At 34.7% G+C, this 69,378-nt stretch overlaps 2 protein-coding genes across 6 annotated transcripts; one reads left to right on the forward strand and one right to left on the reverse strand.

Annotated features, from left to right (window-relative positions):
• Positions 1 to 29,262: 29,262 nt before the first annotated feature.
• Positions 29,263 to 40,090, forward strand: LOC131075443 (uncharacterized). 4 transcript variants are annotated; one of them, XM_058012288.2, is made up of 7 exons: positions 29,263 to 29,453; positions 29,680 to 29,762; positions 30,904 to 31,047; positions 37,792 to 38,733; positions 38,983 to 39,183; positions 39,274 to 39,469; positions 39,554 to 40,090. In XM_058012288.2, exons 3-7 carry the CDS (start codon positions 30,919 to 30,921, stop codon positions 39,739 to 39,741), a joined length of 1,656 nt encoding a protein of 551 aa, XP_057868271.1. In that variant the 5' UTR covers positions 29,263 to 29,453; positions 29,680 to 29,762; positions 30,904 to 30,918; the 3' UTR covers positions 39,742 to 40,090. The 4 variants fall into 4 exon arrangements, with proteins under 4 accessions (XP_057868271.1, XP_057868270.1, XP_057868273.1 ...); XM_058012287.2 differs by having other exon boundaries at positions 30,912 to 31,047; XM_058012290.2 differs by lacking the exon at positions 30,904 to 31,047.
• A 21,533-nt stretch (positions 40,091 to 61,623) lies between these two features.
• Positions 61,624 to 64,669, reverse strand: LOC131075444 (uncharacterized). 2 transcript variants are annotated; one of them, XM_058012292.2, is made up of 3 exons: positions 64,444 to 64,669; positions 64,085 to 64,286; positions 61,624 to 62,887 (listed from the first exon to the last, which is right to left on the reverse strand). In XM_058012292.2, the coding sequence occupies exons 2-3, from the start codon at positions 64,266 to 64,268 to the stop codon at positions 62,097 to 62,099; spliced, it is 975 nt and encodes a 324-aa protein (XP_057868275.2). In that variant the 5' UTR covers positions 64,269 to 64,286; positions 64,444 to 64,669; the 3' UTR covers positions 61,624 to 62,096. The 2 variants fall into 2 exon arrangements, with proteins under 2 accessions (XP_057868275.2, XP_057868274.2); XM_058012291.2 differs by having other exon boundaries at positions 64,085 to 64,323.
• Positions 64,670 to 69,378: the final 4,709 nt, after the last annotated feature.

The following is a 69,378-nucleotide window of genomic DNA, read 5'->3' on the forward strand; positions in this document are numbered from 1 at the left end:
GACTTTCACCACGTCAAGGAGGCAAGACACACCAAGCCCCCAGTGGACTAAGGATCTTACGACTTCGATTGACAAAGTAAAAGGGAAGATCACGAGGGAGAACCATGACTGTCAATAGTAAGGTTCCCTCACTATGAGTCATGCAAGAAAAATACCAAAAATTTTCAAGGCAAAGCTAAGTTCGCCAAGAAATTTTCAAGTATCTTGAAGGGATAGACAAGGTGTATGCCCCCCTACGTTAAAGCGATCGCACACGCCTCAACGGCGGTGATTGTTTTAACGTAGTGATACACATAAGAAATGAGAAAGGAAAGGAGCACGTTATCGCAAGGATTTAGCCCCCAAGTGTGAGATAAACCCAAGGATAATAGACACAAAACACAAAGCACAAGGTAACTTCGCTTTCCTCGGGGTCAGTATGCTATATGATAATTCATGTATATATATCATATGTATGTATGCATAATTGTTCTTCATTCCCCAATCAAGGAAGGTCACCTAGAAGAAGGGAACACATGTGTCTTCTGAGTCAACATGAGAGAGACCAAGAGAGATCTCAATGCTTTGCATCGTCCTCAAGTAGACAACACTAAGGACAACAAATAGAAGAATGAGAATAACGTATAGAAGAAGTAACACAAGAGAGGAGGAGAGAGTCTGCTATGCTAATGAACTAGTCTAGCACGTCATCTACCCCCCGATCTTGCTGATCAATGTTTCGGGAAGGCAGGGAACACGCTAGAGGAGGAACATTCAACACAGCAGATGGAGCTATCACAAGATCCAAACAAGGGCTATGTTCATGTTCCAAGCCATGCTGTTCTTGTCTAGGAGCTAGGATAAGTGCTTTAGAAAATTCATTAGATAAATGGTTATCAATATCAACAAGTTCATATTCACTATCAGAAGCAAGAGGAGTAACATTTTCATCATGAATAACACTTTCATCTATAGAATCATCAAGATTTATAAAAATAGGGTCTTTAATTCGCACAGGATCAAGACCATCATGCATCTTATGTTTAGGAGATTTTGGAGAAAATGGAATAATGCTTGTTGAAGGTGTTTTTGGGGATTGCAAAGTTTGAGAAGCAGTTGCTTGAGCTCTAAGACGACGCTTTCGTCGACGTTCGCGTGCAGAACGATTTCGTCTAGTCTTAGTAGGAAGTGAAGAAGATTGAGGAGGAGGAATGTTCTCATCCTTATCACTTGGGTGTTTAGGTTGTGGTCTCTTAGGCTGGATAATAGGAGAAGAAGAAGGTCTCTTCTCTCTATAAAAAGAAGGAGGAGGAACTGCTCCATACAAAGGAGGAATATTTGGTTTAGGAAGAAGACCAAGTCCATCATGACGAGGAGGTATAGGTCTACTTTTAGGAAGTTTATTAGATATAGGCATAGTCACATCCATAGGGATGGGTTGGGAATCTTCTTGAGGAAAGACATTGGTTTTATCTTTCAAAGGAAGAACTTCCTTCTCAAGAATGATAGGAATATCAAGTTTAGGTGTTCTAGGTTCACTTAAAGATAGGATCATATCTGTTTTCCACTTTTGATAAGATTTGAAAAGATGATCACTTCGCAGAGGAAGAGATTGGAATTGTTTAGGCCAAAGATAATCAATAGGAACGCTAGAAGTTCTTTCAGCTGGTTTAAAGAGACTATGATTGACAGTAACAACTTCACCATTATGGGGAAATTTCAAACACTTGTGAATAGGAGAAGCAATAGCTTTCATGGAAGATAGCCAAGGATAGCCAAGCTTCACACGAAATTGTTCGGAAGATGGAATAATAGCAAAGTCCACATCAAGGGATTTGTTATGAACTTCAATAGGTAATGTAATAGAACCAATTGCAGGAGAAGAAAATGCATCAAATAATTTCACAATCACATCTGTTTTGTCATAAATCACTTGATTCAATTGCAAAGTAAAAAGAAATTCTTCAGTAATAACATTAACCATGCATGAAGGATCAATAAGCACTCCACGGCAAGGTGTATTCTTGACTTTTGCAACTATGTATAAAGGACCATCAGGTGCCCTAATGGTTTCACTGGAATCAAATGTGATGGAAGGTTCTTTAAGGTTTTCTTGCTGCTCTACAAAGTTAATCACATTCGGAGTCATAGACACAAGACCATCAGACGAAAGAGAGGAATCATTAGTCTCAATCGCATTAGAGGTATGAGAAGGTAATGGATCAGTGAAAATCTGAAGATTTTGATTAGGAGGAGCTACAGATGTATTGCCTTTATCATTCACTCCAGAAACAGAAATAGTATTATTATCAATCAAATCTTGAATTTTACCCTTTAAAGAAAAACATTTTTCAGTATCATGCCCAGGCTGATGATGAAATTGACAAAAAGCTTTGTTATCAAAATAAGGTGAAGTAATCTTTGCAGGATCAATTTGCCTTATAGGAGGAAGAGTAAGCACATTTTGTTCCAATAACTTATTCATAATACTATGCAATGATTCATTCAAAGGAGTAAACTTTCTTTCTTTCTTGAAAAACTTAGAAATAGGAGACACACCTGATGCTGCATTCACATTGTTGTTGATGATGTTTTCATTGATTTTAATGGACTCTCTGTTCGGTTTAAACTTCCCAAATGGTTGTTGACTACTATCACCCTTATCACTCGGAGTCATAGGATGTGATTGTTCCATTTGACTCACAGTCAGTTGATAATTGTGAAGAGTTGCACACAACTGTTGGAAAGAAGTAAACTCAGAAAACAGAAGTTTGTCTCGAATATCTTTTTGTAAATTAGAAATAAAGATTCTTTGAATATCATTGTCAGGCACTGGAAAAGAAATTTGAGCATACAAATGCTTATATCTACCAATGAAATCAATCACTTTCTCTTTAACACCTTGTTTACAATGCATTAAATCAATCAAAGTAACTTTAGGACTTATATTGTTTTGAAATTGTTGAATGAAAGCATTTGCAAGTTGTTCGAAAGAAGTAATAGAATAAGAAGGCAACGAGCAATACCATTGTAGGGCTTTGTCTCTTAATGTTCTAGTGAACAGTTTTGCAAGCAACCTTTGGTCATAAGCAAAATCAGTACATATTGTTTGAAAAGTCTTAACATGTGTTAGAGGATCACCTTTACCATTATAAAGCTCCAAATGCGGGATTTCAACATGTTTAGGAGGGATAGCTCGAACAATGTCAAGAGAAAGTGGGCTCGCAACATCAAATGTGGGCACACTAAACTTAGATTGATTCATAGAGGCAATTTGTTGCTGTAAAGAAGAGACAGTTTGTGCAACATTGTTAATGGTCGCTTCAATCAAAGAGTTCATATTAGATGTGTTAGATTGAGATGGAGGTGTTATGTTATTGAAAGAAGGTAAAGAGTAAAGTGGTGGGACTCTATGATAATTAGTCATAGGAGATGATTGGACAGGAGGAACACTACAAGGAGGAATGGAATGATTGAATGAATTGCCCCCTTGCATCATGTTCATTTGTGGAGATATAATAGGGACACTCATTGAAGGAGTGAATGAAGAAATCGGATTGAATGAAGGAAGAGGGTTAATTGAAGAGGAAGGATTGCCCCCATGACTGGTGATCACAGGAGGAATGTCTTGTGTAGAAGTAGCCATTATGTTTGATGTAAAGGTAGGTACGCTAGCAATAGAAGTCATCAAAGGAATAGAATGATTGACTTGAGTAGGAGGTTGTGTATAACCCAAATTTTCAGCACAACTCTTCATAGGCATCACATTCGAATCCACAATGTGTGCAATACCACGCAAAATATCAATTCCATTCTTATCACTTTGAAGCATACGTTTTAGACCCTCAATTAAAGGAAGAGCTTGACTATCAGGGTATTCTTGAGACATCCATTGTCGAAAATCGTCAAATTGGTTATCCAATTTCGAAAGTTGTTCTTCAGAAACCTCATGGAGAGCTTCTTCATCATTAGGAGGATTAGAGGAATTACCCATGTCCTCGTTAAAAAGACCATTCAAATTAGGTTCCATCTCCTCGATAATTAAACCTCGGAAAGACTTAATTCTACGGCTTCGTCTAACGAGAATAGTGTAAGTAGGGCTTATTGTTGTAAAACTCATGCACTAGAGAGGGAGAGAAAATTTTGAATTTAGAGGTAGCAATTTTCAGTAAAATCAGCCAATCTTCTAGATTTAAGCTGTTAAATGCAATCACGACAGTCTCCCGAAATTTCGGAAAAAATGTCCGGGACCGTGGCGCTTCGGAGTGCACACGGTCCTTGCAACTTTTTTTGAAATTTGCAGGGATGAAAGTTATGATGATTTTAGAGCTAATCTGAAAAAATTGAGTGATTTTACGATCTGTAGATAGGCCAAATTAAAGTTGCAATCTCGAAATTGAACCCTACCAAGATTGTCGAAAAATGCAAAATTTGAATTTTGAAAAAGAGAGGGAAACTGAAATTTTGAATTTTATGATTTTAGAGGGAATACCAAAAGCAATGCAAGTTTTGAAATTTAAAAGTTGACTCAATTTCACGCAAAATTCAATTTTGAAAGCGGAAATTAAAGTTGTTGTAATTAAGCACTTAATTTCAAAAGTCACAAATTGCAAGAATTTGAATAAAGCACTGAAATTTTTAATGAATGCAAACACACTTTTCAAATTTAGGACAATAAGAACACAATTTTGACACAAAATTTCAATTTCAATGATTTTTGAATGATTAGAAGCGTTAATCCAAGCAATCCCTAGACCAACTTTGACTATAATATTGAAAGTGTTAGATTTGATAAAATCAGCCAAAATTCTGGATTTTAGCAGGAAAATACAGTAAGATCTAGCTCCCGAAATTTTGGAAAAAATGTCGGGGACGATGGCGCTCAGAGTGCACACGGTCCTCGCAACTTTTTTCCAAATTTTCAGGGATGAAAGATATTGTGATTTTATGGCGGAATCCAAAGTTACAGCTGATTTGGAGATGTTTTGATCAATGAAATTGTCGGACAAAGGTTGAATCAAGAGGGTTTTAAAAATTAGGGTTTTGACACTTAACCACTTAATTTTCAAAATTAAAGCACAAATATGAATTGATAATTTGTAATAGAAGGGTAGATCTGAAACAAGCATTAACATTTAGACATTTCACAAGTTCAATTACTAAAAAGAAAATTTAGGGTTTTTATGCAATTAACCTCTAAAATTTTGCAAAAGATCAAACATGGAAATGTAATCAAGGAATCCAATTTTCAGATCTAACCATGAATAATCAGAAAGGATGTTCACGTCGGGTTCACCAAAATGTAAAGCGGAAAATCGCGATTGAACCCTAGTTGCTCTCCCCTCTTCTAACTCCAAGGAGAGAGAAGGGAGGTTGCTAGGGTTGATGGTTTTCACTTGGGAGACTTTACATTCAAAAGAGGGGTTGAAACCCACAAGATCCAATCCCACGCAATGCAAGATTGGATGCTAAATGAGTTTCAAGGGTTATGACAGCAAGGCTACCCTCTTTTGTAAAGAATGTTGATAGAAGAATTGAGCTAGGAATGCATAGAAAGTGACAAAGATTCGCTTATAAACTGAGTTAGGGATATAGGATGAAGCTGCGGACCTGGAATTAGCAGTAAAATGTCGATACGGCGCTGTCCTGCAAATTTGAGCGAAAGTTGCCTGGACGATGGCGCCCGAGCGCCACGGTCCTCCGAAAAATCCGCGAAACGAAGGGGGATCTGTTCGTCTCTGCACAAGGATTCTAGATCTTCAATTTCAGCCACGTACCTGCAACCTACACACAGAAAAGCGAAGACGATTGGGGGGTTAGGGATTAGGGGTTTGCCTTTAGGTCAAACCCCGGTTTTGGAATTAACCAAGAAATGAGCAATGCTGTAAATGTAAATGTCTGTAATGTAAAACAAGTACTAATACCTTGTTGTAAGGATGTTTGTATCCTTATGTGCGAAGGTATAGATGTTGTATGTTGTATGTTGTAGTAGTATGTTGTAAGTGATCTCCTCTTCAATGGTTGAATCCTTGTCTTGAATGCAACACTAAGCCTTGAATGGAGACTTGAAATGATCAATTGCTTGAAAGAATGTTTGAATGCTTGAATGCTTGAGTATAGTTTCCACGCTTTTTCCATCATGTCGAATGAAAGAGGAAAATGTAGTTTATATACTTGCCAATTAGGGTTAATAGACTGATTTTCCCGACCTTAGGCCGACCAGGAAATATTATTTCCAATTTGCAAACAAAAAGACCCGAAGTCCCATAGGAGACCGGGCCCAAAATAGGGCCAGGGACCAGGGCGCTGGGCGCCATGGTCCTGGGGGACCAGGGCGCTGGGCGCCCTAGTCCTGAAGGACCAGGGCGCTGGGCGCTCTGGTCCCACCTCCCGGGACAGCAGGGTGCAAAGGAGGTTCAGGCCAGGGTGCTTGAAAATGCAGTTTTCAGTGTCATAATCAGGTTTCGGGGTCTCCATTCAGGTTGCGTATTGCGTCGCCATCGTGAAGACCAAAATGCAGTCGAAATTGCAAGTGTTGCAATTTTAGGACGCTACACAAAGTTTTTCCCCGATAGGTCAGTCGATCACTTCTCTTCAGAGAAAAGGGAAGAAGTTTATTTGGTCGGAATAGTGTGAGGAAACTTTTTGTACTATGAAGGAACTCCTTGTTAGTACACCAATTTTGGCATTTCCTGATCCATCTAGAGATTTCAAGGTTTGTACAGATGCCTCTCTAGAAGGCATAGGAGCAGTGCTTATGTAAGATGGTAGTGTGGTAGCCTATGAGTCTCGCAAGCTCAAGGAACATGAGCTGAACTATCTAGTTCATGATTTAGAGTTGGCAATTGTAGTTCATGCTTTAGTTAGGTGGCAAAATTTTATGTTAGGACATCGGTTTGAGTTGCATAGTGATCATCGTAGCTTGCAATACAATTTTACGCAGCCGAACCTGAATACTCAACAACAAAGATGGATGGAATTCCTCTGCGAGTATGATTTTGAGGTTCGATATATTCAGGGAAAAGAGAACGTAGTGGTAGATGCTTTGAGTCGTAGATGGTATGAGGTTGCAGCATTGTCCCTTGGGGTGGATTTGAGAGAGAGAATCCTTGGGATTCTTCCTTAGGACACCTGGTATCAAGAGGTTAGAGCTATGACTGAGACTAGAAGACCATTAGAGGGCAGATATTCTGGATATAACCTTGAGGTAGATGCTCTTCTTCGACATCTTGGGCATATCTATGTACCTCCATTGGATGGACTTCATACTTTCATCATGACTGAGGCCCATTGTGCACCTTACTCGGCACATCCTGGTGTCAAGAAGATGCACGCAGATTTGAGACATATATATCATTGGGCTGGAATGAAATGTGACATTATTGATTTTGTGTCTAAGTGTTTAGAATGTCAGTGGCTGAAGTCAGAGCATCAGCACCCTGCAAGGCTTTTACAACCTAATTTGGTACCGGATTGGAAATGGGACATCATTTCTATGGATTTCATAGTCAGGTTGCCTATTTATTTTTGTCATCATGATGCCATCATGGTCATTATTGATAGATTGACCAAAGTTTCTCATTTTGTTCCTATTCAATATTCTTATACAACAGTAGTGGTGGCACGAGTTTTCATGGAAGATGTGGTGAGGCTTCATGGGATTCCTAGGCAGATCTTTTCAAATAGAGATCTTGTGTTTACTTCAGCATTGTAGACCTCACTTCAACATGCTTTAGGGACCCAATTGAACTTTAGTTTAGCTTATCACCTAGAGACTGATGGGCAGACCGAGCATGTGAATCAGGTTTCAGAGGACATGCTTCGCATGTATGTTATGGACTAGTAGTCATGTTGGAAGGAATATCTTTATCTAGTGGAATTTGCTTATAACAATGGATATCATAGCTCCATAGGTATGTCTCACTTCCATGCATTGTATGGTCATCCTTGTCGTACTCCTTTGAGTTGGGATCGATTAGAGGATAGGGTGGGAATAGGAATGGATATGCTTCAAGAGATGGAGCAGTAGGTTGAGAAGATTTGTGAGAATTTGGTAGTAGCATAGGATAGGCAGAAGAAGTTTGTCGATGCTCACAGAGTGGATTGTCAATTTTCTATTGTTGATCGTGTATTCTTGAGAGTGTGCCAGTGATTCATTATGGAAAGGGTTCTAAGTTGGCGCCTCACTTTGTTGGTCCAATTAAGATCCTTGAGAGGATAGCACATGTTGCCTACCATCTTACCTTGCCACCGAGTCTATCCCACATCCACGATGCTTTTCATGTTTTTGTTCTTAGACCTTATCATCCTAATGTGACCCATGTTCTTGATTGGAACACATTGCAAGTCGAGGATAGGTAGCTTTCCATGGAGCCCGTGCACATTCTGTAGCGTCAGGGTTTGACCCTTAAGGGTCATACCATTGACCAGGTAAGGGTCCTATAGGACCCAAATGATGAGACCTTGACTACATGGGAGGATGCAGCGAAGATGAGAGAGATTTACCCTTATTTGTTTTAGCTTCCAGGAGTAAGCCTAGTTTTGATGGGGAGGATGTAGTACCCCTCCCTCGATTAAAATTTTTAGATACTGATTTTGACTATGGTTGACTTTTTCAGTGGATATTAGTGGATACATTATATGGTGATGTTTTTATTCAGATATTATGCTATATCATTTTATGCTTTGATTTGAGATTCAGTGGATGTTGTTATGTAGTATTTCCTTATTGATGGTTAGATGTTAATTTTATTAGAATATTGACCATGGACAAACACATTTACTTTATGTGTGAGATGTGTTATGTATATGTTATCATGTATGTGTGAAAGTGTATGGGTGCAAGGAGATGATATTCCTTCACTCACTCCGGTGAGACAGGGAACGTCATGATTCTCCTTCACCGGTGTGTCTACCGTGTTTGAATACATACATACATATATATATATATATATATATGCGTGGTTTGGTGATGCAGGAATTGTAGGTACAAGGTACTGACTTCACCTGGTTCCATAGGTCTGAGCATAACTAAATAATCCGATGAAAGTGGAGGAGATAGTCTTAAGACCCTAAGTTTCATCCTTAACCTTTCTCATCACTGAGCGTTGTCAGTCGTCGGTCAACCTTTCTTTTATTGGTATGCGGGTCATGGTTCTGTTTTGCTTTGTTGTTTGCATGTTATGCATCTTTGAATTCAAATTATTCTTGCTTATGATTTTTAATGAGTAATTAATTATTAATACCCTATGGACATTGTACAACCTTAGTTGGCCTAGTGGTGGAGAACTTGTGCTCTTGAAAAAGAGGTCATAAGTTCAAATCCCATAAGGGGGTAGGGTATGTACACATTATCGGCTTCGACCCATTACCAATCAAAAAAAAAATACCCTATGGATATTAATAATTAATAGATAAATATTGTGTTTATTAAATTAATTTAGAAATAAATGAGTAAGTGTATTTTTATGTTTAATAGATTAATCGATTATTTAATTTTATTAGTTAAAAATCGAATTGTTGGTATATTAATGAAATGTTATACTATGTTTTTCCAATTGTTTTTTTAAAAAAAGTTATTTTAACTTTATGTTTATTTCAAGTTAAATTGATTTTCATTTTTGAAAAAGGGATGATTTCTTTTCAATTTGAAAATTTAAATTAAAAAGTCATTGTTTTGGAAAAAGAAATTTAAATTTTTTATTTTTCATTTAAAACATAAATTTGACCTAAAATGGATATTTTGGAAAGAAAATTCAATATAAGGTAAAAAATTCTTTCAAACTATTTCATTCTCCAATTTGGAAAAATATTCTGGAAACCTCTGTGTATGGTTTTGGGTTGGAAATTGTTGGTTGAAGAATTTGTTTGGTGGTTGGAGGCTTGCTCATCTCCAAACTTTGTCTTCCTGGAAAGCTTACTAGGTGGGTGTTTTGATCTCTCATTTTTGCAAAATTTTGGTTTAAAAACAACCCTCTATTAAGTTCATAAGTTGAGTGTGCAAAACAATTTGATTTAGTGTATTTTTAATTTCCTCGTTTGTTTGTTAAATTTAATTTTTTCATTGTTGAAAATGGAGGGTTATGTTGCCAAAATTTTCTATTTTGGGCAAACTTGGGAAAATTGGGTGTGTTGAATTAGCTGGATGTTAGAAAAAAAAGATTTTGGGAGAAAAAAAAATGGCTTACCCTGTTGTGTTTTCAAAACCTTTTTAAAAAAAATGGAATGATGTTGGGTTTTATTTTTCTTTAAATTTGATGTTAAAAATAATTTACTGGGTTTTATTAGTTGCTGGAAGAGAAAAAAAACACAGTGACTGCTTTTGATTTGGGGTTTATTTAAAAAAATAAAATAAAATACCTTTTTGTATTGGAGGTGTCGTAGGCCACGGACCCCATGGCATGGGGAGTTGTGGATTCCCCATAGCCATGGGGGGGCCACGGTGGTTGTGGACCACGTCGTGGTCCACCCATAGCCATAGGTTGTAGGGAGGGCCACGTCGTGGCCCACACAGCCACCACCCCTCCCCTTCCAAAAGGAGGGTTGTGTGGCAGCACGTATGCATTCATTTTTATTTTTATTTTTTTAATATGTTATTTAATATATATATATATATATATGTATGTATTTTTAAATATTGGAAATGAATTTTTGTATGATGGATAATATTTTTTTTTAATGATGAGAACAGGGAAAATTTTAGTGTGAAAAGGAAAAAATATCAGATTTATTATAAATGATTTATTTTTATATTTATATGTATGTATGTATGTATGTATGTATGTATGTATGTATGTATATATGTGTATGTGTATGTGTATGTGTATGTGTATGTGCATGTGTATGTGTATGTGTATGTGTATGTGTATGTGTATGTGTATGTGTATGTGTATGTGTATACATTTATACATATACATATATATATACTTATATATATAGATACACACACACACACACACACACACACACACACACACACACACACACACACACACACACACACATGTTTATGATTCATTGTGATTAAGATGGTTTGTTTAGATTTAAATGGATATGGCAAATTTTGATTTGAATTTTTAACTGATTTAGTGAAATTATTATCAATGAATGGTTGATTTTGAAACTTCAAAATTAGAAAACTTGGTCAAGTGTATATTGAAGAGAAGTTAAATGAATTGTTTATTTTGTTGAGCCTAGGTGTTTTTTTTTATTTCGACTGTCTTCACATGTAATTTTAGTCTTCAAGTCCTTAGTGTTGAATGGAATTAGGCTTTTTCATGTGGTCTTTTACATTGGTCGGTCATGTGAGTTGACTGTGTTTGTCAGTTGATTTAATCTATGTGCAAGGGCTTGTATGACAAAGCATTTCTCAGTGTCTTGAACTCCTTGGTGTGTTTTGGTTTTGGTACTTTGGCTTTGGAGTTCTTTTGGGACATTTTTGTTTAGTGTCATAAGGGAGAGTGGCTTTCGAGTGGAGGTCGCACCTAAAGAGGATAGAAGGATAACCCATCGAAAGTTGGTTAAGCAAGTAATAACCTAATAATATATTAGGGGGTTGGGTAGCTAAAACATTAAGTAAGATAATTGTACCTCGCTCATGGGTGAGTGTTGATACAGACTCAGTATGCAATGAGAAGGCCTGGAATGGCAAACCAACAACCTTGTCCTCACGAAAGGATTGTTTGGGTCCACATGAGACTTGGATGGGGCTAGGGGTACAAGAGAGGTTACCAGGATAACCCAAGATGGGGGTCAGGACCTACAGAGGCCTGTCAGGATAACCATACCAAGCTATGTGATGACACTCTTCCCTTATCGTCACTAGTGTGTACCCTTGCTGGTATCACTTGAGTTTTGTTGTGGTCATGTTCTGCAAGTTTATGCTTTATGTGAGTATTCCAATGTTGTGTTTCGACCATGTGTGTGCATACCTTGTAGGTTGCTAGTGGGTCTTATTTCTATCTCCTAGCTTGGTGGGGTGGTTCTTTTTGAGCCACATGGTCGGGTGGTAGTGCCACTTTCCATCGGATGTGTTTGTTCCTTCTTATGGGAGTTGGCTTCATGTGTGTTCCAGTTGCTCTTGGATTCGAGCGTCTTGTTTATCCAGTTGGATCCTATTTGTCATCTTGTATCATTCTTTGTATATCTTGGACCTTATATGGTCAGTTGTATTATTTGATATGTATGCCTTCATGGAAAGATGCAATTTTAAATGTAAACATTATGCGATCTTATGAGACTTAGTAGATTAGTGCAATGTAATATTATTCCAATCATATGATGGAAAAACAAATGTATTGAAGGAAACTAAATGGTTAAATGTATGTATTTTATTAGTATGGCAGATGTAATGTAATGGAAAGAATCCTCATGAATGGAAATTATATATGTTATGATATCTCATACTATTGAATGGATTAATCATTGTTTAGTGTAATTTATGTCTTTATGATTAAAAAAATTTAATTAGATTAATTAACGATAATCAATGTTTAGTTAAATCATGTAAACCATGTTGGGAAACCCTTTAGGTGTTAAGTTAAGTCTTTCATTGTGTAATTTAAATGTAATGTTAACTTAATGCGTCATTTAACTTATTAAAGTTTTTTTTATTAAATTATTTACACTCTTTTTAAGTGTTTTAATTTAATCCCTTCAGGGTTTCCTAGCGGGGCGTTACAGTCTACATTCCTAATAATGTTCTCCCACCTTTGATCAAAGGCTGCTCTATCCCTAAATTCAAGCAACGACCTCTTGACAATATGACTATCTACATTCTACACCCCTCCTGCCGCAGCGACTACTCCATAATCCTTTGGGAAAGGAATCCTCAAGTTCCCAAGCTTGTTCTAAATTACCCAAGAACTCCTCTCTAAAGATGGTTTTCCTCAATAGGATAACCTCTCTCTTTGCTATTCCTATAGTGAGAAGAATGGTTGGGAATGATGCAGGAATATCACAATTAACTCAATACCTAAACCCATTATTAATGAGCTCTTCACCCATAATTTCTTGAATCGCCTTGCAAGAGAAGTCGTTCAGGTCATTGAGGACTTCACCCCATCTTTCCATTTTAATCTCACCCCTAAATTTCATTAGTCTATTGTCAATTGAAAACACCAATTTTAGATTCGACTCCATTTTCACGCTGCCCCTTGTTCTCACCATTACTAGATTTAAGCTATGAATATCGTTAAATCTAGAAAATTATGCCTAAGAAATCATTAAAAATATTGAATACTATGTTGAGTTGTTTTGCATGGGCGAACACGTGTGAACGTCCATCAAATGTTAATGCAAATATTTAGTAGATATTTCCCTACAAAATTAATAATAACACTTGATCTTTCAATTTTCTATTAGGCTTGCTTCCCATATCTAAAAGCTGATGTGGATGAATATCCTTATGAATTAAACAAGTAAGCTAGATCCACCTTGCTTGAACTTTAAATATCTTTATTTAACTCTTAATCTAGGGTAAGACCTCAAAGGATTAATAAAGACTTACAAAGTTTTTCTAAATTGTTTCCCCTACTTAACCTCGGTGCCCTTGAACTATCCTCCTATCTTCTCAATAAAGGCTCCATCTGCACCCAAATTAGCAAGTTTGTCTACCTCTATATTCCCTTCTTTGTAAATATGATTAATAGCGTTTTCTTCAAAAAAATATAATAATTGTATGGCTCTACCTAATCTGGAATTCAATTTCGAGTTTGGGGTGATTTTAGTCTTAATAGCATTAATGATAATTTGAGAGTCCCCTTGTATGGCCAATTTACTGATTCCCAATATCTTACACAAAAATAATCCTTCTACATGGGCATCCATTTCCACTATATTGTTGGTTACCTTATTAATAGGTTTAGCTAATTTTGTGCATACAGACCCATCCCAATGATGAATGATGCAGCCAATACCTGATATACCTGGGTTTCCTCTTGATACACCATTGAAGTTAATTTTATACCATCCAAATTTTGGTTTTGTCCACTAACATTGATCTCTCAATTGTTTTCTTTCTTTACCTCCTTTCCCAAAATGAGGTGGCATGAATAATCCATACCATGCTTTCCTAATTTGTTATCACATGCTGAAAAGATACAATCTTTTAGATTGTCATTCCTAATTCTATTATTGGAGCTTCTACAATTGTTTCTTCTATCTTATTACAAAGGCGGTTTGTTTCCATTTTCTTGCTTTGGAAAATCATTCTATTCCTTTCTTTCCATACTTCCCAAACCAAAATGGAGGGTGCTATCTTCCAAATGTCCTTATACATGTTATTTTCATACATTATAAGCTAGCTCTTCATGTTGATCATTAGATCATTTGATAGGGTTGTTTTCCAGTGTATTTTTCTACATAACCACTCCCAATATTTTGATGTGTAAGAGCAAATCATTAGAAGATGATTCATTGTTTCTTCATTTGTTTCACAGAGAATGCATTTGGAGGGACCTTCAAAACCAATTTTCTTGAACCAATCTACAATCAAAATTATTTTTGGTAATGTTTCCCACAAAAGAATACCTACTTTAGGTGAACATACTTTATCCCAACATAGATGTACAAGTATATTTGTCTTTCCCACTATTGGGATTTAATCATTTCCTCATATCCTTCTTTAACTTTATAATCACCTGAATTTGACCCAATCCAAACTATTTTATCTTCCCCTGTCTTAATTATAATTTTTCTTTCTGATAATATGTTTCTGAGTTCTCTTCTTAATGCTTCAAAGAGGAGGCATTGATTCAATGCCTTCCATCTCCAGCCAAGTATAGGATCCCCACTAGGGATATCAATATAGTCTCTTAAGTATTCACCCCAAAGATTACTTAACACTTCCTTAATTTGAGGACTAATGGGAATGTTGTCTAATGTTATATAGCCACCCCAAGAATCACTCTAAAATCTCACTCTATTGCCATCTGCAACATCCCAATAAATTTTATCCAAAATTAGTTTCCTACAGTCTAGTATGAAGTTCCATACCCTAGAAGCCTTTGGAGTATTTGGTGTTATGAATATATTGCTTGGATCTGAATCAATCAAATATAAGATTTATATTTTTAAATTTAAGATATTGTAGAAATTATTTATCCACACTATGATTGGTTTAAAAAAACTAGTGTTATAGGAACAAATTTTTAGGAATGGTAGATTTTTTAGTTTTTTTTTTGGATTTCTTTGTATTTTAAAAAAAGAAACATATATTTGTAGCATCATAAAATTGTGACCTTGCAATTTTTGACTTCATTTGGGTCTTCACATTAGTCCCCTCCACTTAAACCCTGCATTGGACTTGTCAATTGTGAAGCAAGAAAAGTTTCCCTATGTCGACCTAAGACAAAAAATTAGTTACAAACCCTAATTGGCAAGTATATAAGACATATTTTCCCCTCCTATTTACATAAGCGAAAGTAAGGTGAACAAGCATTATCGTCGTCAAACATTCAAGCATTCAAACATTCAAGAATCCATTGAGCATCTCAAGTCTCCCTTCCAATGCTAGGTGTTGCATTCAAGTCAAGGATTCAACCATTGAAGAGGAGATCTCTTTCAACATTCAAAGTATTCAATTCCACATATCCTTTCAAACAATTTTTATCTACACTTCAATTGCATCCTCTCTTGAGGTTAATTCTACTTAAACTATTTCCTTTCATTTACTTGCAAGTATTTTTCATCATTTGGTTGATTCCAAAATGGGGTTTGATCCGAAGGCAAACCCCCAATCCCAACAATATTTCCTCTATTTTTTGTGTGTAGGTTGTAGGTGCGCAGTTGTAATTATAGATTTAGACTTCATTTTCAAAGACGGAAAAACCCTTTTCAACGCGTGGATTTTTTGGAGGACCAAGTACACTTTCAACCTGATCCCGACAACTTTCGCTCAAATTTTACAAGGGAGCTTCGTCTCAGCATTTTACTGCTAATTCCAAATGCACAACTTCATCCCGCATTTCTATCTCAAGTTATAATCATTTCTTTGTCATCTTTACACTTAGTCTCAAATTGTTTAATTCAACTTGTCCATTCTAAAAGATGGGTTACTTTACTTTTCAAATTCATTGTCAATTCACTTAGCATTCAATCTCTTTCCACTAAGATTGGATCTAGTGAATTCAACCCTCTTTTAAATGTAATGTGTGTAAGAGGTTGAAGAGAATCCTTTGTGAAACTTTCACTCCTTTCTTGAGGAGGGTAAAGCTTTCCACTTGATCTCCTCATCACCCTTTTTCCACATCACATTTTGTTGAACCCGATGTCTTACATGCTTGACATTTCACATTATTGCATATTTTTTATTTGCAAGTTTAAATTTTCTTGCAATTTACAAAACTTAGTGGTTAATTCCATCAAACCCTAGTTGTTAAAATTGAAATTGAACTTGTGTTTTGCAAAAATTGCTATTTGTTGCTTTAGATCTGAAAATTGCATTGTTTGTCAAATTCAATTTTTTCATTGTCTTTTTCAATTTGCAAATCAAATTTACAAAATTAAGTGGTTAATTGTCAAAACCCTAATTTTCAAAAATCAACTTGAACTTGTGCAAAGATTGGATTCACATTTAATTTTTAGATTTAGGACTATTTTCATATTTGTTTTCTTGCCTAAAATTTAAATTTTCAATTTCCCTCCTTTTTCCAAAATTCAAAATTTAAAAATTCAGTGGTTAGGTACTAAAACCCTAATTTTCAAATTTACTTGGATTTTGTGTAAATTTCAATCAATTTCAACTAATTTCAGTGTTTTGAACATTATTCAACGTGGCCTTATCCATTAGGTTTGACCTTTTTCAAAATTGCAATTCAATTTCTTATCTTTTTCAAAACCCTAATAGGGTCCTATTTTCACATTCAAACCTTAAATTTGCCTATCTAAACTTCGTAAAATCAACCAATTTTGGGGGGTTAGCTCTAAAATCATCGTAACTTTCATCCCTAAAAATTTTCGAAAAAGTTGGGCGAAGCAGGTGCACTTTCAACCTCATCCTTGGTTTTTTCCCGAAATTTCGGGAGACTGTTATGATTGTATTTAATTGCTTAAATCCGGAAAATTGGTTGATTTTTTTGAATTTCGATCCCTCTAAAATAAAAAATACTTCTCAATTTCAACATCACAACTTTCAAGGAAACTTCTAAAATTAAGTGGTTAATTATAATCTGCCCTGATTTTAAAAATCTTAATTTTGTCAATTTTAATTTTAAAAATTAAGTGGTATCCCATTGGCCCTAATTTTAAAATTTCAATTTCTTTTTCTCATAATTTTTCTTGGAAATTGTGTCATCTTTCTTCTTTCCACAAAGTTCAAATTGTATAATCATTATTTCCTTGAATTTTGCAATTTTCAATTTTGCAAACTTTGTTCCCAAAATTTCAAAATTCAAATTCCAAATTTAAAGTTTATCTCTAGCGCATGAGTTTTACCACTATTATTCCTACCTATATTATCCTCGTTAGACGAAGCATTAGAATTAAGGCTTCTCAAGGTTTCATACCCGAGGAGATGGAGCCTAATTTGGGTGACTTCTTCAATGAGGATAATGCCAATTCTTCCCATCCTAATAACATTCCTATCTACCCAATTGATGATTCCAATGAAGAAGAAGAAGCTTTGACTAGAGTTTCCATAGATCAACTTTCAAAATTGGACAATCAATTTGACAACTTTCAACAATGGATGTCCCAAGAATACCCTAATAGTGAAGCTCTTCCATTAATTGAAGGTCTAAAGCACATGATTCAAAGTGATAAGAATGGAATTGATATATTGTGTGGCATTGCCTATATTGTTGATTCTAATGGCATGCCTATAAAAAGTTGTGTTGAGAACTTAGGTTATTCACAACCTTCTACACAAATCAATCATTCTATTCCTTTGACTACTTCAATGACTAGCATTCCTACTTTCACTTCAAACATCGTGGCTACATCAACTCAAAATTTCATACCTACAACCATTAGCCATGGGGGAAATCTCTCTTCGTCAATTAATCCTCCATATGTATCTATGCCTTCAATGAGTATTCCTCTTGTTTCTCAACCAATAAATGTGACACAAGGAGGCAATCCATCCAATCATTCTATCCCTCCTTTTAGTGTCCCATTTCCTACTCAATCATCACCAATGCCTACTTACCATAGTGTTCCTCCACCTTATTCTCAATCAATTCCTTCTTTCAAAAACATCACACCACCTTCTCAATCAAACATGTCTACCATAAATCCCTCAACCAAAGCAACCATTAATAATCTTTCTCAAACTGTGTCATCTTTGCAACAACAAATTGCTTTTATGAGTCAATCCAAGTTTAGTGTGCCCACATTTGATGTTGTGAGCCCACTTTCTCTTGATACTATTAGAGTTGTCCCTCCTAAACATGTTGAAGTCCCTCAATTGGAACTTTATAATGGAAAAGGTGACCCTTTAACACATGCCAAGACATTCCAAACTTTGTGTACTGACTTTGCTTATGATCAAAGATTGCTTGCCAAATTGTTTGCTAGAACATTAAGAGATAAGGCTTTACAATAGTATTTCTCTTTTCCTTCCTATTCTATTACTTGTTTTCAACAATTAGCAAATGCTTTTATTCAACAATTTCAAAATAACATAGGTCCTAAAATCACTTTGATTGATTTAATGCATTGTAAACAAGGTGTTACAGAAAAAGTGACTAATTTCATTGGTAGATATAAGAATTTGTGTTCTCAAATTTCTTTTCCAATGCCTGATAATGATATTCAAAGAATTTTTATTTCTAATTTACAACAAAATATTAGAGATAAACTTCTCCTTTCTGAGTTTACTTCCTTTCAGCAGTTGTGCGCAACACTTCACAATTATCAACTAAATGTAAGTCAACTAGAGCAATCCACTCCTATGGCTTCGAGTGATAAGGGTGACAGTGCTCAACAATCATTTGCGAATTTCAAACCGAGCAAAGAATTCATCAAATTCAATGACACCATCAACAACAACAATGTGAATGTTGCAACAGGTGTGCCTCCTATTTCTAAATTTTTCAAAATAGAAAGACAATTTACTCCTTTGAATGAATCTTTACACAGTATTATGTCTCAATTGTTACAAAGACATATTATCAAACTTCCTCCAATAAAACCAGTTGACCCTTCTAAGGCAGCCTCACCTTATTTTGATAATAATTCTTTTTGACAATTTCATCGTCGACCTGGTCATGATACAGAGAAATGTTTTGCATTAAAAAGTAAGATTCAAGACCTGATTGATAATAATACTCTATCTGTGGTAGGTGTGAATGATAAGGGAAACAAATTAGTGGCTCCTCCTAATCAAAATCTTAATATTTTCACTAATCCTTTGCCTTCTCATACCTCTAACGTGATTGAGACTAAATATAACTCTTTCTCTCCCTCTAATCTTACTACCACGGCTCCAAATTTGGTGAATGTGGTAGAGAAACAAGAAACACCGAAGGATCCATGTATCACATTTGACCCTAGTGAGACCATTAGAGCACCTGATGGCCCCTTATACATAGTTGCAAATATTCAACATAAACCTTGTCGTGGTGTGCTTATTGATCCCTCTTGCATGGTTAATGTTATCACTGAAGAATATCTTTATACTTTACATTTGCATAAACCAATATATGATGACACTAATGTGGTCGTTAAGTTATTTGATGGATTTTATTGTCCTACCAAATTGGTTCTATTACACTTCCCATTGAGATTCACACTAAATCTATGGATGTCAACTTTGTTATCATTCCTTCATCTGAACAATTTCATGTGAAGTTAGGTTATCCTTGGCTATATTCCATGAAGGCTATTGCTTCTCCAATACATAAGTGTTTGAAATTTCCCCACAATGAAGAAATCATAATTGTTAACCATAGCTTATTTTGACCAACCGAAAGAAGCCTAGGTGTTCCTATTGATTACTTTTGGCCTCAACAATTATAATCTCTTCCACTGAGAAGTGATGCTCTCTTTCAATCTTATCAAAGATGGAAGAAAGATATGATCCTATCCTTGAGCCAACCTAGGACTCCAAAACTTGATATTTCTGTCATTCTTGAAGATGAAGTTCTTCCCTTGATGAATAGAACTAATCTTCCTCCTAAGGAAGATTCCCAACCTTTTCCTATGGATGAAACTATGCCTTCTCCTAAGAAGAACAATAATGTTCCTCCTCAGGTTAAACCTGTACCTCCTCCTCATGATGGACCCGGTCTTCTTCCTACACCAAACATTCCTCTTTTATATGGTGCAGTTCCGCCTCCTTGCTCTTATAGAGAGAAGAGACCTGCTTCTCCTCTTGTTCAACCTAAACCTCCAACTACCAAAGATGAGAATATTCCTCCTCCAACAAATATTCCACCTTCAACAAATGTTCCTCCTTCTTCTCAACCTTTCGCTAAGACCCGACAGAATCATTGTGCGAGAGAATGTTGACGAAAGCGTTGTGCTCAAGCTCGTGAAGTTGTTCCTCAAAATATTCAATCTCCTAAAACTCCAATAGTTGACATAATTCTATTTTCTCCTAAGCAAGATGATGAACCTAAATCTCCAAATCATAAGTTGCAAAAAATATGTGATGGTTTTACTTCTATTCATGTTTGAGCTCCTCTTTCTATAAACCTTGATGAAGAAATAGGTGAAAATGTTATTCATGATGGCAATACAACTCTTAATGCTTCTGACAGTGAATATGAATATGTTGATGCTGACAAACATTCATCTACAAAATTTTCAAAAGCCTTAATCCTAGCTCCTAGAGATGAACAAAGTGACTCAGCACATGAGCATAGTCTTTGTTTGGATCTTGTGATAGCTCCATCTGATGTGCTCGATGTCACTCCTCTGGCATGTTTCCCTCCTTCCCAAAATAGTGATCAACAAGATCAGGAGGTGGATGTCGTGCTAGAATAACTACATTAGCACCGTAGATTCTCTACCACACTCTCTTTTCTTGCTCTTTTGTGACCATTCTTCTATGTGTATCCCTGTTCTTCTATGTTCCCCAGTAATGTCTACTTGAGGATGATGCAAAGCATTGATATCTCTTTTGGTCTCTTTCATGTTGACTCAAAAGACACTCGTGTTCCCTTTCTTCCAAGGTAGCTTCCTTTCTTTGGGGAATGACGATCATTCTATGCATATATATACATGATATAAATGAGTTATCATACAACATACTGACCCCGAGGAAAGTGAAACTACCTCGTAATTTGTGTTTTGTGTTCATTATCCTTGGGTTTATTCCTCTATTGGGGGCTAAATCCTTGTGATAACATGCTCCCTCTCTTTTTCTCTTGGGTGTATCCTACCTTAAAGCAATCACTCTCGATAAGGCGTGCACGACCGCTTTAACGTGGGGGTATACACTCCGCTCATATTTTCCTTCTCAATACTCAAAGTTACTTGGTGAACTTGGCTTTGCTTTGTAATTTTTGGTATCCTTTCCTTTTCATGACTCATAGTGAGGGGAACCTTGCTACTTGCAGTCATGGTTCTTCCCTCTTGATCTTCCCTTTTACTTTGTCAATCGAAGTTGTAAGATCCTTAGTCCATTGGGGGCTTCGTGTATCTTGCCTCCTTGACATGGTGAAAGTATTTCAATCGTGTTTCCTTGTACTTTACCAGTAGTATTGGTGTACGCTTATGTTATTTGTTAGGAACCGGTTATTACTAAGAGGGGGAGTGAATCAATAATAACAGTAAACTTTAAAAATTTGACAACCACCAAAAAATTCTTTCAAAACAACTCATAAACAATACCGGTAACAACTGAAATCATATTGTTGATCAGATTTATCAAATTGTTCTTCTAAGTGTTCATCAATATGCATGCAATAGAAAGATATCAACTAAACACATAAGAAATCAATCAACACATGAACACTAGGATTTTCACATGGAAACCCAAATGGGAAAAACCACGGTGGGAATTGGTATCCACAAGATTTATGCACTCTTTCGGAATGCGCCCTGTTAGGAGCCTAGCCTGATTAGGAGCAAACCCTATTAGGAGTCCCCCGGTTAAGGGATTGACCTCATCCCTATTAGGAGCTTTACTCTGTTAGGAGTAATCTTGTAAAAGGATTTAGAACCCAAGCTAATGAGTCACCCGATGAAGGGATTTATACAATCAGGCCTGTCAGGACCTACCCGGTTAAGGGATTTTAAGTTTGCTGCAACTCTTAGGGAACAACAGATGTATGATATGAAAATATAACTCTCTGCTTGCTTGTACAGATCCTTTCTTGCTCCAATTTGTTTCTCTCTTGAAGACACACACACACTAGTTCGACCACACACTCTTCCTTTGATCACCAACACAGTAAATCATCACAAACTTACCCTAAATAGACTTTACAACTTAGTCGGTTGCAAAACCCTAAGATTTACATCATAGATCGTCACATATCTTTACAAGTCATTACTGATCATCATATGGATCATTACAATCAATTACAAATCAATTACAGTCATTGAATGATCATCGCACATCGATCTGATACACTTTCAAACCCTTAGCTCATTCTACTAAGTACTTTGCTCATTCCCAAGAAATTCTCTCTTTGATCGTGCCAAAACATCATTTAAACACTTCACGCGAATTCAGCCATGTCATCACCATATTATAAACATAATGCAATACACCGTCGAACTCAAAATCATTACCGGTTATAAGATTTGAATACAAGTTCTTAAACCCTACTAAAACCCTACTGAAATACATCAGTCATTCACAAACATGACATCCGACAGCCAAAACATGATGTGGTTTCAGTCATAACCTTGTTACAATGTTACCAACTCATATTCCGAACCGCAAAACCAAATTCTTCATCAATCTCAAGATCCATTTACTTAAGCATAACATAATTTAACATTTACTGGTTAAAGTCCTATTTGCCAGTTAACTGTCAAATCCATTCCATAACTTTCTGGTCAATCATAGACAACTTAGATAACATGATGGGAAAATGTAACCATAGTTGCCATCAATGACAACACAAACTGATCATCAAGTCATCAAACAACATCTCAACTATATCATCACCAACAATCCTTATACCGGTTCATCAATATCATCAACAATTATGCCAATATGCCAACAACTTATACTCCCACTAAAGTGGGGGCTAAATGTAGCGTCATAAAATTGTGACCTTGCAATTTTCGATCGCATTTGGGTCTTCGCATTGGCGAACAAATCCCTAAGCCTGACTAGAGACCCAAGACATGCTCATACCGCCTAAAACATGCATTTCCTTGCACCCCGCAGTGCTTGTTCCTACTTTCTATCCTAAATTAGGGTAGGACAAGGGCGTGGTGCCCCTGTCCTTGCCCTATTTTGGGCCCCCTCCACTTAAACCCTGCATTGAAATTGTCAATTGTGAAGCGGGAAAATTTTCCCTATCTCAGCCTAAGATGAAAAATTAGTTACAAACCCTAATTGGCAAGTATATAAGACATATTTTTCCCTCCTATTTGCATAAGAAAAAGTAAGGTGAACAAGCATTATCGTCATCAAACATTCAAGCATCCATTGAGCATCTCAAGTCTCCCTTCCAAGGCTAGGTGTTGCATTCAAGTCAAGGATTCAACCATTGAAGAGGAGATCTCTTTCAACATTTAAAGCATTCAATTCCACATATCCTTTCAAACAATTCTATCTACGCTTCAATTGCATCCTCTCTTGAGGTTAATTCTACTTCAAACATTTCCTTTCATTTACTTGCAAGTATTTTTCATCATTTGGTTAATTCCAAAATGGGGTTTGACCTAAAGGAAAACCCCCAATCCCAACAACATTTCCTCTCTTTTATGTGTGTAATTTGCAGGTGTGCAACTGTAATTGAAGATTTAGACTTCATTTTCAGAGGTGGAAAAACCCTTTTCGACCCGCAGATTTTTTGAAGGAACAAGTACACTTTCAACCCAGTCCTGATAACTTTCGCTCAAATTTACAAGGGAGCTTCGTCTCGGCATTTTACTGCTAATTCCAAGTGCACAGTTTCATCCCGCATTTCTATCTCAATTTATAATCATTTCTTTGTCATCTTTCCACTTAGTCTCAAATTGCTTAATTTAACTTGTCCATTCTGAAAGAGGGGCTACTTTACTTTTCAAATTCATTGTCAATTCACTTAGCATTTAATCTCTTTCCACTGAGATTGGATCTAGTGAATTCAATCCCCTCTTTTAAATGTAATGTGCGTAAGAGGTTGAAGAGAATCCTTTGTGAAACTTTCACTCCTTTCTTGAGGAGGGTAAAGCTTTCCACTTGATCTCCTCATCACCCTTTTTCCACATCACACTATTTTAAATAGGTTTTATTATTTCTTATATTATTTGTAAAATTGTAAATAAAATATTTTTTCTAAATAGATATATAAATTTTAATAATTCTTTTTTATGTCAAAATATAAATAATAAAACCAATTATAGGGATTTGATTCAGTTTAAATTAAATTAAATCAAATGAAAAATTAAATACTAGTATTTTTATTAAAATAAAACTAATTATTATATTTATTCTTTATAATTGTATTTTATATATCTTTTTAAAATCATTCTATTTTTAATACTTTTGTAAAATTATCAATTTTTTAATCATTTTTTTTATGGATAATTATATGTATTTTATTGATATTCAAAACAAAGTACATAAGTTGTAGTATTATGTATTCCACATCACAAAGAAGCATTACCAAAATTTGCTCCAAAACGATATCCATAGTTTGACAAAACATCAACCAAAACCCTAACCCGACCTACCAGTATAATGCCCTATACACCCATTTATACAATTTAGTAGTTTAAAACATATAACAGTTGATCAAGTAACTACATAAACAAGCTTTAAACCAAAACAAGTGTTTTTCTTTTCATTTCTTCCAATTGCTTTCAAAGGCTCATTAACCCACTGGTCTTTTATCTTGAATCTTGCTTTTGGATTCTTCCTTCAACCCCACCTTCCTCTTTCATTTGGCTTGCTCTCATTCCTTCGCTTGCAGGTAACGAATCAACAAATCTCAACCGATGTATGTTTATCCCATGGGTAAAAACACAAAGCTCTGTCACATTTTTATAAAGGAAATGACCAATGTTGATTCAACTTTTTAAATTGAATAAATAGAAAGTGGAATATATGATTTGAATTTTGAAATGATGTAAACTAATAAAATGAATATTTTTTTTTGTGTATTTTATGTTTATAATTTTTTAAATTTTTTTAAAAATTATTTGAATATACCGTCTTATAAAGTAAACACTATAATTTAGTTGATGATAAAATACTGAAATTGAAGCTACATGAGGTGTCACTCTTTATATAGTAAAATTTACCTTTTTCTCTTCAATTTTTTTGTGTATATTGATAACTTGATACTTTAGTGCAAAAATATATTTTTAACTATTTTTTATGTATATATACTTTTCAATAAATTTGAAAAGTTACGTGTACTAAAATATAACTCTTTCCATTTGGTGTTGCCTTTTTTCTTAATTATTTATCCAAATTAGAAAATAATGATATCATCTTGACATAGACTCTTTTCTCTGGTGCATTTTTTTTTTAATTAAATAAATTTTAGTATTTTTCCTTTACAAGATAATCAGCCTTATATTTTAGTGTTGATAACCTATTTTCAATCAAAATAAAATATAGAATATAAAAACTAATTAAAATATTTAAAGATATATATTTTGAAAAATTCACTTATAGATCTATAAAAGCGTATTTTTAAATTTCAAAAAAAAAAAATTATTTATAAGAGTAGGAGTTGTTGAAACATCGATTTTTCAAAACAAAAAAAAACAGTTGGTTTTTAGACCCAAAGTGGTGTAAAATATACATTTAGTAAATAATTTCAATTGGGAAAGTTGTGGTCCATATATAAGATAGCTATAATACATCTCTATAGACCATATGTTTGACTAAAATTAATTTTCAGTTAGAATTACTTAAATTCACTCATGTTGATAAGTTGGTCTGGAACGTGACACATTTTTGTGCTTTTACCCCCTGCGCTCATCCTTGTTTGTCCCCTATGCCTAGTGAATAAAGGAAATCAGTTGTTGAGGAGTGTTCTCATCTGTGCCCTTGGCCACCTTTGGAGGCATAAACCCTGCCCTTGAAATTTTCCCTTTTCAACATCGAATGTAGACCATACAACCAATCATTTTTCACAAAACCCTTCAACACCCTTTGAACATCTTCTTTCCACCCAACCTCCAACCCCCATGCAACCATCATTGACAAAATGTCTATATTTGTCCTGTACCTATGTTTAGTCATTAAATGCTCTTCACCTAGAAGGATTTTCATGATTTGAATGAAAATATCTTCATCAAATCATTTAAATTTAATATTTTTATTTTTTAATTATTTATTAATGTTATTTATTATTAATTTGTTTAATTACTACGTGTGTGTGTGTGAATCCACAAGCCATATTCCCTAGGTTACCATCGACTAGCTAGGAGACCCCTCCTCGGTTATTTGTCTACCTTCAACAGTTGACCCTGCATCCACCTTGCGCTCAACAAAGTCATCAAATTAAATGATAAAATCTCCATAATATGATAGACATTAAGTTAAAATTGCCATTAACATCACATCACTAAGCATCAAGTATCAATTAACATCATTCATCATCAAAATAATATTAACAAGCATAATAATTAATCATCTTATTAGCAAAATGTCATCAAGCATAATAATGTCGCCAAGTGTCACCATATTGTCAAGAAATATCAATCCCTAATTTATCAACTTAAACTAAAAATTATTCATCTAAATCGGGTCATGACACTAAGGAAACTTTTGACAACAGAACAACATCTATCACTTTGTTTTCAATTCTTCTACGCATAGATTGCACCTACTCCAACTCGACTTTAATTCACTTCCCTAAGTCCCTTTGCTCAGTTGTACAAACATTACAAAAATAGCATAAACCCGCATGACCACATTGAAACTCTCATTTCTATCAACATTCAAGCTAATGGACTTCCTCTTGGGAGTACATGTGTCTTTAAAAGGAGTAGCTTCTTGGTCAATCCTGCTAGATGTACCATATCCTCCATAACCACCAAACTTGTCAACTTCAATCCTTGTAGCAAAACTATTAGACCTCCCAAACATACGATGACCCCTCAAACACTCCTCAGCAAAGGATTCTTCTTCCTCATTATTCTTCTCCCACTGTTTGAGGTGCTCTTGGTTCTCCACGAATTCTTCTTCCAATGGTAGGTAATCCAAACCAAAGGTTTCCACTCGACTAGCAATTAACCTAACTTCATCTAATTTCATTTTAACAATCTTTCGACTGAAATCATATAGCGTGGTTCTTCAGTAAAATCCTCTTTAGTTTCTTCTTGATCCAAATTGTGATTGGTGAGCTTGTCTCACTCAATAAAATTGTCTCTTAGAGATTCACTGTATGATAAAATATCAATATCAAACCATTTGCATAAAAACCCACCTCTGTCCTAATGACCATCGATGGACTTCTCGTATGGCCTCCTTGGCACTACGCCCTACACTTGCAAGAAAACCCACAAGCGAAAGCCTTTGTCGCGTGTTACATTTTATGCTTCAAATCTCTTCTCCACCATTGCTCCCATAATTAATATTCATTCCCTTGCTACAAACTGGACACCCACATTCTCCTCGTTATCAATAGGTTCCATTTCCACAACTCCACCATTTTGGGCATCTTTATTCTTAAATAAAATAGTCTCATTCGAAGCCGTACCAAGGCAACATCATCAGACAAGTCATCATAGGGTTTCTTGCCAATACACTCATCAGTGTTTTCACTTTTCAAATCCATCAAATGACAATGCAAATCCTCCATTTCATGTTCCATAAAAAATATTTGCTCCTCCTTTAACTTCACAATTTGGTTCTCCCAGACATCCATCTAGTTCTCAACATCATATGCCTCACTTACATCTTCCTCAAACTCATCTTCACTCGCCTCAGCATCCTCGTGATTACCCTCTAATTCTTCATACTTTTCTTCTTCAGCTAAATCCTCATCTCTTTTCCAGCCATCCCACCAATGTACACGACAAACTGTTTCAACTTCCACTTGCACAACATCACTCTCTATTGAGTCTAATTCATTATTTTTTAAAGAGTTTAGAAAATTTTCAATGACTAAATCAACTTCATCATCTGAAATTATAAATTTAGCTATACCCATTAAAACATGCTTGAAGTATGGAGATGCAAGAAGTGCAAAACTATTATCCATCTCCCAAACTTCACCTTCTTCCATCTCTGCTCAATCTAGCCAAGCTTTGATACCAATTTTAATTTTAAACAAGTAGAGAAAACATATCAATAATACAAAGTAACAGAAAGAAAATAACACAAACACACTACACAACAAATTATGTGGTTCACCATAACTGGCTACATCCATGGGAAAGCGGGAAAAATCTTGTATTATTCAATATCCAATACACCCAATACATGGACTCTACACATCCATTTATACATTCATATACAACTGTGAAATGAAGAGTTGGAGGAGCAGAAAGGTCATGTGATCGTTGGACTTCACATTCCTAACAATATCCTTCTACCTCTCTCTCTATATCACTTCCCATATCTTTATCTTTTTATGTCTCCATCTTCCCCCCTCCCTCTCTCAATATATTTCAAGTTATATTTATTTATTTATCTCTCTCCTTTCTATCCTTATATCTCCCTCTGTTTATCCCTATTTCTCCCTCTCTTGATATCACTCCCTTCTTTTATATCTCTCTACTTCTCTCTCCTCTCTCCTTTCCTCTCCCTCCCATTCTACCTATTTATATGCATATCTATCTCCCTCTCCACCTATAGCAAACATAACATGATCTTGTTGGTAATAGAACCTAGTTATCTTCTTGATTAGTTTTTGTTGTAGTCATGTTTGAAACCATATAACTAGATGCATAGTTGATTTTAAGCCTTCACCTCTTGATTGAGACCTTGCTTACACAAGCATTGTCATTTTTTAAATGTCCTACAAATTGAACTTATGCAATGAACAATTGTTTGCAAAATACACCAAATTTTTCCTAATTGACCTTCCGCACCTATTTGACATACCCATTGGAGAACAAAGTGGGAATGCTAGTTATAATTTATTTTTGAAAAGAAATCAACACAACGAAAAATAAATAAAAAATCGAATGTCTAAACTAGTAACCGTACAAACTAAAAACACCACTCCATTATACTTTTATTCCTTAATTAGGAGTAAAGATCGATAAAAAAAATTGAAGTTCTTTTCGGCTTTGGCATGCCTTTTCAAACCAAACACTCAACCCAAACCGTGCGGGAGGCCTGTCTGAATAGAAAAAAGCAATTATTAGATAACAAAACTATTTCATGGACAGTATCATTTTAGGGCTTCTCAGGCACGAGTTCATCGATTCAGACTGCTTTCCAGCAGGGCGATTTTAAGGTTATTGAATTTCAATTTTTCTTTTCTTTTATTGAATTGGGTATTGCTGGCTTTTTTTGAAATTTAATTATCTTTTAGGAAAGGAAAAATGTTTAGGATGTACTCCTTGGATTCAAGGTTAAAATTATGGAGGACAGCTTTAGCTGCTCATGCTGAATTTTAATACTTACATATGGGTTTTCGTGGCATTTTTTAATTGTGCTTCATTGGTTTTGTTTAAATTTAGGTTTTTAGTGCAGTTTCAGCTGCTTTGCGAGAGCTTCTGAGTTTCGAATCGTCAATTCAGCCTCTTTCTCCATTTGTATTATTGTAAGTATTCTGAGTTTTAGTTTTTCTTTTCTTTTATCAATTGGGTATTGGTTTTTTTTAATAAGCAGTAACGTTTTACGTGGATTCTCATTTTCTTTCTATGCTTTATTTCATGGTGAGGTTGCGCTTATTTATTTTGTTCTGCAGTATGGATCATCATGGGAGTCTTAAATTTCGATTTTTTTTGAAATCTAGGTTTTTCTTGTAGCTTAGATGCTGTGAGCAAAATTTTCGGTTTATATCGAAATTTCAATTTAATTTTATGGTTATATTTGTGATTTTGGGTTTGAGTTAAGATGTTCGTATTAAATTTTAAATTCAGAATTTCGTGGCTAGACTCTTTCTAGCTACTTTTATTAATTTCATTTGCAGTATGGGGTCTGCATGGGAGTTAATGTTGCCCGTAATCTGATTTGTTTTATAAATTTAAAGTTAGGTTTTAATTGCAGCTTAAATGCTCTGATTATTTTCTTAATTTTTTTGGTTTATATGGAGATTGCAGTTTGTTTTTGGTTCTGAGTTTAAGTTCTTTTGGTTTAGGGCTAGGTATCATGGACATTCTTAAGGGCCGTGTTAGAGGTTTTTGTTTGAGGTGATTTTAATTTTTTCAATTTATGGCATGCCAATTTCGAGTTGATTTTCTGAAGTGTGCTGATTATCTTTGTAATATTGGCTTTTATGGTAGTTTTGACTTGCCCTTAATGTTACTTTTAAATCTCCAACAGTTTTAGGGTTTTCAGTTTTTCAGTTTCTTTGATTGTTTTCCTTAGTGTGTGGTTTTCTACCTGGGGTATTGATTTTCTTTTTAAATTATGGCTTGTATTTCAGTTTTGACTTAAGGGATGTAATATTGATTTTAAAAATTTTTCCCTTTTATTTGGTAAATTTAGTTCTTAGTGTTGTTGATGTTTATCATTCGTGTTCTGGATGTTAGGACATTTATTTCCTTGTTGAGTTCCCGCTTTTCCTCATTTAGTTCCGGTTTTTTGTGAGATAATTAGGTGCTATTATTTTTTCTCGTTATTTTTTGTGGGATGTCAATTTAAAGTTATTTTATTTTTTATGGTTTTTTTTTAACTAAGATAATTTGGTATCTACAAATTCATTGTACTGAATTTCTTGTTGTCCTCTAACAATTGAGTTTTGTAGTTTTCTGATGGAGAGAGGTGGACCCTATCCACTTGTTGGGATAGATGTAGATGCTGAATCGGAAGAGAAGTTTTATGATATGGATTCTTCTGTTCATTCATACAGAGAACTGGGAAACTCATTCACTAGCTCTAAGGTTGAATTTTCTTTTACTGATTTTCAATCCCACTAGTTCAATTTGTAGTGTTTTTTTTTTTTTTTTTTTCGCAATTCTTAATATTTCCAACTCTCCATTATTAGTTGTTCTTAATTTTTTTAGAGATTGTAAGATTCATCTACACTGCAGATAGCTCCTAAGGTGTTACCTTCCTAAGAAGGAGATGACACCTACCTGAAAAGGAACCTATCTAAGCAAGGTTACTCAAATGTGCATGATATAAACTGAGGATACTAAGTTAATGCATAAGATAATATGATGCATTAACAGAGATTGATAGGAATATCAATGCTGTTAGCACAAATTTTCAGTAATCCTGGATATGGTACAACTGGGGTAAGACATATTTGAATAGTCAAAATATTACTATAGGGAAACATGAGAACATTGAAAATTCAAAACATAAATTTCTTAGACAAAAATTCAGTGAATGACCATAAACTTATGTTATGTGAGATTTAATTATTGGTATTCGTTATAGTTTGATTTTTTCTTTTCTTTTAAATTTTAGTTGGATACTGATTAGATTTCATATTTGTTGATTCATACTTGTAGCCTCACTTTCCAAATATGGATGCATATCTGAGCTGTCCAGGAGTAGTGCATACATACCTTTACTGAATACAAGGATATATGCTTATCTGGGAAGGGGTAGCTCATATCCAGTAACATGGCCAGCCCTCTAGCTAATGTTTCAAAACATAATGCGTTGATTATATCCAACTTCTCGCATGTTGTATATGTTTGTAGAATACCTTTTAAATTATCGTTGGGTAGTTTTTCAAACTTGGGATTAAAAAATTACATCATTCGATAGCCTTTTTTGATCATTTAAATTTTCACATTAAGAACCTGCTGACAGGTGTTTTTGCACTCTCCAACACATAATAAAATACACGAAGTATTCTATTCTCTCTTGAAAGGAAATCCTATTTGATGATGACTCAAACAGTATCACCCCAAGGTTCTGGTAGTCGGGTCTTTACCGTGCTTCGGATAACTCAGTGAATGTATGTGATTTTGTTGGTATCACAAGGGGCCTTAAACTAACAAGCTGGAGTTCTGTCCCTGCAAGATTTCTTAGCAAATCCTAAAAATCTAAATTCACAATATTATCTGATTTAGCAATAAGAATTGATGCTTTTCAAACTCACTCAAATTCATTCTTAAATAAACTTAAAAAGGTGTAGGGTTTACAGAGCTAAACTAAAATCTAAATCTAAATTAATATTTGTTGACACCAATTGATTAGTTCTAACTTCTACAATAATAAAATTTTGCTTCACCAGATTAAATCACAGCTATGACAAAATTGATAATTTGATTCAATCTTCAATGGAATACTTCAGATTTTCAGATCATAAGAAGCCATTCCTAAACTACTATTAATTTGAACTTTAGGTCATAAAAAGGGTTTAGACTAACCATACACTGAAACTTACAATCAGCAAGCACCAAATGTTATGAACTTGGAACTTCACCACATATTAATCTCAACAAATCTCCATGCTACTGAACTTAAAATAACTTTGAGAAGCAAGAAACCATGCTTACATTCAAAATTAATACAAATCTTCACCAACAACAATGATTTTCTGTATTAATTTTGGCAGCCCTTTGGCAACAATTTCCAATTTGTTGTTTAAAATGAGAGAGGCTAAGGCCTTTATAGACTTCACTTTTTAAATGGAAGGCCCAGATTTAATCAAATCAAGGGTCAAGATTCGCCACAAACCCTAGGACGATTTAGAATATTTAATGCAGTTAGTTACAACAACCGCACCCTTTTTTAAAATATAGTGCACCGCAATAGCCAGAAAAAGACAAATCTGGCGCAGGTCCTAATAAGGAAGACACATAATGCACTTTTGGCACAAATTCCCTTGAGGAAAAAGAAAAATAGAAAAGAGGTGCTGTAATTTTATATTCAAAATTAGCTAAGCACCACATGCCCAACATTCTTCTCCTTGTAGCATATCCTAGGAATCTTGAAATAGTATCTTTGAGATCCTCCTTGGGTGGCATGGGTGTAGCCCTCAATTTGTATTCCATGGACTCCAACTTCGCAGTAGGTTCCTAAAAGTTTTATCCCATTCTAGTTTTATCCAATTTGTATTACATCAAATCATCTTCAAGCACCACATGCCCAACATTCTTCTCCTTGTAGCATATCCTAGGAATCTTGAAATAGTATCTTTGAGATCCTCTTTGGGTGGCATGGGTGTAGCCCTCAATTTGTATTCCATGGACTCCAACTTAGCAGTAGATTCCTAAAAGTTTTATCCCATTCTAGCTTGGATTCATTGAAACTTTGTACTATTATCAGAGATTCTTGAAGTCTTCCATGTCAATACACTCCTGGTTGGTGTCTTCAACCATCATTTAGAGTGATATAATCTTTGTTGAAGGGAGAACTCCCTTAAAATCGAACTTCATCTTTCCAATCCTTAATAAGTTCTTTGTTTTGACAAGCTGCATTTAATCTGACAAAAAAAGATGAATAAATTAATTCCAAAATATTGTAAAAGATTCAAATCCTGCTTTAATGCATGGACACTTGCAAGAACATGACTGAAACTGACATTGCTAAATTTGACTGCATGAAAATGGATTCCATGGTCTTTTTCGGTCTTCATTATCTCACATACTGCTGATGTCGTATGAGAGCAGCACAAATCTAAGGAATGTTGGCATTGGGTTGGCTTACATTCATGATAATCTAGCTTCAGGCTATCTTGTATACTGTAAATGGGCAGAGCCCAGTTTCTTTGTAATAGGTTAGTTTCTATATTACAGGGAGCTACCCCCTCATAGGTGGCACTTACTTATATATATATAAAAGAATTACACTGATTTCATGCCCATATCATGAGCAAAATCATCATTGAATCACATGCTAAAATCTCCATAAAATTGATTAAGTCCAGTCCTTTTAATGCATTTTTCGGAATTTTGACCTCTTCTTGGATTTTCAAAAACTTGACACTCTTTTGAAATTTTGGAAATTTTGATGTCTTCAAGGATTTTTAGGAGATTGGGACCTTCAAGGAGTTTAGGAGATTCGGATCTTCCAAGGAATTTTAGGAGAAATCTGGACCTTCCAAGAAATTTTAGGAGACTTGGACCTTCCAAGGAACCAAGGAGATTTGGACCTTCCAATTATTTTAGGAGATTTGGACATTCCAAGGAATTTTAGGAGATTTGGACCTTTGGCTGGTCAGGAATTTCAGTAGGTCGGGAATTTTATGTAAGCAAGGAATCTTCCTTAATGTTAGTTTTTGTGTCTCAGACCAGCGATCAGACTTTAATTTCAGATTAACATTAAATAAATGATAAGCAAGTAAACTAAAGAGAGAACCAAGTGCACAAGAGACAAACTCAATTACCTTGGGAAAACCTCCAAGGAGGAAAAACCCAGCACTAAAGACCCACAGGTCAGATTATGTATTCAATTCTGAATTGTAACAATACAATACTTAGCTCAAGTCATGTGTCTCAGATCTGGAACCTTCAAACTGTACACTTGAATGATTCAGATCTGCCCTTTTAGCACACCAGGTCTGCACTTCTATATTCACCAAGTCTGCTCTTTAATGCACCTTCTAACAGTAATAAGGAGCACCGAAATTGCTTTGTCTTCCTTGACTAAGTTCGCCCAGTTCACCTCTTATTTTCGCACACCAAGGAGCAGATGGATTTCGCTGATTGCATGAATGAATGGGATGAATTGAACTTGGCAAATGATCTTTATTTATATGTGCATATAACCTTAAGTCGGCCTTAATTAAATATATATGTTTGGCGCCAAATTGGTTTAGTGTGGCGTGTTCATTATAGGGCTGGCCCTGTTTAGGAGCACGCTACCCTCTTTGGCATGTAGGGTCCAGCCCTACACGTTATGGCTTGGTGAAAGGGGGCCCAGCCCTTTAGGGATTCAGATGTTGCCTTAGGCAATCCGAATCCCCTTTTCTGAGCCTAGTTACAAACAATACTTATGAGACTTGATTTCCCAACAATTTTAAAACTTCCACCCAAGAGCATTTTTGCAATGAATTTTTGGAAATTTGGCCCCACTAAGGATTTTTTATTTTAATTTTTAGCTAGAGTTGGGATCATTTCCTTGACAAACCTAATTTCCGACAATTCAATTTTCCTGAAAATGCAAATTTTACCTGAGTCAAGACTTTTTTCCTGACTTACTGCCTTTAGGACCTCTTGACCTGAGCAATGAAAGTCAAAAAAACTCTCATAAAGGACCCCAAGGGGCAGAACTGGGAACAAGAAGCCAAAAGACAAAGAAACACACACCAAGAGCAAAAATGAAAGGAGAAAGGGGGGTCCCTGTTTCAGATGTGGCGTGTGTGCAAGGAACAATAGAACCATTGTTTGTATTCAAATGAGGGCTTATCCTATGTTCAGCTAAGTTGGGGTGTGTTTTTTCTAATTATGATCTGCAACAGGAAATTAAAATGTTTGTAGTTGCACTCAAATAAGGGGAAAACTGTTCAGATAAAATTTTAAACATTTCTTAATTGTTTAATTCAAGTTTTGGGTCATGTTTTAATGTTCAAACTGTGGGCGTTTTCAATATCATGTGTTGGATTTATTTTTTTTGTCTATTTTCTTGGGCAAGTAGATTGGCATTAGCATAAAAATGAGGTTTTCAAGTTCCCCGCAACTTAGCTGTTTTAGCTCTCTCTTCAGATGATGTTGACCTTCAGCTTTTATACAGATTCATTTCTCATTGGGTTATTACTTGACAACAACGGACCAGCCTATCAAGCCCATCGCCCCAAGAGAGCTATTTCAAGAACCCCCCGAATTTAGGACATTCATTAGTAAGCGGTTGGGCCTTCCGCGTAGGATGAGTTCAGGATAAGCCCAGTCAATATAGATTGGTACTGGTTGTGGTGTAAAATCCTCACAATTTGATACCATAGTGGGGTGCATTTATCTTTTAAGGTTTCTGACAAGAATGCTATAATTGCATTTGACAATTGAACAGAAGTTAATGTCTTATGCATTGTATCTCGTTTTTGGTATGTTTCATGTGTTCAATTTTTCATTTTGGTCACCTATAGATATTGATATGGTTTTTCTTGTTTGTATTCTCTCTGAGATCTGTCTCCAAAATGCTTGAAGCAGCAAAACTATGCTATTCTGGCCTTGATGCACACAGGTTTGCTATGTCAATATAAAAAATTGTAGAAATGCCACTTAGAGGAGCAGAAGGAGTGGTGGAAAACATAAGTCATCGTACACTTATGTTTGATCATTTTTGGGTGGCTTGTCATCTTGATAATATTCACCAACAGAAAATTGCAAAGGTGTTCTGTAAACTTAAAACTGGGCATTTATTATTCAGTAAATTGGCTTCACTGCTGTCAATTGAAGGGAATTTTTTTTTGCAATACAACAATCACTAATTGCCTTTGCATGAGACCTGCAAATTTGATCAAAATTATTTTTGCCATTGGTCTGACCTTCAAGAACTCAGCAGAACAGAGGTGACAAGTTGAGATCTAGTTGTGAAGTGCATCATACAAGAGGCCTCACAGGATAGGGAGAATTATTGAGTTGAAACTTTTTGATGTCGAGCTACAGCTCATTTGGACCAGCTAGGACTTGAACCTTGGACCTTCTATTTGCTACTGGAGTGCACTACCAAGTGAGCTAGCAGCCCCTCTTGGCCAGCCCATCATTTGTCTGGGTGTGGCTTATTTCCAACACCTCTGCTTGGAGCTCCTAGCCTGGCTCTAATACCACATATTGAGCTACAGCTCATTTGGATCAGGTAGGACTCGAACCTAGGACCTTCCATGTGCTGCTGGAGTGCTCTACCAACTGAGCTACGGACCATCTTGGCCAGCGCATTGTCAGTCTAGGTGTGGCTTATATCCAACATTTGGAACATGAACCTTCCCATGAGACAAATCTCCAAACACCGTCTGGGAAGTTCTTCAAGTGTCTCCCATGAACATTAATTCATGATCTTTGAAGAAGAAAATCTATTACACTTATCTCCTGAATCTTTGCTTTCTTGAGATTTAATGAATTGCTTACAGATCACGTCAAAGATATTCACTAGCAGGCAACTGGATCATGATCTTAAGGCATATTATTCTTTGATAATTTTATCCCAGTTGCCTCAATTCAAGAAGATTTTGAGGAATAGCAGTTTTAGGTCAATTGAATATTTTCAATTTTAAAATGTTACTTTAATATTTTGAGTACACTTTGTTTCATGTAACCAGATAACTGCTTTCATTTTCATCTTTAATTGTGAATATAATAAGTATTAATTTTGCATGGCATCATTGTAACCTTAAGATCAGGTGACTGCTTTAACTTGCTTTCACTCTCATCTATTATGGTTAACCGAACAATAAATAATCTATAGAGAAGATGGTTTGTACAAGTTTGATTTTAACTGATTATCTGCTGACTCTGGACTTTGCGCAATCACCATAAAACAGTTACTTTATTTTGTAGGGATTGATTAGTATAACAGGTAAGGTACAAGATTGCAATTATGAATGCCCAAAGAATATATTCGGTTTCCCCTGCTGAATACATGGCCTACTGCTTGAAATATATATTGCAGAAAATTAATGTCATTTTCTGTATTTTACCTCTTCAAAATTTTATATACCTGTTGCCATGACTTAATTAATTTATTAAATTGGTTTAATCATATACTGATCACTGCAAATTAAGCTGCAGATGGAGGAGAGTGCAGATGTGGATCCTCTGAATCAAACCCTTAGCGACTCTCATACAGTAAGTCATGCTGACAGAAATTTTGATGCTGAAACATCTTTGGACTCAGAGCTTCCACAGAAACATGACTGTTATATTCAAAATGACGAGCTAGATGAGGCAAAAGAAATTGATGCACATAGAGATGGTAATTTAGGGCGTAGATATTTCTACTATGACTCTCCTCTTTTGGAGGAGACTGGTGCGTGGATACCCGTGTCTGTTCCTCCAATGTCAGAGAGTGACCATGAAGAATGGTACAGAGATCAGGGTGTAAATGGGGGATATCTTCCTGAGGATGATATTGGATGGCAATATGCAAATCAGGAATTGACACTTTGGACTGTTATTAGTGAGATGCTGGCAGTGATGTCTGCAAAGGCTAGTTCTTTTGCAGGAGCAAAATGTCGGTCATCTATATCTCCTTTTGCGAATCATATGCCAAAACGTATCTTAGAGCAGGCTTGGAGAGAGATGGCTCAAACCCTTACAGATACATCTTTTAACAACATAAAGGATATTTTGGAAGCTGAGCCCACAAAATGGTTAGCTGACAGTGCAGCTTCTGCATGTATGCTATGTAATTCACAATTCCATCCAATCATGCGTCCAAGGCACCACTGTAGGTTCTGTGGTCTAATATTTTGTGGTGTTTGTTCTAGAGGAAGAAGTTTGTTGCCTGTGAAATTTCGTACAAATGATCCACAGCGAGTTTGTGATGTATGCTGGGTGAGGTTGGAATCAGCACAAGGTCTACTGGAGAGACAAGTCAGCCATGCAGCACAGGAGGCAATACATGATGTGACTGATTTGAGCACTCTAAGATCTTGGGTAAATATTCCTTGGGGACAATCAATGGAAAATGAAATTTATAAGGCCACTAACACACTCCGTGACTTTGTCAAGGTGACATATTCCTCAATCTTTACCTTAGTTTATATCTGAAACATTTAGTCTCAGTTACTTTCGATCTTGACCAGTGTCAAGGCCATTCTTTTTCTTGTATCTTTTTTAACAAACAGATTTTGTATTATAGCATATAATTGCAATGTATTTCTAGTGACTAGTGTGTTATTTATTTTTGTCCTTTAATGTCTTCAAATGTTTTATTGGCAACAAATCTAGAGAATAGAATCTTACAAATTTAAAATGCAGATAGGTTATATAAGACCTGAAAGATCAATTCCAGACGCTGTACTACGTGGAGCTAAAGGTTTGGCTCTTCTCACTGTTGTAAAAGTGGGCATTATGGTAACCTATAAGGTGGGAACAGGATTAGTTATTGCTCGGAAAGAGGATGGATCTTGGTCTCCACCATCTGCTATCTCTTCTATTGGTGTTGGCTGGGGAGCTCAGGTATATTTTCATTTGGACTAGGCTTTGGTTTTAATTCAAAAATCTCTTTTTCCTTGGTTAAAATTGAATGTTTTCTTGATACATTTTCAGGCTGGGGGAGAAGTGACAGACTTTGTAATTGTCCTCCGAACAGAAGAGGCAGTAAAGACTTTTGGTGGGAATATACATTTCTCTATAGGCGCTGGTCTCAATGCTGCTGCAGGTCCAATTGGAAGAGTGATTGAAGCGGATTTACGTGCTGGAGATGGTGGTTCTGCAGCTTGTTACACTTACAGTTGCAGCAAAGGTAAGGTTTTGCAATTTGTTTATATTGGTATGTTCGAATGAGGATGTTTTCCTTTTGATGACAGTTTTGTTTGTCTCTATTCAGGTGCTTTTGTCGGTTGCTCACTTGAAGGAAATATTGTCAGAACTCGAACCTCAACAAATGTACAATTTTATGGGAACTCATCTATTAAAGCATCTGATATTCTTTTTGGGTCAATTCCAAGGCCAACAGCAGCTGCTCCTTTGTACAATGCTTTGTCAGAATTGTTTAACAAGCTTCAGATCTCATAAGTCATGATGAGAATACAAATTGTGCAGCTTACCTTTGTTCATGATGTATATAATTCATTATTTTTATTTGGCACAGGCTATTTGCTTGATTGGACTTTTATATTGGGAATGTTGTATATAAATGTGTCCATGTATTTATTTATCTCATGCTACTGTTACTTAATGACTACAGTCAATATGTACAAGCTAACAAAGTGTGTTCCCTATTCCACGGCCACAACGTTACAGGGTTCAATTGGATAAATATTTGTAACTTTGCAATTCAATTTCTGGTCTATTGTGTTTTCTTCGATATTCTTTGAAGAAGAAATCAATAATGATAAAAAGTCATGTACTCGCTTGACCTGCATTTGCTGGTATGGACCCGATTAGTGTGTTTGTGCATTGAATATATGCAGTTAAAATGTGTATGTACATGGGATTTATGTAGTTAAAATGCGTAAGATTGTGATGTAACTAAGATGTTATAAACCCAAAGTAGGCACTATTGTGTCACACTATATTCATCGTCTGCTGTTGACTATTGATATTGCATTTAATTTGTTTTTGACTTTATAGGATTCTTTAGGTCTTTATCTGTCATCTGTGGATAAAAATAGAAACAGACTAAATTTTTATTGAAATTTTGTTGTAAGTTGCTTAGAAATCCCGAGTACTTACACTCTACTATGCATTAATATAGAAGCAGTCTCTAAAGATTTTGTGATTCCCTAATTTACCTGGGGACGTGTCCCTGTCAAAAATGGGGTGCTGTACCCAAAAGACCAATTTAATGTGGAAACATCCCAGGATGTTTGAGAATTTACCGGAAATGTCTGGGGATGGCTAGCTGTCCCCTACAGCCCAGCCAAAATGGAAATCCACGAGTAATTAAATAAGTTAATGTGGACCAGACTCCTTCGATGGATTTCAATGCATTTTTTTGTGTATAAAAGTGTCATTAATGCCAATGCAGACTCTTGGTCATTGTCATTGCCACCATCCTCTTCAAATATCTTGCTTCTACTCATCTGTCATGTGGTCAAATCGACTGCCCTTATTCTTAAGCACTATCATATTTATCCAATCAATAAGCTTGGTATTGACACTTACGACTGCCATATACATCTCTGCTTTGGAAGTTATATTTTCAGGTGTGTGTGTCTTCTCGTCACTGTAGGTGCATGCAATAAATCTTTCCGAATGATTGTCCTTGAACTCTATCATGGTCTGCCCTGTGAATAATTGTCTCTAACTCTCGACCATGTTATATTTTAGTACTAGACCAACACATTTCCTTTTTGTCAATAGGATTTAGAGATTCCTCCACCAAATGTTCTACTATGCTACCATACATCATTCCATTGTCCTGCTATGTCCTCGTAAGACTATATCTATTCTAGTTCTTCATAGATTGTCCTTGTCATGACATTCTTGACTGTCACCTTGGTTTGATGGATGTCCTCTTGAACAGTTGTATAAGATGATTATCATTTTCTACGGCATTACCGAGTTTCCAAAAACCCGTGCCTACCTCCTTGCACATCACCATTGATGACTACAGACATTTCTCAGTTATTATATGGTCTACCTTTATTTGACAGGGCTTTGACCTTTGACAAAAGGAAAAGTTTGACAAGTCTAAGTTCTTGACAGCCCTTTTATCATTCAATGACATAGTATACACTGCCCCTCTGTTTGCAGTCTCTGTCATTGTTCATGTCTTATATGAATATGTGAAATTTTCTATATTTCTTTTAAAAAAATTCTAACTTATTAATAGTCATTCGCCTGTCATCCCTCAAAAATGGCTCCTTCGCGTCCCCATTCCCATCCCCAAAATGCGTACCCCCATCTCCTGCCATCCCTGTCCAAAAACTTGGGGCAACATAGATTAATCCAGGGTGTTTATAATGTTTCTTATAACCTGTTACTGTACTTGGTTAAATCGAAAGTTTTCCCGTTACCTCTGTGGAAAGAAGAACGGTGGAAAGAAGTATTAAGTAGAGGGAAGTTCAGAATTTCATTGGATGCAAAATATAAATGCTAGCTAGTAGAGACAAATGGACAGCCTGATTTCAACATGATAACTATACCTACATGATCATTTCACAAGGAACCGAGACGTGGAAATGCAAAGAGAAGATTACTGCGCCTGCAAAAAAATTTGTAATCACGAGTGATGACGAATGGATTATGAGTTAGTTTAGTCAAACGCTATGCCTATAGGTTTATGATATAGGCGGATCTATGATTTAGCACAATAAATTTGTGGCAGGAATTAAGCAAGACACCAACATTAAGCAACACCTTTATATGGCTATGAGCCACCAATAGTAATCAAACACTATCATTCCAATCCATCTTAAAAAAAGGTGTATCTAATGTAAAAATTATAACCTTGTAATTCAAAGAATGTTCAATTGTTTGTGAAGTTGCGTTTACCCAAAAATGACTAATACAAGATGTGTATGATAAGAACGGATAATGAGTTCATCCTAAAAATTATTATATAAAAAAATTCTCTAATGGCCATTATCAAGAAATATTTCATTATAAATTGAGGCAAATAATACAAACAAGCAAATTATCAAGAAGAATTTCAACGAAATTGGAGTTAAGGAATACACAAACAAATACTAGTTTGTCTAATTTGTCTAATTGGACCAAACACTAGTTCGTGTAACTGGACCAAGCCACTCCAAGAATGGTTTATCATATATGTTTTGAGTGAAGGAAACTAGACCAAGCCACTCCAAAATTTGTTTTCCTATAAATAAAATTTAATTTTGAGGCATATATTTAGGTGAGGTATGATGGTGGTTGATGCATTCTGGTGATTTGTTTGTCAATTCGAGTAACAATATTTAATAGAGACCATTCAAATTGTGGATGGAACACATGAAGCATCTTATGTTATCATGGAAAGGTTGATGATTAGGAAAGAGTGTTAAAGTAGAGTGATCCACAATATGGATCATTTAGTCCAATAAATAGTAACAATATTTAATAGAGATCATTCAAATTGTGGTTGGAACAGATGAAACATCTTATGTTATCACGGAAAGGTTGATGATGAGGAAAGAGTGCAACAGTGGAGTTATCCACAAGATGGATCATTTCGTCCAATAAATAATGTTTGTAGTCCTAGAAGCTTGAATATTAGGTTTGAGTTAAAAAAAATTGCCTTTGTTTTGGCTAGCACCAACATATAAACGAAGTGCGAGGTATATCTTGAAGTGTAAATGTGGCCTTTAGTCTCTCCTATGTTGATAGCATACAACATTGCAATGTAACATAGAAATAATATTTGAATGGTGTGCTAAAAAATGATCAGGGTTTAATTACCAAAGAAGAGCTGGTATTAAAATTGTGGTGCTTAAATCCATAATGTGGTCGTTCTCATAAATAATATAAGGTACAAAATGATTAAAAGTGTGAACATCAACATTAATATTTCTAACATTGATAATTCAAATCCTTCATTTTTGGTGAGAAATGTACAAAATTTGTGTTAATAACTACATTTGCATGGTGGATCATACTAAGGGAATGAACAACATGCAACAATGAGGGAGGAAGTGAATGGGAGGGCAAACCATAGCAATAGTTAGTTCTTGTTCACCTTCTTGCATGGGTGATGGGGAAGGGAGGAAGTGAAAGAAAACAATGATGATGCAAACAATTTTCTTTTGCAAAAGAGTGTTCTTTTGTAAGGGGTGGCTAGGGTTATGTCCTTCGTAGCAGATGGTGTTGGTTATGAAGATGTTGCTAACCTTGTTGCTTCTTATGAAGATATTTGGGCATGAGAATGGGCGGAGGATGAAAATTCCTCTCATAGATCACTCGTCTTGGATTATGCAAAGGGTGACAATTTTGCTAGTAGTGATTTCACTAGTGTCTCTAATGAAGAGGATGTTGGCTTTGATTTAATGAGAGATTGGATTGAAGAGGAGCTACTCTTGGACATTTTGTTGGAGGCTTGTTTCAATGCTTAGGAGCCAGATGTTGCAAGGAGAGCCAATACAATTGTTTTTTAGGGTGATGTGGGTTGGAAGTTGAGAAAAGGCTTTCTTCTCTCCCAAAAGATCAATAAGGATTAGTTGGTGCATGTGGCTTCTATTTAGGAAACTTTAGAGGTTAAAAATATTGTGAATGATGTGGATTTAGTTCAATTTAAGTTAGTTCTTGAAGGTTGTGGGGTGTTGGTTGCTTCCCCTCTTGTTGCTATTCTTGTCTCATCCCTTAGGGTTTCAAAGGAACCTATGAGTAGGAGCCTATGGTTGTTTTTTCTTCACCAAACTATGTTGGGATGATTGAGAGTATTGTTTATTCTCCCCCTCTTGTCGTCCTTTCTTCACCACCTAGGGATCCTATAGAGAAATATGAGAAATCTAGTAACAATGATTATACTAAGGTTATGGAGGATAGGCAAGTCTAAATTCATATCCCTAACTCTCTTCTTGTTGATTCATTGGCTTGGCTTAGGAGCTCACTTGTTGGGAAATATTGTGGGAATCATCCCAATATTGATATTGTCCAAAGATGGGTTTTTTGGGTTTGGAAACTTAGAGGCCATATTGAGGTAACTACTATGTTGAGTGTTTTTGTTTGTTTGGAGGATTGCTTTAGGATCCTTCTTGATGGCCCCTAGTTTCTGAACATGAATAGTCTTTGTCTTCAAAACTAGTTTCCTGATTTTAGTCCAATGACAAACATATTCAAGTTTCCTATTTGGGTTTGGTTGCCAAGGCTGCCTTTAGAGTATTGAAATGAAATGGTTTTTATGATTATTGCCAATTATTTTAGGCAATATTGTGCTACCAATAAGATCACCAAGTTCATGAAGTGTTTTTTATTCACTAGATTTTATATGTTTGTGGAGAAAAACAAGTGCTCCCCACTCTAATTTATTTATCTTCAAAATTTGGAGTCTAGGTGTACCATATTGCATATGAAAACTCTTTGATTATTTTGCATTCTTGTGGTAAACTAGGACATGCCTTTATAGATTTCTTGAATAATAAGAAACACCACTGTTTGGAAGTAAAAGAAAAACATTCCAACTTCTATGGAAGAGTCTATTACCTTCTACTAGGAGGTTCAAAGACAAAATTATAAAAAAAAATCCCCTATAGATATTTCATTGATGGTCACCTCTTTTAAACCAATGAGATTGGAAGAAGGATCTTTCAATTATCTTATTTGTCTCAAGAAAAAAAGATTTTGGTAAAAGGATCCTTGTACTATGTTAGGAATTAACTTTTACTTGGTAAAGGTTATTTCTTTTTACTTAGTTACTTGTAGGAATATTACTAAGGAATCAATACAAGTCTTTTATCTTATTTGAGCATTCTGACACATGCATCAAAATAACTCATTTTTATTATTCCTAGTATGTGGAATATTAGAGCTTAGGTGTAGAGTCCTCCTTATGAGGATATTGACACTTTGCACACACATGGGATGAAGGGTGGCATGCATAGACTTGAGAGATACATTTACAACTCCTCTCTCACCTCTATTTATTTGAGGTGCTTCTCTCATTCTTTATATGAAGCATTTTGTGCTTAAGATATCTTTCTCTCTTTCTCTCATTGTATATTCTTAGGCTTTATGCCATCTTCATAGTATTAGGATTTTCTTCTTTGCTTTTTCCACCTTACAAATTCATGTGTCTTTTCTTTAATATTTGGTGTGCTTGTTCTTGATTCTCTTTTAATAGTAATCTTTCCTTCAAAGAATTGCTAGTGGATTAGCTAGTTCCTTTAATTAATTTATATTTCTTTCATGGTATCATAGCTGGTGTTACTAATCCTCTCTTAAGTTGTCTTATTGAAGATTTACATTTGTAGGAGCACTCACCATTGAAAACTTTTTTTTGAGAGAAGAGAAGAGTTGTTCTATAACATTTTTCTCTTGTGCAAAAATCTAACATTGTTTTCTAATTTTAGATTTGGCTCACTTTATTTAAATCTACATTAGATTCACATGCATTTTATTTTTTATTTTTTTAAAGAAAAAAACTCTTATTTGTTACAATAACATATTTTTCTTAAAATTTTTATACTTAATCTTTGTTATATTTTAACTTGCATTTTAGATTTTTTAATTATGCATATAATTCTTTAAATCATTAATTTCAATATTTTATATCTAATATTGGTTTGTTTTTTATTAAGGAAAAACAAGTTTTTAAGGGACTAGAAACCCTATACAAGACAGGTTTTAGAAGGACCTGCAACCCGAACCGAAAGATAAACTTGAAAGACCACTCAAAGAAATAGAACACAAAAGAGATTTGGCCCAACCAATCAAAAGAAGGGGAACAACATTAACCCCCACCAAAAACCAACAGGCTGCAAAAAACCAGCAGCCCTAACCCAACCAAGAAGGATCAAGAATTTGACCTACCCTTATGGGATCAAAGGGTCATATCAAAAGAGGACTGGGACAATTTAGATTTTTTACTTTTAACAGTAATCCATCCCTCCTCAACCCTAGTAGCAGCCTTTTGCCAAGAGGATGGGTCCAGAATAGAGGACCTCCCATCATCAGGAGGAACAAAGCCAACATCCAGAGAGGCAGAGATAACAGAAGATCCAACAACAATCTGAGATGCGGGAGAGTCGTCCATCGAAGAGGAAGATCCAGCTTTTTTCAAACGATCACTCGAGATGCCACCACATGCATCCACACATTCCTGAGGCAAGGCAACACCAGAAACAAGAGGCGTACCCTCAGTCTGAGGAACCTGTGCCACCACCTAGGAGAAGCTTTTCTTTTTAACAAAATAGTGTTCAGAGGATGCACCTTTCCACCAAGAAGCAGATCTTTTTTTCTTTTTTATCTGTTTCACACCTTGTAGCAACATGTCCAGTCTGGAAGCACTTTCGACATCTAAAGGGGATACCTTCAAAGTCGAGTGGTTGGACCCAAGATCCCAAGGAAGATTCAATCTCTAACTCATCTAGAAGCCCTTTAGAGACATCAATGTTAACCAAAATACGAGCATAAGTAGAATGATAAATTTGGTAAGATTCCTTATCAATCATTAGGAATTCGCCTAAAGCCTCCCCCACTTCCTCTAGTAGAGAGTCTGTCCATAGATGAAGGGGAAGGTTGGGGAGCCTAACCCAAATAGGAATCTCATTAAATGAATCAGTAGATGGATTAAAGCCTAAGAACCAGGGTTTAACCATCAAAACATATTTGTCCTCCCAGCTGAAAGGATTAATCCTTAAGATTTTCGATATGTCCTCTGCATATTCAAATTTAGCAATGAAAAAACCCTTGGCTGAGGGAAAAATGTTAATTGAACCTTTTATGATCGGTTCCCAGCTTTGGGAAATCCAAGTGTGCAGCTGAGGAAGGCTTGGCCAAAAACCCCGAAACCTGCAGATCAAACCATGAGCTTCAAACATAGAGGAAGTGTGGATGATCTCCATATCAGTATCAGTGGACACCTTGAAAATCAGAGGTTTGCAAACAGAAACAACCATAGGCCCCAAGCCACGGATACCCCGATCAACAGCAGAGGGCGCTGGATGCACCGTATCACCATCTAAAACCCCCACAGAGCTCCCATTCACAGCACCAGACAAAGTCTCACCAGCTGCACCAAGGGAAACAGGGGACTGGACGACATCACCAGTCGACCTAAGGGTAGATGGCTTCGCAGCAGCGGACGTCCTTAGGGCAGCGGCGACGATAGCGACAGACGCAGACGGCCTTAGGGTGGCAGACGACATCGCAACAGACATCTAATATTGATTTGTTATATTTCATTTATTTTATATATTGTTCAACATTCAAACTCTATGTTTACAAATTAATGTAAAGTTTCATCTTAATAGTATTCTCTAAGTATTGCTATATATTTAATATTTAATGAATTTTTAAATATGATAAGAAGTTTAAAATTGAAGTATACAAAATTAAAAGAAATTAGAAATTAAAATTAAAAAATTGTCTAGCGAAAAAATAAACAATGTATATACAATGACATTTAAATTTTTTAATGTAGTAAATATAATTTAAAATAAAATAATATCAAGCTAAACAAATTAGCACTAATTAGCATATCACATTTCTTAGATAAATATATTTAAGATATCTATACTAGTTTGATTTCATTCGTAACAAAATCAATATATAAATTTGATCATATTTTTTTTAATTTTGATTTCATTTATAAATTTTAGTTAAGTTAAATGTCTCATTAGAATATTTTATTTTTTTATATAACACGTTTTTTTTTCAATAATTTTTTTATTAAGCGTTTTAAAATAAAAGTTTTTCAATCAAATTGCAAGTTTGTTTTAATATGTTAAAATTTAATATTCAAGTTTGTGTGTTATTTTTTTTATACTAAGTGTAGATGTATAAAAATGACCATATTCCTAAATGAATATATTATGTTCATTTCTCTATTTAATTAAATCCAATTTAATTAAATTACTCGCATTCCTCTATTTAATTAAGTAAATTACTCAATTTATTTAAATTAAATTCACTATACCCATTTAATGAATAAATTATTTTATTCAATTAAATTCCCCCTATCCACTTTTAATTAAATTCAAATTTAATTAAATAGTTATCCTAAAATTGAATAAATCTAATTTATTTAATTTCCCCAAATTACAACCAAATTGAATAAATCATTTAATTCAATTAAATCCTATTATCCCTCCATCCACTTGCAAAATCCTACATCTCCCACTTGCCTTCCTAAAACCCCTATCTAATCCCTTCTAGACTCTTCTAATCGCTTCTAATTAGCCTAACCCATCTTCTAAACTTTGTCACATCCCTAAGCAAGGGGAGGTCACTTCTCAAATCCTCAAAGTCTTTGATAACCATTAAAGGCTTCAAGCCTTCAACCACTTAATTCCTCAAAGTCTTTGATAACCATTAAAGGCTTCAAGCCTTCAACCACTAAATTCCCCAAAGTCTTCATAACCATTAATGGTTAACTCAAACCCTCTTACATGGTTAAAGAATTTCTTTTAACTCAGCCTTCATCCAACCCAAGGGTCTCATCAAGCCTTTAATGCTTTGACCATGATTATCTCTTAATCATTTGCACAAGGGTTTATCCTTGGATTAACTCTTAATCCAATGGGTAATCTTAATTTAGACTTGACCCTTACCTTCTAGATAACCATAAGGTCTTCTCAGGCATTTAATGTCTCCAACCCCTTCTTTCAACCCAACCCTGTGTTGACACTCGTCACCATTTCATTGGTGCAAATTGCAAACATGGATCCCCAACTTTCAAACTCAACCCTTGATCAACTCTTTCAATCCTGACCATCCATTACCCTATTTTTGCTATAAATAGAGCTCTCATTCCTCCATTTTGAATCATCCTCCAAATTTGTAGTATCACACTTATGCTCAAATACATTCAAGCTTTCATTTCATATATGCTCATCATTTTAGCCTCTCTTTTAACTAGGAATTAGTCTAAATATGCATGTTTAGAATACTTTATGTTATCATTAGCTTAAATCATTGAACTAATATAGTATGTTAGGATAGTATTTATACTAACCTTGTCATCTTATAATCTAGTTTATTGCATTTTAAGATCATGCATAGCTTAGGATGCATCTCATACTAAAATCTATCAAAGCATCCCTCGTTCTTGCATTTGCCATCCCTAAACCATTTTGCTCAGTGATCTGAGAGCAAAAACATTAGTTTGAGGGACATTGTAGGATACAGAACCATGGGACCAACCTTGGGAAGATGAGTAATACCTCATTACTCCATAGCTTGCACCAAGAAGTCCTGTGTGTGTGTGTGGATAGGTATTTTGGAACATTTTTCACATATTAAGTTCTATCGACCCGCTTTTCCCACATACACTAAGTTCTAATTTTATTTTATTTTAATATATATCTAGTTTCAAAGAATAGAAATTATTATTAAATCTTTTTTTAATTATTATTAAAACATTTTTTAATTATTATTAAAACTTTTTTGACAACAAAAGGTATATTTTAAATTTTTTAATAAAAAATATTCAATTTTGTTTAAGCAAAGAGGATTTTTTATCGACTAGCTTATATTGTTTAAGTATTTTGCAATTGTGTCTACATTGATTTTAAAAATTAAGTTGAATAGCTCTAATTATCATTTTTGGGAAACACATATCTCGTTTATATTTCGCTATAAACATATTTTGGATGTTGCAACATATTAGACATCAAAATTGCCTTCCATTGCACCTCTTGCTGATATAAAAAAAAGAAAAGGCTCAAAATGAGGGAGCCCTTGGTGTCATTGACATTTCTATGGTTTCCAAACTTTATGTTTTCATTGGAAAATGCACAAAAGCCTATGAAACAAAGGAACTAACTAATCCATGAGCAATCATTTGAAGGAAATATTACCATTCTCTAGGAGATTGTTTTAAATCATAAATAGATTTCTTGAATTTGCAAACAAGGTGGCCATTACCTTAATAAAAATAGGAGGTTGAGACATAAAATTTCTCATGTAAATCACCATTTAAAAAATTACTTTTAACATCCATGTGTTGAATGGGCCAAGCCATATTATAAGCTAAAGCAAGAACTAGTTTAATAGTTGACATTTTAGCCACATTAGCAAAAGTTTCATTATGATCTAGGCCTTCCACTTGGGAGAAGCCCATAACAACTTATCTAACTTTAAACTTGCTAACTTCATTAATTGCATTAAACCTTGTTTTATACAACCATTTATAAGAAACAAGATTCTTACCTTGAGTCTTAGAATAGTAGGTTCGTTAGTGACCTTAGATAGAGTCTTATTCATTGCCTTGAGTTCATATGCCAATTGTGTTGCGATCCATACCTTGGGATGATGATTGATTGACTTGTTCAAAGAAAGAACTCTTATGTTGATCACTTGCAAGATACATTATCAATGATGTAGACAATCTCAAGTGCACAACATGGTAAAAATAAAAATATCATTGGCTATTCTCATATAGTTGCACAATATATGTGTTTACAACACTCTAATTTTAGAAAAGAAATATTTCAAAAAGGAATGAATGTTAAAGACTATTGGTCTAGATATGAGTGGAAACATAGAGGATCAACACATGTGCATGGATTCCTATCGATACATGGAGCATGGACATGGATAACATCGATTGGTTGAACAATGAACAACGAAACAATGCTCAAAGATACTTCAACTTTATTTTTCATGCATGAAATATTATGGAAGATAGACAATCAAATAAATGTACAAGTATGTTTATAACTTTCCAAACAAATTTAAAGAATTACATTCATTTGTAGTATTTTTCAAATATTAAAAATTAAAAATTTATTTTGTGTTAATGGGCCCTTGGTCTATTGGTGAAGTTCAAAGGATCTTAACGAGCACACCAAGGATCAAGTCTTGTTGAGTGCAAGGGTTCAACATGATAAGGGATGAGGTTGGGATCGTGCCCTAGGCAAATTTGGCAAAATGGATACCTCTCAGTCCTTAGCTCTTAGCTAAAGAGGATGAATAATCCTCCATAAAAAAATTATCATATGTCCATAATTTTACTCCACATCCATGTCTTAAAAACACAAGAAAATTTACCAAAATAGATATCGACAAAGACTGTGAGGAGATAGTTAACATAGTAGAAAGGCATACAATCTGTAGACAAGGAACATGTCTACGAAAAGGGAAATGGAAAATAGTTTACAGGTAAGCATTTCAAAAAATAATTATAATGTTAATGAAAATAATAATTTGAAATTATATGTTACTTATACATGACTTATAGGTGCAATGCTCAAGGGCCAATAAATTTAGAATGGTCCAAATTATATGAAGATTTAAAAATAGGTGAAAAAAAATTGCACATACAAGAAATCATGATAGACTTAACACACACAATTAGTACATATTGCAACTTTCTAGAGAAACTATAGATTGACAAACTGTTCTTTCAAAACATTCTATAATTAAGTATATTCCAAAGTATGCAACCAAAACAAAAAGCTCCAAAGCCTATTAACAAAAGTTATTACTACTTGCAAATATTGAAAATCCAAATGATTTAGCTACAAAAGCTTAAGGAATCTCTAAATTGAAACACTAATAGAGGGGAATATTAAAGCACAAGAAACAAGTCACATGCTATTGGAACTACCACTAGTATAAAGTAGCATAAAATTTATTAATCTAAATGTGTCAACTGAATTTTTCGGATGCATAGTACAAAATGTTTTTGATTAGGGGAAAAACAGGTTTTGAAGGGACCCGAAACCCTTTACTAATTGAATATGATAGGATTTGAAATACGCAACCAAAAAGTTATCTGAAAAAAAAGGAGCAGGAAAGCACCAGACAACCATGGGTAAAAAGGACACCCATAACCAAGAAACAACAAAGCTACAAAGAGAACAACCTACAACCAACCAAAACCCCTCCCCAACCCAAGAACCATCAAGATTTATATTTAGAATTGCTCTTATGGGATCAGAGATTCATATCAAAAGAAGGTTTAAAGGACTTAGCTTTTTTTGCCTTTAATAGAAATCCATCCCTCTTCCACTTGCACTGCCTTAACATGCCAATCTAGCGCACCAAAAAATTGAGAGTGAGAATCAACAGTCGTTGTCTCGACCTCACCAGAACCAACAAACATCAAAGGCAAAATCCCAACATCACCAATCCACCTCAACCCGACAGACATAACCTCACTAGAACCAACAGACTGCAAAACCCCAGCATCAACATCACCAGTCCACCTCAACCCGACAGATACAACCTCACCAGAACCAGCAGGCGACAAAACCCCAGCATCAATAGGCAAGTCAACAGACTTGGTAAAAACATGAGTGCTAGCCAAATCATTATCACCAGAAGAATCCTCCCGAGGCTCCTTCACACGGGAAACATCAGGAGACGCATGCACAGTTTTAGCAGCCCCACCAAGAGAGACAACTGGAGGGGATATGTCAAAATCCAATGGATCCAAAGAAGCCACCTCATAAAAACTCCTAGATTGATCTAGAATCTTCGATACCGTATAATGTTGTACCAATGCACCTTTCCACCATGTAGCCTTAGTTGCATTTTTATCAAACCCACAATGCTCAACAACATGCCCAGTTTTAAAATATCTTCTACATCGAAAGGGAATCCCTTCATAGTCCAAAGATTGGACCCAAGAACCCTTTGAAGAATTAAGTAAAATTTTAGCAGGTAGCCCATTTGAGATATCCAAATCAACAAGTATGCGGGCAAATGTCGAGTGGAAGATATCAAAGGATTTCAACATCCGCCATCATAAAGTTACCAAGGGCATCTTCTACTTCCTCTAAAAGAGAATCATTCCATAAATGAAGTGGGAGATTAGGAAGCCGAACCCAAGTTGGAATCTTATTAAACATTTCAGTAGAAGGGTTAAAATCAAAGTGCCAAAATGTTGAGAATAACAATAAAGTACAATTTATTTAATTGATGCATATGTCACTTGTTATGGAAGTACTCTCACTCATTGATGCAACAAAATCATGGATATACAATCCTAAAGGAAAACAAGATAATAAATGGACTCTGAGGAAAAAATCAAGTATTGTAAGAGTGTTTCTAATATTTATATCTATTCCTACATGTGACTTAGATAAATGGATAAACTTTTGTTTCTCAGAAACACTACTTTGTAAACCTTTTCACAACATTCAAAGGAACATTAGTCATAACAATGATCCAATAGTGTCAAATTGAGAAAACTTCAATTATAATCAATGGCATGTGTAATGAAGAATAGATACAAAAGTAGTTGAAAACATCAAAAATTCAAAAAGTGATCTCATACAAGAAGCTACAACAAAAAACAAATGGGAAATTACATGTAGATTTTATCGTGGCCAAATAATGTAGATTTCGAAGATAGAAACATATGGTAGGCAAGAGATATATAGATAAATAGACAAATTGGTCCAATGATTTTGAAGGCGAACAATATAGAAATCAAGCTATCAATTTAATTGTAACCATGAAAAGTAGTGGTTGTCCAATCCATGATGACATACCATAATTTTAAACTATGGAAAGTTCAACAATAAACAAGAGAAAACAATTAATATTATCATTTCACAATACCTCACAAATCAAAATGAATCTCCTTTGTTTATGATAATTCAAGGGGCAATAGAAATAGGAAAATAACAAGTGACAAGTCCTATAAATGAAGCAATTTAGAACATTTTTTGCCAAATTGATCTCCTTTACTTCCACTTGCCTCAACTAAAGTTGCAATCTTTAATATAGGACATCTAATATCATTGAATCTATTAAATATTCCAATAAGAGATTTTAAAGAATTTGATGGAATGAGATTAACAACTTTCCAAGAGGGAATGACACATGTCAAATATATCTTAATTGATGAAATGAGTTTTATTGGTGAAAGGTTAATTGAGAACATAGGTGTTCGACTTTGCCAATCTTTTCTAAATAATACAAATCAAATCGTTACAAGTATGTCTTGAACACAAGTTATAAATCTTAAATTTCTCTAGATTTGAACAAATTTACTTCATAAATAACTCAATTTCATAATTATTATATATACAACTTCACACAATTAATAATTAATACAAATTTTCAAGAATCTCTATGATTTTGGTTGGTGATCTTGGACAATTATTTCTAGACAACGATAGACCACCAAACGAAAGTAGAAGTCGAGAAAAGTTATTGTGGGAATAATTTAGGACTATTATTACTTAAAACCATATGTTTTAGAAATGATGAATATAACAATGACCAACAAAGATTTCATAAAATTTTAACCAACATAAAAGCTGCAAAACCTAAATTAGATGATTGGTTTTGCTAATGATGATGTCCAATATGGTGATTAATGCAAAAAGCAACCAATAATTTGACAATTATGTTGATTTATTTTCAACAAAGGATAATGTTCACAACTACAACAAGGAAAAAATTACACTCCTTGCAAATTACTTTAGACCATATTTGTTGGAAGGATGAACAAAACAATGACCAACAAAGACTTTGTCAAATTTTAACCAACATAAAAGACACAAAACCTACATTAGATGATTGTGTTTTGCTAATGATGAGGTCTAATATGGTGATTAATGCAAAAACCAACCAACAATTTGACAATTTTGTTCATTTATTTTCGACAAATGATAATGTTTACAACTACAACTAGGAAAAAATTAGACTCCTTGCAAATGATAGTTGCACGCAACATCATGAAAAAAATTAGAACTGTTAGTGCCACAAAAGTAGGAATTGATGAGGAACTAGAAGTAGAATTATTATTATGTAAAAAAGTTAGGGTTATATGAATATCTAACCTGTCCAAAGAAGAGGGACTTGTAAATGGAGCTTTTTAAGAAATATTCAAAAAATTGTATATAGACTAAGAAGTGGACCACCTTAACCACTAGCATATGTATTAGTTGAATTCAACAATTACTCAGGAATATCATTCAATGATCGCCATCCATTCATAATTCCAATTACGACAATAGAAAGGGGTGGTTTTGTACAAATACCATTGAGATTTGCTTGGGCATCAAGGTTTGACTCTTGATGAGGTCACTATTGATATAGGAACAATAGATTGAATAGGATTAAGGTTCATAGTGATATGTTGTATAAAATGCTTACAAGGACTAAGGATTATGCCACCATTCACATATGACAGATACGAAAAAATGAAGGGAAAACAAGTTGTAGACAAAAAAAGAGAAGATAGGCTAAAAGAATTGAAAAATAATTAATGTAAAAATTATATTTATCAATTCAATTTATTTTTCGATTTGTTTAAATAGTGCTACACTATTCACATTTTTTGTTGGAATTTCAAAGTCTACATTTTATACTTGTTTTAATGCAAATTATCCTTAATTTCTTTGAGTTCTTAACAAAAGCTTTAATCTTAAGCATTATTGGTTAGTATGTCAATATAAATTAAATTTTATTTTTAAAATAATGATTAAAAATTAAATTTAATAGACAATATAATAATATTTTGAAACAATGAATATAAATTTAATAGTTATACAAAATTGTTATTTAATTTTAATAAACTAGATTTTACATAATCAAATTATATTAGTAAGGGAATGATATTTATCAATGTGTATGTGATGTAATAAATATGAAAAAAAAATGTAAGGGCAATTTTTTATGCATGATACTTTTCATCATATATATTTGTACTAATTATTTTTGTTTTCACCACTCATAAACATATGTAAGACATTTAATCTTTTTCTCTACCTAAATTATGCTATTTATGTACATGTACACATAGACACATAAAAATATCCTTAATTAAATAAATATTTCTATTTATTTGATCGATTCATTAGCCCGTTCCACTATTAATTAAATAAATTATTTAATTTATTTAATTAATTCACTAAGTCTCTTCTTTCTAATTTAAATAATTGTTTATTACTTATATAGATCCCAACTTCTATCTAAATTAAATAAGTACTTTATTTATTTAATTTATCTAGCCCCTTTCTTCTATTAATTAAATAAATACTTTTTATTTATTTAATTCACTTACCTTTTTCGTCTTTAATCCTAGCCCTCCAACTTGTTTACATGGATCATAATCTAAATTCCTAGGCATGTTTAGCCCACCTCTTAATCTCATGCCTCCATTTCAAGTTTAACCTCTTAATCCTATTCACTCTTATCTTCTACCTTTCACCTCTTAATCTCCTCCCTTCATCTTTACCTACTCTCAAATCCTATTGATTCTCTTCTAGCTATGATCCTAGTCATCATTTAACCTCTTAATTTAAACCCTTCATTCTTGGAATGATCTTTATAAAAAAGGTGTCTTCCTCTCATTCGACAATACACAAAGCTTGAGCATAACTATATTTTTCCAAAATCTATTTAGAGCATACATCATCACACCTCTTTCAACCATACATTATCGTGACATCATCACAACCACATCCATCCATCCTTGAGCTCTTATGCAAGTGCAACATGAATTTGAGAGCAATACTAGAAAAATACACTTGATCTTGGAGGATAGGAGAACAATGTAGACAAACCTTTCTTGCATGTGAAGGTATAGCTTTTTTTATTTCATTTTATTTGCATGCATTTATAGTTCTCTATTGATTGCTTGTTGAATGGTTTTGTAAATCTAGGGTTAGTGGTTGGATCATTAGGGTTTACAAATAGGTCACAATTTAGCACACACGTTTTATTGCACCTGATAGGACTTATTTTCCTATTGAATATGTATTTTTGGAAGTTTTTCCATCCCTATATTGATGTTTTTTTTTCAAAAATTATGAGACAAACCTTGTGCAGCTAAGGTTGAGAACCTAAGCCTAGGGTTTGCAAAAATTTGATCATATATCTCAAATGGTTGCAAATTTTTGTACAAAATTTTTACTACATGTTAGGAATGCTATAAGGAGATTTTAGTCCAAAAAATAATTTTTTTGGATCAGTTTTAAGGGAATAATTATTTTGTGAATTTTCATAAAAATTAATTTATGGGTGTAAATCAACAAAAAATTTTAAAACTTTTTACATTTTTTGAAAGGTCTCAGAATTATAGAGGGGGTTTGTTCTTTGTATTTTAAATTTTGATGAAAAATAAGTAGAAAAATATTAGATCTTTAAAAATTAGGTTTTTTCAATAATTCTGCTCTCTAGGGCTAAAATTAAGGAATTTTTCTAGAAATTTTACATTTTAAAAAAAAATTCAGAATTTTAGCAGGGGTATCTTATTTGTATTTTTATTTTTTGAGTAAAAAATAGTGCAAACAAATCAAATCTTGTTGACTAGGTCAAAGGCAAAAAAATGATAAAATTGTAATATTATGATGAGCTTATATTTTATTACATCTTAAGATTACTTTGTTATAGTTGAAATGGTTTTATTATCAATTATAATAACACAGTGAATCAACTCATGCAAAACATTTCTTTGCTTTGGTTTATCATTTTTGACATATTTGCACACATGGATTTGAGGATGATAAGAAGCTAGCTTGGAGCTCATCATTGGATCAAAGAATTTCAACACAAAGGAGAAGCATTAAAATCAAGGTGTACTAGTTCTAAACCTTTCACTTACATTTTAAAAGTGATCGTAGTCTTCTTCATATATCATAAAATTGTTTCTTTCATTAGATCGGCTTGCTTGATGTGTCTTCTACACATGGAAAGTGAAATTATAATCAACATTTCACATTTCGATTTTGACTTAAAATGACCAATTGTCTTTTCATCCCCAAGATCACTTATGTATGATCTTCTCTTCGAACCCAATGGTAACCTTGAATGATTAGAAATAAGTGATCTTAATTTTTTTTTAAGAGGTCTGCCTAGAGAAGTGATCACTCTAGGGGATGACCTCAACTCTCGTGTTCCAATGAAGTATAATTAGAAAGGGTGAACCGAAAGATACGTCTGATGGAAGTGAACTCTTGTCATTTCGAGCTAAACCTCTAAGAACTTTATACCTTAGAGAAGTGAAGGAGGAGAGTGGGTTACACTCCTCCCTGTTGTTTGACATTCTTCTCCTTTCATTTCATGAATTTAGGCCCCATGTACCCTTATGATATATAGAGCCACTATAGAGGATACCCCTAGTTAGACTTGTCAATCTTGTAGTTGAACCTTTTGACAATCATTTCTTATGTATGCAAGGATTGACAATCCCACTTGAGTAGGTTTGTTGGTGTGTCTCATCAGCTTGAATGTTTAGACCACCTTCCCCACTTGAAACCAAAAGGGGACATATCATCCAAATTGAGCCATAGGTTTTTGTCTTTTGTATTTCTTCCTTGTGTGTTTTCATATTTAATCAAAAATAAATAAAAATCATAAAAGTCAAAAAGCCAAAAAAATACAAAAAACTTAAAAACCCAAAATATCAACCTAGCAACACATCAACCGATCTTAGGATTCAACCAAAACCAATTACACATAACAACTTAAAATCCCAAAATATCATGGATTAGCATCACACATTTTGCAAGGAAGACAAAGAGTTTATCCCTCCAATGGAAAAAGCATATAAGACAATACCATCACAACAAACCTATCAACCATATCAATCCAACTTACATGTCCCAAAACTTGCACCAAAAGTATATACCTCAACAACAATCACGACAAAATACCTCCTCCACAAACACATACAACCCAAACCCAAACTTTATGGATTGGTTTGAAAAAATGGTTATGGAAGTTAAAGTATCTAGGCCAAACCCCCAAGTCACACATCAAAACTACATCCCCCAAAACAACATTCTACCCAACCAACAATCCACATGCACACCTAGCACTTCAAACAACCAAGTCAATAGCTAAAGGACAATTTCAAAACCAACTATATTCAGCCACGTAAAAAAGTTACACATTTGGGAGAGCCAATGGAATCAACCATGCAAAAAAAATTTGTTAATAAACTTATCGCACTTCCTGATGCTAGACCTTTTGAATCTAAGATTAAACATGCATGGTGGAACAATTTAAAATTTTGCAAGTTTCATCGAAACAAAGGACATAAAACTTATGATTCTTCAAGATTGAAATACATTATTTAGGAACTTATTGATCAAGGTGATATATTACTATTAAAGGACATCTTAATAATTCACCTAATAAGGAATTAGGCATATGTCAAGATACTTTTTCCAAGCATGATGAAAATCATCTACCTATGTCTAGCAACGACTCGTCCAAAAACAATCACTCTAATGAAAGATCTACCTCCCATGAAGATGTTGGCCCACAAGTAGCCTCCATTTCTCCCATCATTTCTTCAAACAATGAACCCAATGATGATACCTTTCATTCTTACCTCCAAGGGCTATCCACTATAGAAATCCAAGCTAATTTATTTCTTGATACAAATCCTTGCCATGATTCAAAAATCCTAGAACCGATGCCACCATATGCTCCATCCCCAATCAAACCCACCCTAGAGAGTCGTATTCAAAATCTATCCCCGTCATGCCAAAACATAGACTCCATACAAGAATCTCCCATGCATATCCAAACTCATACCCCATGTCAAGAGGGTAATCCATAGTATGAAGAAATAAGTCCTAAATGGATCAAAATTGAGATCCCAAAGATTTTCCATTCCATCGAATTATTTATTTAGATCCCACCTCTTCTCCTAAATTAAATAAATATCTAGCCATTTTATCTATTAATTAAATACATACCTTTTATTTATTTAATTAATTCATTTGCCTTTTCCTTCTTTTAATCCTAGCCCTCCAATTTACTCACAAGGATTATAATCTAAATTTGTAAGCATATGACAAATGTCAATTGTCTCTTCATTCACTTTGTGTTTTCTCCAAACTCAACCCACCACTTAATCATATCCCTCCATTTTAAATTAACCACTTAAATCTTGTTCACTTTTATCTTCTACCTTTCACCTCTTAATATCCTCCCTTCATCTTTACCTACCCTCAATTCTTATTGATTCTCTTTCATCTACATGATCTTAGGCATTCACAATTTAACCTCTTAATCTAAACCCTCCATTTTTAGGATGATCTCTATAAAAGAGGCTTCCTCCTCTCATACTACAACACACATAGCTTGAGAATACTTATATTCTACCAAAATCCAACTAGAGCATAGATAGCAACATTATCAAATACAAGATCACAGAGGATAAGAGAACAATGGAGACAAGCCTATCATATGTGTAAAGATACAATCTTGATTATCATATTGATAGTTCTTTATTGAGGGTTTGTTGAATTAGTTTGTAAATCTAAGTTAATAGTTGGATTTTATTAGAGTTTACAAATAGGTCACGATTCAACACATATAATACATACATACATTATAATATAAATTTTAATAATATTATATTAATAACATTATAATAATTTAATAATAAATATAAAAAAAATAAAACAATTGTTGTAATATAAGTCATACAAATATTATATAATAATTTAACAATATTATTATACTATTATTTTATTACATTATTATTATTATTAAGTTATATCTTATTATATGAATTCTTCTTATAATATGTTGGTTAAATGATATCATTATTGTTGTAACCACTAAAATTCAAACCTTGCTTAACTATCATCAAATAAAAATAATATTAATTTAAAAGATATTAAATATAAAATATATATGATAGTCCCCATGTGATAGTTACTTATGTGGACGGGCAAGTAACAGAACAAAGTTTTATGATGACCGTTCATTCTGCCCTCAGCACTCCTGTAATTGCTCCTACCAATTCATTGAATTCTACGACCAAAATAATAAGTCTTCAAATTGTTGCTCGACTTTTCTTCTTATTTTGGTATTTCGTTTCGTCTTTACTCTCTTATGATGTATTCTATCGGTCAGGTTAGCTTTATATAAAATAATATAATAATATAATCATCTATATCCCAAAGCAAACATGCCAAAAGAACTTGCGAAGACATTGTTTACCTAAAAAAATAAACGAGGAACAGGAGAATCCTATGCTTTCCAAACAAATAACTATAAAATGCTAGGTGATCTGTTAATATTATAGGCTTTTCTAGGACATTCTTACATCTTCCTTTTTTCCATGTGTTTGGCACAAAGCTAGAAACATAAATCAAAAGCATGTTAAATGACAAATTTTTATGAGGAAACATGTGGAAGGAATACTTGCCAAGAACGTTTTGTGGGCCACATCAGATAAGTTCTAAGAAAAAGATCATGCTTTCCTTTCCATTTAACGGAAACAAAGACACCAAGATCTTACCCAACCTTCTCTCTTTCCCTTCTAAAGAAAGAAGAGGAGTTATATTCCCACCTAACTTCTGTGATGTGTTCATTATCACTATAGACATTATACCCTCGAGTACGTTACATTTAAATAAAAGACGTATAATATACTCAACAAAATTAAATATATATATATAAACATTTTATTGATTAAAACGTTCAGTACAGGACCAGGAAAACTTAGCTCGCTTGAGACTCAAAAACATTGACCAGAAGCCGAGATCCAAGGCTAGTATGCCACGTGTCCAGCTATCTCCGGGAATTCCATCGGCGCGCATTGAATGCATCCTAAAAATGCGGCGCAAAAAGAGGTGGCATGAATAAAACGGCTACGTGGATGGTGGGCCCCACGCATTCACCTTTCCGCTTTCCGCCGATACCGCCGACGCGGAACATGTTTACCGTTATTTGACGGCCTTTCCTCTCTCCTTTTCCTGTCATCTCACGGCTTGGCTGTCTGGTTTAAATTCAAGATGCAGCACAAAAAGGCCTAACAAGATTATTTGTTACAAATTGACTGATAACAGTGGAATTAAATAGTATTTTTTAGAATTTTGATTCATGAAGGCAATTTTTTCAATTCAGAGAAGGTCCAGAAGCTTCTGTGGCGATTGTGGAAACGGGCCCCGAAACTGTCTATTGACGGAGCCTTCGGAAATGACGGAATTATTTGATGAACTTGAAGCCCTCGGTTGCTTCAAATTTGACGACTTGGACCGACAATTCAAGCTTAAACCCAATTTCACGTCACCGCCCAAATTGCCGTCAATATTCTGCTGCCGCTCACTCCCGGCGGTTGACGTGACTTCTGCGACGTCGATATGCCCGCCGACGAGATTACTATCGTTGATAACCCTGCCGACATTATCAATGGCGTCATTGTTGCCGGCAACGTCGGTGACGGCAATATTGTTTCCGTCCTCTGTTCTTTGACGAACTCTGCGGTTTTCCGTCGTGACGGACTTCCCCGCCTCGTAGATCTTGGAGACGTTATCATCAGTTGATCTTTTGCAGGCTCCTTGATTGTCAACTACAGAAAAATCTGGAATGCCAGTCCGTCTGTGGATGTCGAATTTTTCCTGCGACGAGTTGCCATCTGGAGCCCGAGATTCAACAGCGTCAACTGATCGGGAAATTGGCGCGGCTACTGCGTTGGTGTCCATTGAGGGAAATGTGGGAACAATGGGTTTATTTCCGTCAATTGACGGGCAATTGGGGGGTGTCGAGGTCCGCTCCAGGCTGCCTTCTTGGAGAACTTTCTGAACTGCTGCCTGGCAAATTTGCCATTTTCCCGTCCACAGTAAACCGACGGCTCCATGTACGGGGTTTATTGTTCTTCCGCATGCTTCATACAACAAAGATTTGAACAGAGCTGCAAAACAAAACCGCCAAAAATGTCAAATGACGGAAACGGGGAAGGCAAAATTTTCAAATCTTTCTGGAAATTAACAGAGCTTTGACTGTAAGAGGACAAGATTTAAATCTCTACCAAATCCAGTAGACAAGAATTTGAATCCAAAAGCACTCTACATTTTAACTCCCTTAGATATACCAATTGTTGGAAGAGCAGTTCAGAGTTTGAGAATCATAAAGTTTTACACATGAAGAATAAAGAGTTTTTCAAAATGATTTTAAGAAAAAAAAACAAAAATTAATTTTATAATTATGCTCTCACAAGAATTTGTACTGGTCTCGTATATATATTCATATGAACAGAATATTAGTTCACGATTAGCTATATAAAAATAAAATAAAAAAACTAACAAAATTAATAAAATCTAAAGATTAGATAAGCAGATTGAAAGTGTATATAAGGAAAAAAGATAACAGCAAATTCTGATCATCTCAACCGAAATAAGCCTAGCCAGGCTTTCATTTCTGTAAAATCCTAAATTCAATTTGTCAGCCGCTACAAGCTTAACCAGGCTCTCATTACTGTAAAAGCCTAAATTCAATTTGTCAGCTGCTATAACCTTAACCAGGCTTTCATTGCTGGACAGCCCTAGATTCAAATTGTAAGCTGAAATACGCTTGCTTCAAAAACCTAAATTTAAATCTCACGGACATTTATATATAAGTATTACAAATCATTCAAAAAAGAATGTTAAAACAGAAGGTTAGTTTGACAAGTACAGAGATCGCCGATCAAATAGAGTTTAACTAAGGACTTACAAAGGGAATGATGCAAAGTAAAAATGATAGTTTGTGAGTTTAAATGAACTCAGGACAAAGGTTCCAGGTTCAAATCCCAAAGAGCTTGTTACCGATTCCTATGACGTAATGAATTCAATTGTAATTGGATGCGGTGGATTCAACTTTTGAATCTGCCTAGCGCAATAGGCGAAGGTAGGTAGCAACTTCATTGTGCCTTTGACTAGATTAATTGAAAAAAAAACAATTTTTAAAAAATTAAAATTTGTTAAATTCCATGTAGAATCAAGGGCCTCATTTGCATCTGAGCTACTGTTATAGCTGCTTCTTTCTATAATAATAAACACACAAAATGGCGATTTACCAGTCAAAAAACAGTAAAATTCCCCCGAAAAAACATTAGAGATTTATTTCTTACCTGGACGTTCTGTCTCGTGGACGCCTTGAATGAAGGTCATAAGTCCCGCGCGGCCGAAGAATTTGGCAACAAAAACCGTGGCATTGGCTTGCGATTGCGGGGTCTCAATCCACTGCAAACATTGACGAAGAATGCAATTATCACTGCAACCCTTCCGCAGGACCCTGCAGCCATTGCAGCTCATTTTCCGCAAAGAAAATGGCTGAACAGCTAGATGATTAGGAGGAGGATCGAAATTCCTGCTCATAATCAAAGGAAAACAAAAACTAAATCACAACATTGACACAAATCCTTGGCAATCGTTAAAACCCTTGAAGAGTGGACACATATCTATAGAGAGCGTCTGTGGCCAGTTTTACCTTTGTTGCGTAGCGTTAGTCATGAGAGGAAGGGAAGGTTCAGATTCAGTGCACATCGTCATAATAATGATGGGGATGAAAATAGAAGGCCTGGGAATCGAGGGTTTTCAGGTTTCAGGCTGCCGCGCGCAGGCAGTGTGAAGAGTGTGGACAAACGGTGCGAAAGGAGATTGGACAAAGAAATAGCATAACGACAATATAGCTAGGTGTAAAGGAAAATAAAACTTTCCCTACAGGCAATAGACTACTCAAATGAGATGGATATCCGAGTACAATTAATTTAGGTTAATATGATGTAATTTTATGAATGTTAGAACAGAGAACATGCAATGGATAGGGGCATTTAGTTAATGATTAATAAATAGTTAAAAAATAAATTAAAAAAATGGATTTATATATTTCAGTAATTATTTTCCGATATTAGTGCATTGGTTTTCTTCTCTATCTAGAGTCAAGTTTGCATCATAGAATTTTTAGAGTTGTCTAGAACACTAGCATGCATTTAAACAAACTGATATTTGATCTCTTCCAAAAAAAATTTGTAGGTGATCTTCTTTATCAATTGAGAGCACAAAGAAACAAGTTGTAACATAATGTGACAGTAAAACAGTTGTACATCTACTTTTCCTAATATGAAGAAAGATAGTTTGTCTTATTGTATTTGTTGGGTTCAAACTTTGGTTTATAACATATGTTGTTGTTGGATAGTGAATAGTTGCCTTTCTCTATTTCTCTTGTAGCTCCTTTTGAGCTGCATATTATTTTTATTAATGTAACCTGCTTTGTTCAGTTAAAAAAGAAGAAGTTTGTATCGTAACTATTTTCTATAATGTTGATTTATCCCTGTGATAATGTAGATTTATCCCTGTGATGTATAGATCTAATCTTGCTCAAACTAGACCTCTATTATCTATTCTACTAAATTTTTATTTTATTACTTTGTCTACTACTATACTTTAAGAACTAGTGATATTTAGAAACACTTTTAAAGAAATTATTATATCCCTAGGGGTTGTGCTCTCATAGGTCAACCTCCAAAAAGCTTAGGTAAAGGGTCAAATGTAATGAAATGACATGCACAAAAAAACTATATATTAAGAAATTTGTTACAAATACTTGAGAATAATAAGTCACTTCAAGGTGAAAAACCTCAAAATATCTCCATTAAAAACACAATTCCTAATTGATGATGGTAAACCAACTACTAGCTTTTATATATACCCTCCGTATGCCCTAGAACCCATCTAGACCGAATAAAATACCTAAATATAACACTTAGAATAACTCAATTGTCTAAATAAGATTGTAATTTAATGATCATATAACTTCATTAAGAGTTAAGGTAGTCACAAGTTGACTATAACTCTATATGTACTATGGCATTGAGGAGGTGGAATGCATCTACCAATCTCTTTGATGCTAATCAACTATAGATGTTTTTGCACAAAATCTATGTCTCCTCATTGTAGGATCTTTGACTAAAGAGTTCTTTCATTTGATCAAATCAAATACTCTATAATTGCCTTCATCTATAATCTCTTGTGCATGTTTGGTATGTGCAACTCTAATTTATATATTACATTGTTAATTGTCATACCCAAAATTTTGACCTTTGGGAAAAAAACACAACTAACAACCCCTTTTTTATAAATTGTTATTAAAGCACCTACTATGGTTGACAGGTAAGGTATCAAGTGCATCGGGTGGCATTACATGTATGATGTCCACATTGGCTCACCGCCTAAGAGTGGGGAAGAGAGGATATTCAAGATGGGTGTGCAAATTCATTCACACACCTCTTTCGATGATGGTCATCCTATAGAGAATTAGATCTCTATACAAGACCCTTGAGGGGATGATCTTGCCATGGTCAATCCCCTCAAAACACTATGTGGTAATGAAAGGGATTTTGTATTCATAACACCACCAAGGCCCTAAAAATTTATACTTTGTGGCTTAAATTCTCTCTTATTTTTCACTATATTAGAACTATCTCACTAGATAAACACTATTTATCTTAAAAATCAATTTACATATTTAGACTATGAAACATCATTATGAAGGTCATTGTTTTATCCTTCAAAATTTTATTTAAATCTTAAGTTTGGGTACAACAAAAATTGAGTTAATTTTGAGCTCTTGCCGCTAATGACAATTACACTAATAATTTGAATAAATTGACTTATCAAGTTGACTAGTTGTTTAGAAACGATTGAAGTAACTATTCCCTATCTAACTCATGCCTAAAAGGTTGAGAATTCGTAATCATTCAAGAAAATTTTAACTCTAATATCTTGAAAAAAATCACATGCATACAACAAGAATATGTTAAGCAATTTCGTATCTCCTATTAAGACAATATTGATATAACAGATAAATTTAGTAAATAAATCGAGTCCCCACTTTGCATTTGAACAGTTTAGTAAATAAATCGAGTCCCCACTTTGCATTTGAACAGTTATTAGATATTATCAATATTTATAACAAATTCAAATGTATACAATTATATGTGTATTTATAAAATATAATAATGTCAAAAATTATTATTTAAATAAAAATTAATTGTTAAAGAAGGTTTATTTTATATATAACTCCTAACCTAAAGGTTTTTAACTATGTTTTTTATTGATAAAATGTAGTCAAGAGGATTGCGCCCTTTGTATTAACATATCAAGAAATTACATCATTTGTTTATCAGACCCTCATAAAATAGGTTGCACCATAGTGAAAGGACATGAGATTTAATGCCACAAACCCATTAATAGGGATGGCCATAAATTCTTCCAGGCCCCAAAGTTGGGATCATAACAAAAAAAATTATTTCATTTTGGAAATCTTACTACTATTCATGGAATGAGAACATTGAATGATATTGTGGTGGACTTCTTTCTATTCATTAGTCAAAACTGGGTAATGGGTTTGGGTTAATGCAAAGCAATATTAAGGGATTCTAAAACGTACCCTTGCTTGTTTAAAAATAGAATTCCTAATTGATGATGATAAACTAACTATTTTCTTTTATATATACCCTACTTATGCCTTGGAACCCATCTAGACCGAATTAGATACCTAAATATAACACCTAGGATGACTTAATTATCTAAATAAGATTGTAATAATGATCATATAACTTAATTAAGAGTTAAGGTAGTAACAAGTTTACTGTAATTCTATGTGCACTATGTGGTTAAGGATATGACAAGCATCTACCTGGGTAGGTGCACAAAGATGGTGGTCAAAAAGGGGGGTATAAGTGGACATTTTTTTTTTGAAACCAGGTGAACCTGAACTTAGAGGCAAAATTTGAAAGTCATCCACTCAAGATATGAAGATAATCAAAGAACAAATATTGTATTACTCTGAATCTAGTTTCCAAACTACTAAACTTTTTCAAAATTGGATAAGATTAAGGGGGTCAAATCCTTCGCGCACGAAAAACTAACCCTGTTTTTTTTCTGAAAAACATAACATAGTGTCTGACGTGTGCATCAAAAAAGTCATAGTTAGATTTAGTATTTTGACAAATCCTTTGGCAAAAAGATAGTTAAGAGTGAGCACTAGAAGATGTGTATTTTTTTATAATTTTTTGTCGAGTGTTTTTTTTTTATGATTTTTCCAATTGAGCACATCCTGAAAATTTGGTACCTGTTCATGCGTGAAGCATAAGTTGCACTAAACAAATCAAAAATACAATTTTTTTTTTTAAATTGTAAAGAATCAAGTGCACTACAATAATATATAAAGTTTTTTAAATTTGGATACGTATATCAAAAGTTATTCAAAAAATGGTGCACCTATGTCTATGAGAACTATGGAGACACTAGTAAAAGAAATTCAATAATAATATGTTATTGTTGTTCAAATTGAAAAAAAAATTTATGGTTAGAAAACTCAAAAGATGGGTGAAAATATGGTGGCAATTTTAGAAATACCCACTTTATGAAGTGTAAACCTGATGATGACAAAGTTGATAAACCAAGTTGATAAAATAAAACAAGTCAAAAATGAGAGAAATGGAGGGAAATCAAACTTCCAATCCGTAGCTTTGTCATCCAGGCCTATTTCCAAGCCTAAAAAGTCAAAAGCGCGTACGGGGTACTTATGGTTTAAAAAGTGCATACGGGGTATTCATAGTGTAAGAAGCGCGTACGCGCTATTGTATAATATGATATTCTATGTATAATATGTGTGTATTCATATAATATATGTAATATATAATATGTGTATAATATGACATTGTATATATAATATGTTTATATACATATAATATATTAAACATATATATACACATGTAAGTGTATCGTCTCTCCCTCTCAAACGCATACAAAGTCTCTCTCTCTCTCACTCTCTCTATCTCTCTCCCCTTCTCCCTTCCTCCATACCCCATCCCTCTTTCTCTTCTTCTCTCCCTCCATACCCCACTGCAACTGTGTCTGCACTTCTATAGAAGTAAGTGAATTTATTTCTTATCTGCAACTTCCTCTTTGATTTTTATCATGTAATCTCTCCCTCCCTCTACCTCTCCCTTCCCCCCATGTTCTCTCCCTTCCCCCCATGTTCTCTCCCTTTCTCCCTCTCTCTCCCTCTCCCCTCTCCTCTCCCTCTCTCTCTCTCTCTCCCTCTCTCTCCTTCCCTCTCTCCCTCTCTCTACCTTCCCTCCCCCCTCTTCTCTCCCTCTCTCCATCCCTCTACCTCTCCCTTCCTCTCTCTCTCTCTCTCTCTCTCTCTCTCTCTCTCTCTCTCTCTCTCCCTCTCTCCCTCTCTCTACCTTCCCTCCCCCCTCTTCTCTCCCTCTCCCTCTCCCTTCCCCCCATGTTCTCTCTCTCTCTCTCTCTCTCTCTCTCTCTCTCTCTCTCTCTCTCTCTCTCTCTCTCTCTCTCTCTCTCTCTCTCTCTCTACCTTCCCTCCCCCCTCTTCTCTCCCTCTCTCCCTCCC

Source organism: Cryptomeria japonica, chromosome 3 (genome assembly GCF_030272615.1).
Source record: "Cryptomeria japonica chromosome 3, Sugi_1.0, whole genome shotgun sequence".
NCBI lineage: Eukaryota > Viridiplantae > Streptophyta > Pinopsida > Cupressales > Cupressaceae > Cryptomeria > Cryptomeria japonica.

Bases quoted from the DNA above. Each gene is read 5' to 3' on its own strand.
- LOC131075443 (XM_058012288.2), top strand. From the start codon at position 30,919: ATGGAGAGAGGTGGACCCTATCCACTTGTTGGGATAGATGTAGATGCT. The intron at 39,184-39,273 runs GTATATTTTCAT...ATACATTTTCAG, and splicing joins GTGTTGGCTGGGGAGCTCAG to GCTGGGGGAGAAGTGACAGA. The intron at 39,470-39,553 runs GTAAGGTTTTGC...GTCTCTATTCAG, and splicing joins CACTTACAGTTGCAGCAAAG to GTGCTTTTGTCGGTTGCTCA.
- LOC131075444 (XM_058012291.2), bottom strand. From the start codon at position 64,505: ATGACGATGTGCACTGAATCTGAACCTTCCCTTCCTCTCATGACTAAC. The intron at 64,324-64,443 runs GTAAAACTGGCC...GATTATGAGCAG, and splicing joins ACTAACGCTACGCAACAAAG to GAATTTCGATCCTCCTCCTA. The intron at 62,888-64,084 runs GTAAGAAATAAA...TTTGTTTTGCAG, and splicing joins CCACGAGACAGAACGTCCAG to CTCTGTTCAAATCTTTGTTG.